General features: G+C 29.2%; 7 protein-coding genes across 9 annotated transcripts; 4 read left to right on the forward strand and 3 right to left on the reverse strand.

Moving 5' to 3' along the window:
* The first annotated feature begins 5,333 nt into the window (after positions 1-5,333).
* LOC113859218 (probable inactive purple acid phosphatase 9) lies at positions 5,334-8,817 on the forward strand. Its single transcript, XM_027492031.1, has 2 exons — positions 5,334-6,115; positions 7,086-8,817. Exons 1-2 carry the CDS (start codon positions 5,348-5,350, stop codon positions 8,358-8,360), a joined length of 2,043 nt encoding a protein of 680 aa, XP_027347832.1. The 5' UTR covers positions 5,334-5,347; the 3' UTR covers positions 8,361-8,817.
* Positions 8,818-9,102: 285 nt separating this feature from the next.
* On the forward strand, positions 9,103-22,446 carry LOC113859216 (alpha-1,4 glucan phosphorylase L-2 isozyme, chloroplastic/amyloplastic-like). Of its 2 annotated transcripts, XM_027492030.1 has the most exons (17): positions 9,775-10,027; positions 11,086-11,315; positions 11,400-11,501; positions 12,001-12,177; positions 12,349-12,624; positions 13,209-13,480; positions 13,959-14,076; positions 14,201-14,668; positions 14,789-14,941; positions 15,161-15,289; positions 15,719-15,955; positions 16,662-16,738; positions 16,923-17,109; positions 17,628-17,828; positions 19,197-19,336; positions 21,529-21,535; positions 22,437-22,446. In XM_027492030.1, exons 1-15 carry the CDS (start codon positions 9,811-9,813, stop codon positions 19,311-19,313), a joined length of 2,961 nt encoding a protein of 986 aa, XP_027347831.1. In that variant the 5' UTR covers positions 9,775-9,810; the 3' UTR covers positions 19,314-19,336; positions 21,529-21,535; positions 22,437-22,446. The 2 variants fall into 2 exon arrangements, with proteins under 2 accessions (XP_027347830.1, XP_027347831.1); XM_027492029.1 differs by lacking the exons at positions 21,529-21,535; positions 22,437-22,446 and having other exon boundaries at positions 9,103-10,027; positions 19,197-19,541.
* On the forward strand, positions 20,612-22,669 carry LOC113859219 (2-alkenal reductase (NADP(+)-dependent)-like). Its single transcript, XM_027492032.1, has 5 exons — positions 20,612-20,833; positions 21,141-21,318; positions 21,421-21,590; positions 21,705-21,787; positions 22,297-22,669. The coding sequence occupies exons 1-5, from the start codon at positions 20,672-20,674 to the stop codon at positions 22,667-22,669; spliced, it is 966 nt and encodes a 321-aa protein (XP_027347833.1). The 5' UTR covers positions 20,612-20,671.
* Positions 22,670-30,982: 8,313 nt separating this feature from the next.
* Positions 30,983-32,952, forward strand: LOC113859794 (2-alkenal reductase (NADP(+)-dependent)-like). The gene is made up of 5 exons (XM_027492480.1): positions 30,983-31,213; positions 31,457-31,634; positions 31,763-31,929; positions 32,038-32,120; positions 32,574-32,952. Exons 1-5 carry the CDS (start codon positions 30,983-30,985, stop codon positions 32,950-32,952), a joined length of 1,038 nt encoding a protein of 345 aa, XP_027348281.1.
* A 10,178-nt stretch (positions 32,953-43,130) lies between these two features.
* On the reverse strand, positions 43,131-46,642 carry LOC113858537. Of its 2 annotated transcripts, XM_027491230.1 has the most exons (3): positions 45,972-46,642; positions 45,170-45,322; positions 43,136-45,031 (listed from the first exon to the last, which is right to left on the reverse strand). In XM_027491230.1, exons 2-3 carry the CDS (start codon positions 45,312-45,314, stop codon positions 43,566-43,568), a joined length of 1,611 nt encoding a protein of 536 aa, XP_027347031.1. In that variant the 5' UTR covers positions 45,315-45,322; positions 45,972-46,642; the 3' UTR covers positions 43,136-43,565. The 2 variants fall into 2 exon arrangements, with proteins under 2 accessions (XP_027347030.1, XP_027347031.1); XM_027491229.1 differs by having other exon boundaries at positions 43,131-45,031; positions 45,170-46,642.
* Positions 46,643-54,873: 8,231 nt separating this feature from the next.
* On the reverse strand, positions 54,874-57,053 carry LOC113858243 (UDP-glucose 6-dehydrogenase 1-like). The gene is made up of 2 exons (XM_027490774.1): positions 56,977-57,053; positions 54,874-56,336 (listed from the first exon to the last, which is right to left on the reverse strand). The coding sequence occupies exon 2, from the start codon at positions 56,314-56,316 to the stop codon at positions 54,874-54,876; it is 1,443 nt and encodes a 480-aa protein (XP_027346575.1). The 5' UTR covers positions 56,317-56,336; positions 56,977-57,053.
* A 5,304-nt stretch (positions 57,054-62,357) lies between these two features.
* Positions 62,358-71,398, reverse strand: LOC113857379 (beta-glucosidase 40-like). Its single transcript, XM_027489189.1, has 13 exons — positions 70,934-71,398; positions 68,821-68,887; positions 66,265-66,323; positions 65,885-65,960; positions 65,439-65,510; positions 65,151-65,238; positions 64,796-65,051; positions 64,431-64,546; positions 63,981-64,204; positions 63,790-63,821; positions 63,328-63,430; positions 62,857-62,965; positions 62,358-62,750 (listed from the first exon to the last, which is right to left on the reverse strand). The coding sequence occupies exons 1-13, from the start codon at positions 71,066-71,068 to the stop codon at positions 62,576-62,578; spliced, it is 1,512 nt and encodes a 503-aa protein (XP_027344990.1). The 5' UTR covers positions 71,069-71,398; the 3' UTR covers positions 62,358-62,575.
* Positions 71,399-72,089: the final 691 nt, after the last annotated feature.

Below are 72,089 nucleotides of genomic sequence, written 5' to 3' on the forward strand. Positions count from 1 at the left end.
TATATTAATACTAATATTTTCAACTCATATATTATACAAAAATATTTTATCAAAAATATAAATTTAAAAAAAATTATTTTAATGAATTAAATATTTATAATATATATAAATTTTAAAAGAAAGAATTTGAATAAAACATAAATGGTCACAATAAAATTTTATAATAAAGAAATATATGTGTATATAAAAAAATAATATTTTTATCTGAAGAAAAAATTAACAAATAAAAATTAACAATAATTTTTTATATTTTATATTTTTTCAAAAACTTATTTGAATGTAAATAAATAGTAAGAATAATATTATTTATATTCAATAGATTATAGTTGTACTTATAATATATATGTTGCATAGAAAAATATTGTTTTAAATTAAAATATAAAAAATAAAATTTAAATATATCAATAAATAATAAGTTTATGGTAATAGTAAATGATTATAAAATTTATAAAATATTTACAATATGTTTATTATTTATCATTCACTTTATGATTTAAATATCAATATGATTTTATTAACAAAAATATTTGTGTAAAAAATATTAAATTGTATTAGCCTAATTAAATGATATAAAATAGTAAATAAAATTTTCCATTAAAAATATAAATGAAAATAATTTTTTGGTTTACTTTGTTATTAAATATATTTTTATATTAATCTTATATAACTTCACATAAGTAATATAATAATATAAAAATTCAATACATAGTTGTAAAATAAAGTTTAAGTATATATGCGAGTATGGGGCAGGGTGAGTACTTAGATACTCATACATGCACCTATCCCCATTAAAATTTGTGGATTTTTACCCACACTCATACCTGCATAGAGAGTAAATACCTTATCCACTGTGGATAAATTTTGCGGATGACTATCAGGTACTTTACCCATTATCATCCTTAATTTGTATCATTTATTTAATAATTATTGATTTAATAATTTTTGTTTTCTAATTTTTCTTAATATTTATTTATTTTATTCCTTGATTAATTAAAAAATGTTATATTTATTAATTAATATTTTATTTATATTTTATTAATTAAATAAAAATTTTGTAATTTTAGAAAATTAAAAGCATCTTTCTAATTTTAGTATCATAAAATGCTTCACCATCTTATTTGTGTTCTTTCCCTCACCGATATTTCAACATAAAACATTTGGTCATTGTGTTCAAGCAATCACAACACAAGGACTAGGAAATGTTAGTCTTCACCATCAATTTTTTTTAATATTTAAAGAGGCTAAAAAGCCCAAACAAATAGAAACAAATCAAGGTCCCAATCTAAGGAACACCTAAAGAATCTATACAAAGAAAGAAAAAAAGAGTAAAGGGAGGAGTGGCAATACAAGAAGAAGACAAGTAACTTTCAAAGTCCTAATTTGGCTAAATTATCAACACACTAATTGGCTTCCCTTAATACATGCCCAAACCTAATGAATTGAATATGTTTGAGAATATTTCTAATCCTACTAATTAGATCATACAAAAGATGAGCAAGATTTTGCACATTAAGGACAAGGGATAAATTTATTTTAAAATCATTATCAACTTAAATGGTGTTCAGTCCCTTCTAGACCATGAGCTCTAATCCAAAAAGAATGCTCCAAAGTTTAGCTTCCAAAGGAGAGCAGAGATGTATGCCTTTGCAAAAACCAGCCAAAAATTGCCCATAGTCATTTCTAATTAAGCCTCCATAAGCAGCAATGCCATCTTTTCGCAAAACAGCACCATCCACATTAAGTTTTCACTAATTAGTAGGAGATGAGACCCATTTAACCAAAAAAATATTAGATACCTACTTAACAAAAGAGTAAGCCACATTCCAGCAGTAATTAAATTGGAATTGAAAATCAAATAACACTATGTGAATAAGAGCCAAAGGCTGAGTAGAAACATGATTAAAAATAAAATTGTTTCTTTTTTTCCAAGTATACCAAGCAATAATCCCAAATAAGCTACCCCACTTAGGAAAAATACTATGATTCTGGTTAGATAAATAAAAAATTAACCAATTAACAATTCGTATACTAAAGAAGAGGACCAAAATTTGAGGACAAATAAAGTGATCCCAAACATTTTGGCATAATAGCAATCTTTAACAATATGAATGACAGATTCATTATCCTTACCACATCTTTCACAAAGGAGAGAATTAGTCATACCTTGTTTATGCCTTTCAAGGTTGGTAATAAGCTTATTGTGAGTAATTTTTCAGAGAAATAGTCTAACTTTGGGAAGACCTTCCCAATTCCACACCGATTCAAAAAGCTTTTGGCAGCCAACAATGGGTTCATATGTATAATATAGTAAAGAATAAGCAAATTTAAGGGTAAAATTACTATTATGAGTTAGGTTCCAAAATACAGAGTCAGGATTCCAAAGGACAAAGAGGGGTTAATAATTTAATTACCATATTCGTAACCTGTTCAAGGAGAATATCAGCAACCTTATCCATATTCTAGGTTCCATTGTAAAAAAAATAGAGCCACAAAAATCTCCAAATCCAAATCATAAAGATGGTTAATAGCATTAAACAATAGACTAATATTAATACACCAATTATCATACCAAATTTTATATTCATTTCATCTCCAATTCTTTAACTAAGACCCTAAGAAAACTTAGACCAAATAGAAGATAGACTATTCTACATATGGAAGACATTTTTCTTTGTCTTCATACATGATTTTGTCCAATTGTATAGTTGTACTTCCTATGTAAGACTTGAGCCCATAGGGCAGAGGGGGAGGTATAAGACCTCCACCAGAGTTTAATTACATAAGCTTTATTTAGCATATGCAAGTTTTTAAATCCTAATCCTCCTTTAGATTTTGGTTTACATATTGTAGGCCATCTTATAAGATGACATTTTTTACCCCTTAAAGAACCCTAAATAAATTTTTTGCAAATAGTATTGATAGTATGATAGATAGATGAAGGAATTAAATAGGATTACATAACATAAGTAGGAATGCTCATAAGATCAGACTGAGTAAGAGTAACTCTACAAGCTAAAGATAAGGAATTCTTTTTCCACGAAGAAAGTTTTTTTTTTCTAATTTTATCTTTAAAGAAAGAATAGTGATATTTGCGAGGTCTAGTGTGATGTATTAGAATACTAAGATAATTTCCTAGCTTATTCATGATGGAGATTCTTAGATCAGTGCAAATGGATTGAGAAATAACATGATTTGTATTGGATGAGAAAAGCAAAGAAGATTTATCAATATTAATTTAGAGACCAGATGAACAACAAAACTCATTTAGGATATCTTTAATAAGGCAATGACTTTGGCAACCAAAATCAAGTCATTAACAAAGAATATGGGATATATTAGGGCCCTGGTTACTAAAAGTAAAAGAAAAGTAGACTTTACTGGATACTTTGTCATTTATAAAATGGGCTAACCTCTCAATACAAAACACAAAAATATAAGGGGATAAGGAGTCTCTTTGTCTAATACCCCTTGAAAGATTTGTCTTACTATTGTTCCAATTTATGAACATAGAAGGGGTAGATATGTAATAGGTTATAGCATCAGCCATATTTTTATTAATACCAATTTTTTGAAAAGTATCTTTAGTAAAGGACCACCTAAACTTATCATAAGCTTTTTTCAAATCCAATTCAATGATCATGTAGCTATTCTTTTCTTTTAGTTTAGAAAATGAGTGGGCTAATTCTTGTTATCAATGCCCTATCCCCCAGAAATAAAACTAGCTTGATTATTAGAAATTAAATAGAAAAGAACATCTCTTATCCTGTTAGCAATTATTTTAGTTACTACTTTGTAGCTGACATTGCAAAGGAAAATGAGTCTGTATTGATTAATATATTTAAGTTTTTCAGTCCTAGGAATCGAAGTGATTCCAATTTCGTTAACAATCTTTATATTAATGAGATTAGCAAAAATATCATTTACAAGGTTTATAAAAAAAAGGGCTAAATTATTCCATTAATTTTAAAAAAAAAAGAGCATGTAATTCATCTGGACCAGAATATGTAAAATTCTCTATGTTAAATAGGACAACCCTAATCTCATATGTAGATATTTTAGCATCCATCCTTACTCTATCTAAATCCCATAAAAGAAAAAAAAAAATCAACAATAATTATGAGAACCAAACTATGGTTAGGAATCTAAATAAATATTATTGAAGTATTTTAAAACTAAAAATTTTAACTTATTAACATCAAATTTCTATTGATCTAAATTATTATTTTTAGAACTTCAATAAATCTCTTTCTCCCACGAATAATACTAACTTTATAAAAAAAAATTTAGTGTTTATTATCACCGTCATATTTGATATCATAAACATTACTCTTTGCAATTTTACTTAACATCGCAATTTTTAAAATTTTAAAATTCCAATTCCATCTCATTAAACAAACCAGTCCAAATCGTCGGGTGACGTGTACAAGCACTTCTTAAATGTAAAAGTGAAAAAAACGTAAAATAAAAAAAATCTTAGGTTCAAAGAATATAAATGCGTGTTTGTCAAAACATTTGGCCGAGTTAAAAAGTTTATTTAGTAAAAATAATAATATTTGATTTAGTAATTGAAATGAGGTGCTAGTAGAATTTTTTTTAATGCTATTAGTGTGTATTTTTAATTATCAGTTAAAAGTAATTCTTTATTTTATTATTTTTGAATAGTTTCTTAAACTTAATTTTTTTATTACATTGAAAAAATATGTCACAAATAATAAAAAATAAATGTCACAAATTTTATTATTTTTAAAAGCAATAAATTATTAATGTGTTGAAAAAAATTAATAGAGTAATTAAATTTTATTTTTATAATAAAATATTTATAAATAAAAGTAAAATTAAAACTTTATTATTCTAATTTACAACTATAAATAATTTTAAATAAATTAATATAAAATTATAATTTTAAAAAAGTATATAATCATTACATTTTAAATTGTAGTCTACTTAATTATGATATCTTATTTATGATTTTATAATATGAGTTAAGCTAAACACTAGATTAATTAAATACTTTAAAGTGAATTAACTATCTCTCATCATTTAATTTTTAACCATCTTCTTAGTTTGTAGTTATCTGTTAATTTTGTCAAACACATGGTTATGTTAATAGAATTAGTTTTTAATAAAAGGATAGCCCTTGGCAACATTGAAAAATTAATTCCTGAAAGTGAAATATGTCTCCACCCATAAATTTCTGTTAAGTTACTTGAAAAGTCATAATTAATTACTAATTATGATTAATATTGTTGGGACTAAGATACAAGTAATTATTTGGGAAAAAAAATATCTGAGGAAATTCAACGAGGAAGAGAACAGTAAAAGAAGCAAAAGAAGAATAGGCCATTTAATGAACAAAACGATGGCTTATGGAAAAACCAAAACACCAATACCCATTCATAATTTGAAATCCTCCACCATGATCCCCGATCGCACACTCCTCTTCCTTTTCCTCTTCGTATTCATCTTCAACATCCCCCAAACCCACTCCAAACCCTCCATTTCGGTAACCCCAACTACCCTCTCCAAATCCGGCGACACCGTCCTCCTACGGTGGTCCGGCATCGTCTCCCCCTCTGACCTCGACTTCCTCGCCATCTACTCTCCGCCGACCTCCTCCCACGACAACTTCGTCGGCTACCTCTTCCTCTCGAAATCCCCAACATGGCAATCCGGGTCGGGTTCCCTCTCCCTCCCTCTCATCAACCTCCGATCCAACTACTCCTTCCGGATCTTCCGCTGGACCCAATCCGAAATCAACCCTAAACGGCAGGACCATGACCACAACCCCTTGCCCGTTACGCGCCACCTTCTTGCGTTCTCGGAGGAGGTTTCGTTTGTTTCGGGTCGGGGCCCCGATCAGATCCACTTGGCGTTTGCGGAGCAAGAGGACGCGATGCGCGTGATGTACGTCACGTGGAACCCTAAAGAGACGTACGTGCGGTATGGGGAGAGGAAGGATAAGTTGGATGGCGTGGCGCTCGCACGTGTTAAGAGGTACCAGAGGGAGCACATGTGCGACGCTCCCGCTAACACTAGTGTGGGTTGGAGGGACCCTGGTTATATCCACGATGCACTCATCACCAATTTGAAGAAAGGACAGCGATACTATTACAAGGTTGGTATTCATTCTTACACTTTTTTTTTATAATTTAAGGAACGATTTGGTATTCGAAAAAAACTCTGAAGTTTGATGACCCTCAATTTGGTTATTCTAATAATGTATCTTGTGGGTCACATTAAATGGGATGCTGCTTAGGTACTACACTGGGCACTCAATGTTACACGTGATTAGGGACATTTAGAAGCGCATTTGAACTCATGAGAGTGGCTTTTGACTTTGTTTTTTTAGTGATTGATTGGTAAGGGATTATTTTCCTTGTTTTTTGAAAGTTGAATAAAATAAGTGATTGCTTTTTTCAATAACTTGAACCAAATATACACTTATGGGCCTCTTTTTAAAACAAATTTATTTTAATAAGTGTTAAACACAGTTTATCAAAATGAATATTGATTACCTTACTTCAATAAGTTCTATAGTCGAAGTTATGATTAAGCTTCCATTTGACCAGAGCTCTTCAAATAAATGTTTAATTAAGTTTACTCAAATGTGTCCAGTACTGGCTAAGTTAGAATTAGAATAAGTATACAATTTGATTCCCGAAAGTGGGATTTTGTTTATAAATTTAGTCGAAAGTTTTGCTTCGTACAATTTACTCCTTGAATGTGTTATCTTATATTTTGGTTCTTTCTTTACAAAAATGTAAGTAAAATTAACATATTCAGGAACCAAATTGTACACACCAAATTTCCAGGGCCCAATTAGTTTCTAAAACGAATCAAAAGGTAAGTTAACAAATTTGATGATCAGTTGTACAAAGTGAAACTTTCAAAGATCAAAGATAGAGTGTCAAGGGACCAATTTGTATATTTACTATAGGGATTAATTTTGCCTTGTGTTAGGATTAAATTGCCAGGTGTTGGTCAATTTCAGGAACCAAACCGATGTTTTATTCCCATACAATCACACCTTATGAATGGTGTAATATTTTTAACTAACCGTTTAGATTTAATGTAATATGTTCCAGGTTGGAAATGATAATGGAGGTTGGAGTGCAACTCACAGCTTTGTATCGAGGAATAGTGATTCAGATGAAACAATAGCCTTCCTCTTTGGAGACATGGGAACAGCTGCACCATACAATACGTTTCTAAGAACACAAGAAGAAAGCATATCAACCATGAAGTGGATCCTCCGCGATGTTGAAGCTCTGGGCGAGAAGCCTGCCTTTGTCTCGCACATTGGAGACATTAGTTATGCAAGAGGTTATGCGTGGTTGTGGGACCATTTTTTCACTCAGATTGAACCTGTTTCAACAAAAGTGCCATACCATGTTTGCATTGGCAACCATGAGTATAACTGGCCTTTGCAACCGTGGAAACCTGACTGGGCAAGTTATGGAAAAGATGGGGGTGGTGAGTGTGGTGTGCCCTATAGTTTAAGGTTCAACATGCCTGGAAACTCTTCAGAACCGACCGGAACTGCCGCCCCGCCAACTAAGAATCTTTATTACTCGTTTGATATGGGAGCAGTACATTTTATGTATATTTCCACAGAGACCAATTTCCTTCCCGGGAGCAATCAGTACAACTTCTTAAAGCATGATTTAGAATCGGTTGACAGGAGTAAGACTCCTTTTGTGGTAGTGCAAGGGCACAGGCCTATGTACACTACCAGCCATGAAAATAGGGATGCTGGTTTAAGAGGAAAGATGCTTGTGCACTTGGAACCTCTATTGGTGAATAACAATGTGACACTTGCCTTTTGGGGTCATGTTCATAGATACGAGAGATTTTGTCCTCTGAATAACTTCACTTGCGGCAGTAACGTGGGTAGGAAGGCAGGGGACAAAAAAGGATACACTGTTCACGTTGTGATTGGCATGGCAGGGCAAGACTGGCAACCCATCTGGGAACCAAGACCTGACCATCCCGATGACCCAATCTTTCCACAGCCGAAACGGTCGCTATACCGTGGGGGTGAGTTTGGGTACACTAGACTGGTAGCTTCAAAGCAGAAGCTTGTGCTTTCTTATGTGGGAAACCACGATGGCGAGGTGCATGACACTGTTGAAATTCTGGCATCTGGAGAAGTTGTCAGTGGTAAGGATGGTGGTATTGGTGATGTTAATTCTGAAGCTGGAAGTCAAATTGTGGAATCCACATTGACTTGGTATGTCAAGGGAGCAAGTGTGCTGGTGCTTGGGGCTTTCATGGGTTATGTTCTTGGTTTCATTTCACGTGGCAGGAAGAAGTCTGAGGTCAGGAGTGACTGGACTCCGGTGAAGACTGAGGAAACTTGAATTTTATAGTATAGTATGGTTTACCACTTTTTTAATTAGGTAATGAAGGTTCAGCTTAAAAAAAAAAAATTCCACGAGGGCATGGAGGTTTGGAATTGTGTGATTTCCACTCTTGTTTGTTTGATTAAAACACCTAAGCTGCCACCTCATATACTTGAGGATTTATCTCTGTATATATGCAAATTTTCTTGCTGAACTATGTGATTCAAGGCATTTCTTTTAGGCACTTGTGTTTGTTGTACATTATAGAAGGTATATGTAAATATGTAATCTATCGGATGAGACCATACTATTGTGTAACAAAGTAAAAAGTGTACTAAATATTGAAACAAACGAATCTCTCATAACTTTCAGTGTGGGTCTTTGGATAGGAAATTAGGAATTACTGAGATTTAAACTTTTTTTTTTTTTAATTTTTAGCTTAATTACACTTTTTTTTTATCCTTATACTTTAATTTATACATGATTTTTCTTCTTTTAGTTTAATTACTTGTATTTATTTATTTTTATTTTTTAATTGTTCAAAATAAGTCTTTTATTTCATAAATTTATTTAATAATTAATAAAAATATAATAAAATTATGATATATTATTGATTTTTATAAAGTAAAAAAGAATAAAATATTAAATATTTGATAAAAATAATGAATGAAATATATAAAATTTAATATATATATATATATATATATATATATATATATTATGAATTTGTATAAATTGAACTATGTATTACATTTTGTTCAACTTAGAACCTTGAAAAACCCCAATAGCTCCGTTACCTCTCCTATCTTTTTCTAAATAGACGAGGAAACTTCCAGAGCTGAAATAATGGAAATCCCAACAAAAGGTGCTGACCGCTGACCCATAAAGTTTAGTTGTTCCTGAAGGGAATTGATACAGTTTCCAAGTGGATCTATGAATTTGGTGGTGGTGGTTCTTGTTAAGAGTCAAGCAAGTCTCTGGTTTCTATTAACATGTGACAAACTCATACATACTCAAGCGTAACCCTTCAATTAAGACAACGTTCTGGATTATAAAATGTTTTTGTATTTACTTTACTTCATAGTTGAGGGAAGATGTATTTTTAAGAGTATATATATAAAGGCAAAGCAGAAACCCAGAAATATCATAGGGGTGATTTGGTCATTAACTAGTTCCATGCAAATGCAGTTAAATCATGATGATTCTTGATCATGAAGGGGAAGAAGGAGAACCAATCAACCAGTGTCACAAAAAGGAGTAAGGATAGCGACATGCCATATTTTGCCTCGTGTTCAAAATACAAATACCAAGATATTAAATAAAGATAAGAAGACAAAGACACACTTCCTCTTTCACTCATTTTTTTCTTCCTCACAAGTCAAAGCCACATTATATAGACATCATTTCTGTTCAGTGTGTTACTGTTTCCTCTGAGAGACACACATTCTGAATAAAAAGCATTGCAGCAATGGCTGCTCTACCCTTCTCAACAACCTGCAGCCATTCCAAGTTACCTATACATCGCAATTCCAAATCAAGCTTCGCAGGTTTCAGTCCAAGAAACAGTATTTGGCAGTTGTTTGTAATCACCAAGTCAAATTCCAGAAGGGCAATAAGAAAACTGTGCGTGAAGAATGTTGCCAGTGACAAGAAGCAGGAAATGAAAGAACCACTCAATGAACAAGGTTGCTTACTTATTGCCTTTTCAATTTATTACTTTAGTCCCTTCTTCGTGTTCTAGCATACAATTCAGAAAATTCATGTTTTTAAGTCAGATAGTTGTATATTTTTCTGTAAGTCCTTTAAGATTTTCATTTTGTGGAAAAAGTTGCTGGGGTGGGTTTAATTGGTTGCTAGTAGTGTGCTGTTGTTCTTAGAACTAAGAAGTAGAGAACAACAATAGCGATGTCCAAGCATTGAGTTAAACTGTCAAATGCACATAATAGTTGATTCAAATAGTGGCTTTTTATGGTGTACTGCTCCAACTTAGATTTAGGAATTGTAGCTTAAATAAAGAAGGGAAGTGGCTCTTAAATTGGGATTTGTAAATAATATGTGACGAAAATAAAGTTACTATGATGTGTAAGCCATCTCTTATTATGACACTTTTTTGTCTGTTTATCATTTCGATGTTTAGTGGAGGAATTGTAGTACCGAAATACAGAGAACACATTTCTCCATATTTTGAAGTTTAAATTCCACAAACATTATAGTATAATGAGTTTTGTTGATGGTGATGTAGCATGAGATTTATAGGACTGTTACTAAACTAATTAGTGTGCTGTTACTCCATTCTCCTATGGATTTCATTTCATGCTAACCAAGTTTCCTTGTGTCTTAATGGAATTAATGGTAAAACCTCATTAGATGGACAAATTAGATGTTTATTTATTCAGTGAATCAAACTGACAACTCTTTCAAGTGTCCTATTGAAGTATACATATACTTCAAAATTAATAAAATACAAGATTTATTAGTGCGGTTTTTCTATTGTGTGCCAAGGGCACACAATAAGAATTCATGTATGGTAAAATTTTATTAAAAAGGACAAAATATTACCTAATTTAAGGCATTAATACATTAAATGCTACAATTCTTAATAAAAAAATATTTTTTAATTTTTAAACTTGTGGTCTTGTACACATGTTAGAAAAACCGTTATTAGTAATATATACAGTATTGTTTTTCTTTTTCCTGCAAATAAGGTTCTAATTATTAATTCTTTCTTGCTTAACGCTTGCAGGCACTTTCAATGAATTTGTACCAGATTCTGCATCTATTGCTTCTAGCATCAAATTCCATGCTGAGTTCACCACCCCTTTTTCTCCAGAGAAGTTTGAGCTCAATAAGGCTTTCTTTGCAACTGCAGAGAGTGTTCGTGATTCTCTTATCATAAATTGGAATGCAACAAATGACTATTACGAGCGAATGAATGTTAAGCAAGCCTATTATATGTCTATGGAGTATCTACAGGTTCATCCTGGGGGCAGAAGTCATTTTCTTTTCAAATGATATATCAATTTTAATCACTGCCATTTTTTTTTTCTAATTGTGAAGGGTAGGGCATTGCTAAATGCAATTGGGAATTTACAACTCTCGGGTCCTTATGCTGAGGCTCTCAAAAAGCTGGGTCACAACTTGGAGGATGTGGCTAATCAGGTTAATTCATATTACAAATTTCTTTCTTGTCAGAAACTATAAGTGATTTAATTTTTGTTACCATTTTAGTTTATCAGTTAGTCCTAGTCCTACATGTAGCATGTAAGAGAAAATTGAGCAGGACTAATGCTTCTTTGTCCATTCCACAAAATTGTTATCTATCATCTTGGGGATATCAGCTATTATCATTCTTTATATCTTTAATAACTAATATAAGCTAGGCTTTCTCTAGACAATATAAATAGTTTTGTATTAAATCCTCAAGATCTTTAAAAGATCTTTTCCTTTTCTTTTTTTTTTCTCTTAAAAGAATATTGTGAGGAAACAAGCAATCAAATTTAACAATAAAAAGCATTTATCTTTTATGGAAACGAACTACTAAAGGACTAAGAAAAACTTCATAAAAACTTATTAATTAGAAAGGAATGGCAGTTTTATGGACATACTTTCAATGTTAATTAGAGCTTATTTAAAAGCAAATTAATATACAATCCCACAGGAACCAGATGCTGCCCTTGGGAATGGGGGATTAGGTCGGCTTGCTTCTTGCTTTCTGGACTCCTTGGCAACTTTGAATTACCCTGCATGGGGATATGGACTCAGATACAAGTATGGTTTATTCAAACAGCTTATAACAAAGAATGGACAGGAGGAAGTTGCTGAAAACTGGCTTGAGGTATTATTCATATGCATTGTTTCATAGTTAATGACTTGAAGAAACTTTTCATATTATAGTAGGCATGCCTTGTTCTATAATTGGTTTTTTACCTATATTCGGAATTTGGAATGTTATTTTAATGAGTAGGTAATATGTTAGAAGTGCTATGTTGATTCTGTCTCTTTGCAGATGGGAAATCCATGGGAAATTTTGAGAAATGATGTTTCTTATCCAGTTAAATTCTATGGGGAAGTTAATTCAGGGCCAAATGGAAGTAAACAGTGGATTGGAGGAGAAAATATATTGGCTGTCGCTTATGATGTTCCAATACCTGGATACAAAACTAGAACCACTATAAATCTGCGATTGTGGTCGACTAAAGTTTCTCCAGAAGAATTTGATTTGCAAGCCTTCAATTCTGGAGATCATGCCAAAGCATATGCTGCTATGAAGAAAGCAGAGAAGGTCTGTGGAGACTCTTATTTTATTTTCTTTCCTTTAACCTTTAGGATATTGTAATTGTTCAGATGTCTCAATCAGTTAGGAATATAGACAATTCTTTTTATAAGGTTTTAACAATCCTCCTCCTTTGCACTAGCTTTTGGGAATGAGTTAGGCACAAATATCCAATCTTGCAAACTTCACATACCAGGTGTGAGGGGTGTGCATTATGATGTCCAACATCAATTCAGAAAATGATCATAATACTCCTTATCTTAGTTTGAACAACCCTCCTCTTATGGGCTAGTTATTGGGAGTGTGAGACTCAATTTTCTAATAGTAATTGTGAATTTGTATCGAAGTTAAGCATCCTCCCTGGAACTTTTAAAGGTACATGCCTGAAAGGTTTCCAAATGTCCACTGTTAAACTGAGAAGTCTAGTGTGTAGATATGAAGCAAAGCTTATTTTCTTCTTGTTACAAACTGTAATTGCACCTCCATTTCATTTACCAATCATCTGAAAAATTATTTGCTTTTGTAAACACTAACTTCATTTGGACTTCATAAATCACTTGTGATGCTCATTTTTAATGTTATATTGCAATCAGATCTGCTACATTCTGTACCCCGGTGATGAATCAATAGAAGGAAAAACTCTACGATTGAAGCAACAATACACACTATGTTCTGCCTCTCTCCAAGATATTGTTGCACGCTTTGAAAAGAGATCAGGGAAGAGAGTCAATTGGGATACTCTCCCAGATAAAGTGGTGGTACAAATGAATGATACTCATCCAACACTTTGCATTCCTGAGCTGATTAGGATATTGATGGATGTCAAGGGTTTAAGTTGGGAGAAAGCCTGGAATATTACTAAAAGGTGCTTCCTTTTGCAAAATCTGTGTATTCAGCTAATATTTAAAAGTTAATATTAAAGCAAATTGTTGGGATTTCAGCTAATAGCTTAGGCTTTTAATGATATTAGAGCCTCATAGTTCAACCTCTGCCACCAATTAATTTGATTTTCAGCGCAAGGAAAATGGCCATGTGCTTAGTCCATGCTTTAAGTCCAAAGGGCTCTTCTTGAGGGGAATGTTACTTTTAGTAGCATTGGTTTTTAAAAATATTATTTACTTGTTTGGGGTAATGTGTTTATTTTGTTCTGAATTTTCTATCTTCATCTTTGGGTGGAATTCTGTGTGCCATCGTATACAGAAAGATTAGCTTCCATTTTCAAAATTCAAAGCTTCTCCACAATAAAACTTCTGATTCATCTCTAGTGCTTTGTAGAATCACTTTTCAAAATTACTACCTTGTTCCTTATACTCTGATACCTCTTTTAATGACTCTTCTGTAAGAACGGTTGCTTACACAAACCACACAGTTCTACCAGAGGCACTAGAGAAATGGAGTTTGTCACTTCTGCAGGATTTACTTCCTCGACACGTGGAACTAATAAGAATGATAGATGAAGAGGTAATGCTGTTAAACTTATGAGACTTTAATATATTCTTGGTTTATATGCACATCTACCTGTTATTCTTCTTTATGAAATATTATTTATATATCTTTTGTCATGCATGCTTATTTTGTTATCCAGTTGATACATGAAATCATTGCCGAGTATGGTACAGATGATCTTGAATTGTTGGAACAAAGATTTAAAAAAATGAGAATACTGGAAAATATTGAATTGCCTAGCTCAGTGATGGAGCTGCTTAATATTCCAAAAGAGACTCCTGCTGTTGATCCTGTGGAGGAAATTGATGTTGATGATAATGATATAAAGGCAACAGAAGAACAGGAAAAAGAAGAACAAAAAGAAGAAGAAGAAGATGATGACGATGGTGATGATGAAGTAGGGAAAGAGGGGGAGGAGGAAGAAGAAGAAGAAACTGTTGTAGAGGATACTGGCAGTAAAATAGAAGTGAGATTCAAAGTTGATTCAAAACTACCAATGATGGTTCGCATGGCTAATCTATGTGTTGTTGGCGGGTTTTCTGTAAATGGGGTGGCCGAGATTCATAGTGAGATTGTAAAAGATGAAGTTTTTGATGAATTTTACAAGGTAACAATACCAGCAAACTGTGTCAGTTTTCAAGAACAGTTTCTTTCTCGGGATCCCTCTGTATATACATCCAGAAAACAGAATGCTCATCAAATTTCTTTATCATTTAACTGTTGACAGTTGTGGCCTGAGAAATTCCAGAATAAAACAAATGGGGTGACCCCTAGAAGATGGATTCGTTTCTGTAATCCTGATCTTAGTAAAATCATAACCAAGTGGATTGGAACAGAAGACTGGGTAACAGACCTTAAGAAATTGGCTATACTTCGCAAGGTAAATTAAATTAAAATAATATTTGAATTAGGTAAGTTGACATGATTTAACTTCCACGATTGGCAAATGAATATATATACGACTGTTCATATATATATCACTTCATAATGATAGCAAGCAATACAGGTCATTAGTTAGTAAAGTGTCACTTTACAATTTTTTTGGAATTTTTTTAGTTCCTATATATTTTTTTTCTTATGGATGAATTTTATTTAACAGTTTGCAGATAATGAGGATCTACAATTGGAGTGGATAGAATCAAAAAGAAGAAACAAAATAAAGGTTGCATCATTTCTCAAAGAGAAAACGGGTTATGTTGTCAATCCAAATGCAATGTTTGATGTGCAGGTTGGTTTCTTCCACCAACCACTTCATTTCTTTCTTCTACTGTTTTAGTTAACATTTGTACTGAAGGACTAGAGTGAATTTTTTCATCTTGATCAAGGATTAGAGTTCATGGTTCTTTAATGCCTTACTAAATCTAAAACAACTGAACTCAATCATGCATAATTCATAAAGGTGTTTAGTTTCGTTAGATACATAGATTTAGAATTCCATGCGACGGTTACACAATAGGTGATTATTAACAAGAATAAAATAACCCACATCTGGGTTTTGGTTAATTACTAGACAACACATCAAAATCCTATCAATGTCAGCTTAATATATAAAGGTCTTACATTAATTGGGAAAATTGGATAACAATTAAATTCCAATGTCATGTTGATTTTCACACTAAATTAATTGTTGGAGAAAGATCTAACGTTTTCATTTCAGGTGAAGCGCATTCATGAATACAAACGACAGTTACTGAATATCATGGGAATTGTTTATCGCTACAAGAAGATGAAAGAATTGAGTGCTAAGGAAAGAAAACAAATGGTTGTTCCTCGGGTTTGTATTTTTGGGGGGAAAGCATTTGCAACCTATGTCCAAGCCAAGAGGATTGTAAAATTCATCACAGATGTAGGGGCTACAATCAATCATGATCCAGAAATTGGTGATCTTTTGAAGGTATGCTCAACTTTGGTGACATAGGTAGACATAGAGTGATGCCCATTGTAGTCATTCTAAAATGTTCATTGCATGTGCCTAGGCTCTTTTTTTTGTGAGGAAAAAATGAATTTTTTTTCCAAAATATGCTATTTTAGAAAAAAAAAATATGGGATCTTTCCAAAAATCGACAGATGCTAAAAATAGCCAGTGACGTTATTAGTTATTTTTATTTTATTTTATTTTAAATTATTATTAGCGAATTTTGACTTTTTATATTTTTTTAAGCAATTTTTGAACTCTACATTTCTGTAATTTTTCTAGAAACATCATATTTTAGAATATATAATTTTTAAATCCCATGTATAAAAAAAATAAATTCATGTGTCTACTGATTGTTAAATTAAGATCTATTTAATTTATCTCAAATGAAACTCTGGAAATTGCTTAATTCCAGGACTGAATCCCATTGAGGCCAGTTGGGTTCAGAAGATTTAGTTCAAGTCTAACTCAATAATTTAACTAGAATCATCAAGTTATTCAACACCTTCATGTTGAATAACTTCATAATATGTATCCAGAGATTCCACCTGCAAAAGTATAAGTATAGGATGAAAATTTTGGGTGGTTGGGAAAAAGCTAAAATGATTAAGATAAAGGGCATTAGACTAGCCTTTCGTACTACAAACTCATAAGGCTAATCTTTATTCTTTGCCTTACTCTGTAGGTTGTTTTTGTTCCTGATTACAATGTCAGTGTCGCTGAAATGCTAATTCCAGGCAGTGAGTTGTCCCAGCACATCAGGTACTTTTCTTTTTTGGATAAATATTTTTTGAAAAACAAATAATTTAATTTTTTTTACAATTAAATTACTTGGTTTATATTCATGTGACGCCTAATATGAATTCATTTTCAAGGGCTGATATTATCATCAATGTTATCAGTTTTTGTTTCTGGCATTTCTTTTTCTTTTTTTCTGTGTGTTTAGCACTGCTGGGATGGAAGCCAGTGGGACAAGCAACATGAAATTTGCAATGAATGGATGCATACTTATAGGAACTCTTGATGGAGCGAATGTTGAAATAAGACAAGAGGTTGGAGAAGATAACTTCTTTCTTTTTGGTGCACGAGCTCAAGAAATTGCTGGGCTACGGAAAGAAAGAGCCGAGGGAAAGGTAAGTTTTTTTAAAAATATGAATCATGCAGTTCTTCCTTTCCTTTTCCTTTCTTATTATTTTGTTTTCATGCTAGAGACAATAGCAATGGCTAAAGATAAACATAAGTTCCAGCTACAATAAAAGTTTAAGCAACCTCAAGACCCTCATGTTATGTTTATCTGCTGATACCACAACGCATTTCCAAATTTTGCATTAGCTTGGTGGAATGGAAAGCATACAAATATATATGGGTCCAGTTTGGATACGCTTTTGCAAAAATATTTGTAGGAGAAGAAAATAAGTAGTAAAATAACTAAAATCCTTCTAATAAGTTAAAATCAACTTATGCTTCTGTTTTTATCTTTTATAAATATCTATTGAGAAATTAATTCAAACCGGGTCATAATCTAAGTATTAGTTGAAGAATCAATAAAATTTGGCTTCTACAAATCCCTTAAGGCATTATTATTTTAGTCCAAGCTAGTGAAATGAATCATAATCTCAATCTTCTATGGTCTATACTATAATATGTGCAGTTTGTACCAGAGCCACGGTTTGAAGAAGTTAAGGAATATGTAAGAAGTGGTGTTTTTGGACCCTACAATTATGAAGAATTGATGGGGTCGTTGGAAGGGAATGAAGGCTATGGTCGTGCTGATTATTTTCTTGTTGGCAAGGACTTCCCTAGCTACTTGGAGTGCCAAGAACAAGTTGATGAGGCATATCGTGATCAGAAGGTAAGTATCATCTCTCTGCTCAGGGATTTCCATTCAGAAGTCAGGAACAAATCATGAATTTCACATCAACTTTCTCGTCAATTTAATGCTTAAACGGAGCATCTTTCATAGAGAATAATGCCAGCCAGCTTAGTAAAAAAAAAATCGCGTAAAGATTAAAATATTAATTTTTTAAATATAAAGATTAATTTATAAACATGTCAAGTATTGAGATTAAATATGTATTTTATAATTTTAAAAAATCACACAACACTAGATGTAATTACATATTTAAGGAAATATCTGTTTTACAACTCAATTTTATCTTTATAACACCTGAATATTGACTAATAAGAAATTTATTTAATTTTATTATTTTACTTTTCATACTGTTTTTAAATGAATGAATAAAATATTAATGTTAAAATTTTTATTATATTTTTTAATATATAACTATCTTAATTCATATTTAATATTTTTTATATAATATATCAATTTTTATGAAATTTTTGAAATAATTTTTTATAAAAAACAAAATATTTACTATATTTGAAATGTAAAATTATACAGTTATAAATTTTTTTACAAAATCAACTTTATTACATCGAATTAAAATCTCATTAATTAATATTTATGGTATTTTTTCTATCAATTAGATATTTTATTTATAGAATAATATTCAAGTATATTTAGTTTTTTTTTCAACTTCAATAAAAAAATATTTTTTTATATAAATTATTCTTAATAAATTTAGTAATTATAATTATGATTTTTTTATTCACTATATATTTACTAAATTACTAAGTTCTATATTAATAAATATGTATAATCTTGAACTATCAATAATAATATTTGACTTGAATGTATAAATTTTTAATATCTTAAAAATTCTTGATTTTTTTATTTGATTGATTATTTTTAATTTTTCTAGATAAATTTATCAAAAATATTTTATTTATTTATGATTAAACTATACATTAAATCTCTATAGTGAACACTTGTTCATGAATTAATTCTTATACTTTAAAAAAAATTATATTTTAATTCTTGTATTAGTGTTTTGTTATGTTTTAGTTTATAACTGTGATAACATCATTAACGACAAAAACTATAAAACATAACAAAGTATTCGTATAAAAATTAAAATATAAGTTTTTTTAAAATACATGAAGTAATTTATGAATGAGTATTAATTATTAGAGTTACTTTTCAGTGGCTATTATTATTCCATTTAAATTATATTTTACATTTTTTTTTCAAATAGAAGTCACAATAAACACACGAGAACGAAAAACTTTCATTGTTTAAATATTGTATTTATTTCTCTACTTAGATATGAAGTAAGATATAGATCCTGTAGCAATTTAAAACTCTTTGATGTTGGTGCAGAGATGGACAAGAATGTCAATCTTGAACACAGCTGGTTCATACAAATTCAGCAGTGACAGGACTATACATGAATATGCTAGAGATATATGGAGAATTGAACCCGTTGAATTGGCTTGAAAATTTACACATGCTTGCAACTTGTTCCCAAATCACATAGCCAATGCAATTATGCAAAGGATATATTAACTTAACCTAGAAAGTTAATGTTGTCATCATAGCATTTGTTATACTTAAACGAATAAGAACTCTCTCTGATTTCACTGTTGATCTTTTATATCCAATTCCGTGTTGGTTTTGAGCTAAGTAATCAAAATCAAATAAAATTTAAGTACGACTTTTCTTAATCTAAAACCAATGTACAATTTACCAGCAGATTGATATATTAAACGAATTACTTTTCACCCAACTTTTCGTAAGCGATGATAAAGATGACAAACCTTCCTAGTTCCTATCCCCAATTTTTTGATAGTTTTTATCAAAAAAAACTTTAAGTGTATTAGAAATCACAAATACATTGTTATACTTCCCATTAAACATTTTTACTCCTATACCTTAAACTATTAAATTCAAGAAGAGTATCAACTACATGCTTGCAGGGGTAACAGTTATCATACTACTTTTGCTGTGAATATAATTATACAATGTAAACTATGTAAATGTAAGATATCTTAGCTGTTAGAATAATTATAAAACTATGCAAACTTCTCATCACAAGGACTTTCTTTCGTAGTATAAGACCTGTAATTACAGCAACTCAAATTGTAATTTAAAACTCTAAATACGGCTGATAACTTTATTGAATCAGGAGTGTTATTTAGTCAAAGACAACGTGTATGAAAGACAAAAGTAATTAGATACTTGCGTAGTGATATATGGTTGGGAAAAATATATTACAAGTTTCAATAAATATACATGGTTAGTTAATATTTATTACTTTTAAAGACTCTTATAAAAAACATGACAATAAAAAATATTTTTTTTATATAAATCTTGATAAAAAATAATAAAACAAATAGATTTTAAACTTCATTTTCATACAGAAGACTATTTCTCGTAATTGCCTGCAGAACTCAAATAAAAACATGTCTCTTTTGAATTTGGGTGTTCATTATAATTTATAGTTCAAAAGCTTGATTGTGCTTGACAAATTAAGCACAAGATGAGGCTTCCATAAAACCCAAGAAATGTAGTGTCGTAAGCAGTTATGTCAAATTGGACACATCGTAAAAAATTCAACGGAGAATCATAAGCTCTTGCATCAACTAGAATAGTGTCTCAGATTTCATGAGTCACCCCTCATGACAGTGCAAAACTATAAATAAGAACATGTCAGACAACCGATATGTTCAGGATTTTAGCGCGAGCTTAAAGAATTCAAAAAATTAATAATGGAGATGAACAATTTTGGAGATGAGGTGAAGAACAAACAAGTGATATTCAGAGACTACGTTGATGGTTCTCCCAAAGAATGTGACATGTATCTAGTAACAAAGACAATTAAGCTGAAGGTTCCACAAGGCTCAAATGATGTTTTAGTGAAGAACTTGTACCTTTCTTGCGATCCCACCATGCAATTCAAAATGAGGAGTGTGAGTGGCCCTTTAGTATCCACCTCTGAGTATTATGTCCCTGGCTCTGTAAGTCTTGTCGATCAAATTTAAATTTTTCTTTGTTTTCACTCCTACAAATCCAAATAAAATTGCAAAGTAGTAATAACTGATTTTTTTTTTTATCTTTCCACTTTTAAAAGAAAAAATTGTGTTTTCTAATTATATCTTTTTCTTTTTTTAGTTTTTACTCAATTTTTAAATATTTTATGTAGTAATAGATAGAAGTTATATTAGAAAGTTATCAATAGTTTTGGTAGAAATAATGATATTAATCATCATAATATCAGAAACTTACATGAGCTGACACAGTTTCATTTGGTTTAATCTTTTGTAGCCCATAAATGGGTTTGGAGTGGGTGAAGTTTTGGACTCGGGGCATCCAAACTTCAATGCAGGCGACTTGGTTTGGGGAAATACTGGATGGGAAGAGTATAGTCTCATCCAAAAGCCAGAAAACCTCTTCAAAATCCACCACACTGATGTTCCCCTCTCCTACTATACTGGAATTCTAGGTAATTAAGTGTTCTTGGTGCAATGAATTATAAAATGAAACCAAATTATATACACATTTGAATTTAAATTTAAATGTTATTTTCTCATCATTTTTTGGATAGGTATGCCTGGTATTTCTGCTTATGCTGGACTATATGAAGTTAATTCTCCACCAAAGAAAGGAGAGCATGTGTTCATCTCAGCAGCATCAGGTGCTGTTGGTCAGCTAGTTGGACAGTTTTCAAAGTTGATGGGTTGTTATGTGGTTGGAAGTGCTGGCAGTGAACACAAGGTGTGTGTATGCATATAATTTCTTTTATATTACTTATCTTATGCGTTGTTGTTGATTTAACTTCTAAATAAATCCTGTATAATGAAATAATTCAACATCATCTTTGCAACCTAGGTCGATTTGCTAAAGAATAAGCTTGGGTTTGATGATGCCTTCAATTACAAACGAGAGCATGATCTGGATGCCGCTTTGAAAAGGTCAGCACTTCTTTCTTTCTTTCTTTCTTTAATCCTTCGGTGTGTTTGAATAAACAATTTAATTATGTCATTATTCAATAAATTCTTATTATATTAAAATTTATGATTTAAATTGAATCATAAAATTTATTAGAATAATAAATTTTAGAAAAACTAAGTTAATAAGTTATATAAAAAACTTCAGAAACCATAAATTTCACATAAGTTTTCTTAAATACTCTCTTAATCTATGAACTTAATCAAATTAACTTTTTGTTAGTTTCTCGATATTGAAACCTTTTTCACCATGTGCTCTCGGTTTAATTCTTACCACATTATTATAAGCACAAAGCTGTCTTTATATGGATTCAGAACATAAAAGTAATCAAGATTTCAAGAGTGCTTCTAGTGTTGGTCTCTTGAGTCCAGTAACATGCACTCAGTGCTAGAGGATAGAAATAAAAGGCATGAAAAGCTATTGTTATTTCCTCAATACAGAGGAACTGATTGCTGATATTGATTTGCATTAGGTACTTCCCTCATGGCATTGACCTATACTTTGATCAAGTTGGGGGTAAAATGCTTGACGCAGTGCTGCTGAACATGAAAGTTTACGGTCGAATCACAGTATGTGGAATGATTTCTCAGTACAATCTTCTTCAGCCAGAAGTGCTAAGGAATTTGATGCATATTGTATTCAAGAGACTAAACATAAAGGGTTTTACTCATCTAGATTACCATTATGTCTATCCAAAGATGCTGGAGACTTTGTTGCCATACATAAGAGAAAAGAAAATTGTGTATGTAGAAGATGTGGTTGAGGGGCTTGAAAATGGACCAAAAGCCCTTGTTGGACTTTTCTGTGGTCGTAACTTTGGAAAACAACTAGTTAAAGTGGCTTAGTATCTTCAAATATCAAATGCATGCTGCAAAAAAATTCATAAATAATTATTATAGGACTTTGATACAGTGAGTGGTGTATGTGCTCCAGTCTCTGCATCGCCGGATCAGCCTTTTCTTTTAAAAATAATGTTTGCTTTACTTGGTTTTACTAAGTGTGTGTTTAGAAGATACACTTATTGAATAAATAATACCCTAAAAGGTAAGATATGTATATAAAACAGACAAAAATTCAATAAAAAAAATTATATATGATATATTTTTTTAATAAGACAAGAATAAAAATAAATTACATAATAGGAAAAATAACTAAACTCTCTTTTGTTAGAATATCATCTATGGATATAGGAAAAGGATATTCCTAAATTTAAAGGTTAAAGTAACCCTTGAAATCCATATTGGTAAGAGTGTTTACAATGATATTGATAGACCTAAGAACATACTCTATGCTAACTCCTTGAGGTTTTTGTAGCAACGCTCAAATGTACCACACTAATTTTTCATGTGTGCTAAAGCTTGCAAGCAAATTTGAGTTGAAGAATTACATTGCATTAAGTGAATATATTCACAGTAATGTTTCTTATATCCTCTAGTCCAAGTTAGGTGCAAGATGTTGCAAATAACATTTAACTCAGCTAGGAGTATGCTTCCCATAATATAATGGCTCGAAAAAACTAGTAACTAATACCTAACACCTGGAAGTTAAACATAATCCACCACTATTCCCTATCATTGTAAAGGAGGGATTCCAACTATCATCAATATTGAATTTTATTTCATTATTCATTTGCAGCTTCCAAATCTCCAAATCTCCAATTCTTCTTTGCTATTTAAAAATGCTTATTGCATATTGTTTGTAGGCAAGTATATATACTTATTGAAAAGAAATAAAGGGTTCTAAATAAGTTCTCGAATTATCATCCCATAAGGATTATTTTTAATTATAAATTTTTTTTAATTTAATTGTTTGAGCTTAAAGGATATAAAATTAAAAAAAATTCAACAACAAATCAATTATGGATAAAATTTAGAGCAAATAACATAATACACTTCTTAGTTGAACTTATGAAGAAGAACCTAGGGCAAAGCTTCAAGTACGATCGCTCAAAGCTTCCTGTTTTACTAAGAATGTGTCAATGATCACAAGCAGGGTTGTAAAAAAGATGTGTAAAAGGAGAGGAATGGATGAGATGAAAACAAGATGAGAAACCAAATGCCTAGTCGCTGTCCCAGAGGCCTTTTTTAATAAGGTTCGAAAACCTTAAAGTTTCTTTAAGTTGGACTTCCCATAGATAAGCATGTCATGCAAGGCCATAAACACAGCTGTACATGTGGTTTGGATGTGTTGACTATAGCAAAGTTCTACTTTCCAATCAATTTAAGTCCAAAATGTACTAAAAACTCAATTGTGACATTCTCATATTAATCTACCCAATTAATATATAAATTAGTATAAAATTCAGGTAAAATCATGATCATTTATCAATATAAAAGCTATAAAAACATGTCAAAATACAACCTTATCAAGTCCCTCGTACTTAAGGTTTGTTTTCCCTCAAGCAAAGCCACATTTAAGGTTTGCTTGCCCTCAAGCAAAGTCCTGGTTAAAAGAATAATAAAATAACTTGAAACCTGTCACCACAACAAGGAATTCGAGACAAATGAGATAAAATGAACAAGAAGAGCAATATCATTGAGTATAAATAATAATAAAAAATTTAATTAGAATCTTATATTCCCTAAATTCTCACTCAAACATCTAACTATGGTACTTTACCTCTCTCTCTCTCTCTCTCTAAGTGTATAAGAACAAAAGGAGATATTACTTAGTTCCTCCAAAGAAGAGTGTACTACCATAGACTTGATCATAAATCAATTTTTCACTAAATAAATTGAATGAAAGTAAAATCATAAGGTCTTTTTCAAGTTATAATGTAGTTAAAGGGTTATAATAACTGAAAGATAAGATAAATAATGGAAGAGCTATGCAAAGGGATAATAAATCATAAACATTACAAAAAAATCTCTTAAGTTTATAAATGAAGCTTTTGGAGTAATTTTTATATTTAACATTTCGTCAATTTTTTTACTTCTGATTCCTCATTTATTTATAACCCATTTTCTTTTCTTTTTTGCTATTTTTCATTTTTCTCATTTTTTTATTTGCACATATTTTCTTTCTTTTTGTATATATGAGATGTAGAGGAAAAATTATCAAATAATTCAATAACTCAATTACTCTATTCATAAACTTCAAGTCAACAAAATATTTTATAATTTCAATACAAGAGACTAAGAAAAATCAATAATACTCAAAGTGAGCAACTAGTTGTATCTCAATTACGCTAAAAGCTAAGAATAAAAATCTTATTATGCATCAATCATATTAAATCATACAATCAAAAAGAGTATACTCAAGTCGGTTACAAGTTAATTCTAGAGCACAAATCTTAAGGAGATAATCACACAGAAACAATGAGAAAAGGGGTACACTTATTTAAATTAGGATAAAAATTTTCTTTAAAGCTCAAAACTCATATTTGTAGGTTAAAGTCTAATGTAAAGCAGAAAAGTAAAAAACTTAGCTAATTATTCAATAATAATCACTCAACATGCTCTTTTATCTGGAAAAATTAGGTTCCTTGAGAGAAAAAGTTTCAAATTATCATGAAAAAGGGCACAAACATTTTCTTAAGAGCATGCAATAATAATCATATTATTAGGAACTCCCTCATACTTCAAGAAAAACATTGTCCTCAATATTTTGAAGAATTAAATTCATGCAAAGAGACTAATTAAAAAAAAAATAGAAAGGAGAGAGACTCCCTAATAAGTCTGGGTAAACTGTCCATTTGGGAGTCATGTTGTGAATCATTGGGCGCAACAATCCTCTGGGGGAGTAGCACGGTCATGCTAAACCATATGCATGCCTATGCTTATAAAGCAGAACTCATCTTCTCCAATTCAGCTTCATGCATGTCCGTGCATGCTAGTAGCATGAGTATGCTTATGAATAAGAGGTTAGAGTGTGTGTAGGAATGATCAACTCAGCTTCTTTAAGCTTCTAGTATGTTTATTCTTCGCTAGATCGGGAGTAGTTGCCTTTTTGTAATATAATTTGGATGAGGTTCTCCAATTCTCACCTATGGTAATTATTGGGTTAATTTCTATGTTTGACACTAAATCATTCTTAGACACTTGATTTGAATGTTGAACTGTATCTTTGTTAATTACATTTATTATATTTTATGTGTGCCTAGTTTTTGGTCTAAATGATTCTTCTAAGAGTTAAGGACTGTCTAGGACAGTTTTAAATAAATTACTAATTTAACTAATAATTCATTATTATTATTATCTTTCATTTCTTTTACATTTTGAGATTGCTTTCTAATTGATAAGATTTTTTGTTTGTCTTTTGTACTAATTTTGAATGATTTCAAAAGAGGTTTTTCCAACTAATTTTGTGATATGATACCTCATCTTCTTTGGGTTTTATAAAAATAATTTTTTTATTAACTTTTTCTCCTAAAATTTGAAAATATTTATTAGTATAATTTGTCTGTTCTATAAGGCCTTTAATATCTTTATGAAATATTGTTTAATCTAAATTTTTTGTTTGGAAAGGTGTAGCCTTAACAAGGTTATTATATCATATTTTACTTTTAGTAATTGGTATTGGATTGAGGAAAAAAGTTTAGAGTAGACTATTTCACCATCCCTAATTTGTCAAAATGTAATGACATTAATAGATGGTTCACCTATAATGTTAATTTGTGATGGATAATCTATATTATTTTTTATAGTATATTCGTGAAACCAATCAAAAAATGAGATATTATTTTCTACCTTCTCTACAAATTTATAAAATTTGATTTGAATATTTTTTTTCTATTATTTCTTTTGTAATTTTTAAAAAAATACTCTCTAAAGTTTCCTTCCTTAGAACAAAAGTTTTTTCTGAGGAATTTGTTATCATTAATGAATTTATGCGATAACATCATAAGAATCATTAAGAGAAGAATAAGTTAGAGATTGGTTGTTGATCTTCCTCATTATTATTTTGATATGTTGTTCTAGGAATATTAGAAGTTGTATCTAGACTTTGGAAGTTTATATGAAATTGAATATGAGATGTTGATCTTGGCATCGTAGGTAGGAAAGATTGAGAATGTATTGGGAATGATCTTCCTATTTAGGCATTTTCAAATTGTCTTAAGATTTCTATTTTGGAAGAAAAAGAGTTTCTCTTGTTAATAGTTTTTTCAACATTGCCAAAATTATCTTGTTTAATTTCTTATATTTAAGGGACAGGTTTAGGAACGGAAGCCATGGCCTTATCCATAACTCACTTTTAAAGGAGAGTGACCTCATCCCATTTTAAAATTTTTGGCAGAGAAACATTTTTCCTTGTCATATATGTGATAAAAAAAGATTGCTTCTCCTTTTTGTGATTCGAGGAGAGTCCTAGAAATGCAAGTACTCATAACTTTATACTGGATTCTATAGATTAGGGATGTTAGATAAATTTTTCTTTCATATCAAGGCCATGAAGGTAGATATTTATAAATAATGAGTCTAGGATATTTCTATCCATTAAAATCACAATTTTTTTTGGGTAATAGTTAAACTAGACTGATCCTTTCTCTAGACTAGTTTCTACGAATCTTCAAACGTATTGTGTCTAATTTCTCTAAGATACATTAAGACTGCGACATTTATGCTCATGTCTATTAAAGGTTTAATTGCTACTTGTACATATCCTATATGCAAATATTTATATTTTCTAATATGTTCATTTATCGAATGTTCCGATTATAGATGAAATTCTTCCCTATATCTTGTCTTAGAGGAATATTATTTTCTACAATTTTGATTATGTAGTCAAAACTATTTTTCTATTTAATTTTTTTTTCAGGAATATATAATGTATCCTGCGAAATTTATGAAATTTTCTAGTCATCCATTTTTTTGTTTATTTCCTCAAAGCGTACCTCTTCATCAAAAGGATTATGCTTTGGAGTTATTTCTTAAGCATCTTGCTCATTGAGCAAGTTTTGATTTTGTTTTGTGTTGGAAGAGGTTGAGGTGAGTTAGATCTAAGAGAGATTCTAAAGAAAGAACGAAGAAGGCGAGACATATTTATAATAACTTTGGTTCATTACTATCACTTGATTTGGTAGCAATATCTTTGTAGGATTCTCTTCAACTTATTTTATAGATTTGGTTATTGTGGACTTCTTTTTTTTTACATATAAAAATATTTACCATAGCCACCAACCTTTATGTTCTATTATTTCTTTTGAACAAAGCATTGTCAAATTAGACTTACTGTACATCACCATCAAAACTTACTATTACAACTTTATTCATTATAAATAAAGAACTATTTTACTTCCAATTAAGATTTTCTAAAGATATTTTAAATATCCTGAAAATGAAATTACTATACATTTTTTCAGATTTATGAAATTGGTTATCAAATAATCCATACAAATATATTCCTATTTCTTCATCATGCTCTAACACCACAAAAAATATATGTGTGTATATATTACCTTAATGATAATAGAAAGCATCAGGATAAACACATCAAATTTGTTAAACTCGATTAATCAATTAGAAGTTTAGATATTAAATTAATTCTTTTAACTTCTAACTTAAATTACCTTAATTTTATTAACTTATTAATAATATGTTACCTATCAATTGATTAATTAAGATTTATTTTTGAGTAGTCAATTTAAGAATAATAATAACATCCACAATTATAATTGATAAATAACATCAATATCATAAAATTAAATTGATGTAAGAAAAGAGATACATCACAAGAAGTCACATCAACCTTATGATAAAAAAGTATTTAGTTACATATAATCATAAAGATAAAAACAATAATAACTAAACACAACATCTATAACTTTAATAAAAATATAACTTTGTGATGGAGAATATAATAAAAATATAAAAATAAGAGTTTAGAATGGAAGGTTTAAAATTATGATGTGTAGAGATAATGATAGATTAAGTGTCAATTATCTTTATTAGAAATAGTAAGACTATTTATATAGAGAATATAACTTAAAAATATATTATTTGACATAAAAAAGAAAGATATGACTTTATGTTATTTTTTATGTTATAGATTTTGAATATGGAATTAGCTTATATCAGATTCAAAATTTGAATCAAAATTTAAATTTTGATTCAAAATTCACCTATTTTTTACTTTTTTATTTTTTTATAATTTAATATATTTAATTAAGTTTATTATTATTATTATTATTTACAATAAAATTAAGAAAAAATTAATTATTTGAAAGAGTAAAATAATAATTCTTATAAAAAATAAACTAAAATCTAAAGAATGATACCTATGTAAAAACATTAGAATCACTAAATATGTATATATATTTCCTGTTTTAGTTTATTAATTACTCTTAATTTTGAGTCTTAGACATGCAATTGCAATTAATATTTAGACAAAATGTTAAACACTCGTACGAAGAATATCTATAATTTAGAATAATAAATAAATAACCATAAAAAACTAATAGTTAAAATAAGAATATCTATATGTTATACAAGGATTTATTTTTCATATCATTTAATATAAATAATATTATAATCAATGAATATTAAAGATGCAAAATGCTGATGGTGTCACAGACTTGATTAAGCCTTGATAAATAATAAAAAAAGTTAAATAAAAATTAAAGGAAAAACTCCTTTTAATTTAAATTTTATATTATGTGTTTCTAAATAACGTTGAAAATCTGAATTCGTAAAAGTGAAACAATGTAAACTCCTAATTGGAGGGTATATTCAAAATGCAAAAGAGAAACATGAACATGAACATTGGTTGGTAAAGTAAAAAAAGCTGGCTACTTATTATTAACATTTTGAATATCTGACTCAATCTGATGGCTATAAAATACAAGAAAATTACGCAGAGCCAAACATTTTGTCACCGCTTACGCTTACCACTCTTCCTCTGTTCTTCTGTACTCGTCAAACTCGATCCAGAGTTGAAAGTCCAAGTTAGAAATGTACACAACACTTGTAAAAATACTGTTGGAATTTATTTAACATTTTTATTTTCGGTGTGATGGAATTTTTCAAAATACAAAAGTTATATTCTTTTATTTAAAATAACAAAGTCATATTACATTGTTTAAATAAAAAATTGTCTCGTTTTATAATCAACCGTTATCTTATTACGTACTTATTTTTATTAATTAAATTATAAATTTTTTTTTTACTTGATATACTTTTTTAACTTGGTCTTTACACATAAAAAAATTACAATTTAGTTTTTTTAAATTAGTCAGTATTATTTACAAATATGTTGATCATGTTAAATGAAAGAGATTAAAAGTAAAAAAAAAAAATTTATTATAAAGATTAATTTATGTCAAATGTATATTCTAATTAATTATAATTTTTAAAAGAACATAAAATACTAAAGTTGGTTAAAAAAATATATGTAGTATAATTTAATTTTATTTATATAACACATTTTATTTTAACTAATATAAAATTTTACTCTATTTAATATAATTATTTTAATCTCAGTCCTTAAAATTGAGTTTAATCACTTAAAAATAAAAACTTTTTATTGAAAAGAATACATTTATTGTATTGAAATTATAAAAATATAATAAATATTTTTAATAAAATTTTGTTACAATTAGTTGCTTAAACTCAATTTTAAATATTAAAGTTAACATTTTTTTATTTTATTTTTTTATCTGTTATTGTATATCAATTCTTATAGATTTCTTGAAATATTTTTTTCTGTAAAAAAGAAAATTTATTATTTTAGGATATAATTACACTGAATATAAATTTATTTAAAATATAAATTTTTAAGTCTCTTAAGATTTTGTAATTTTTTCATATGATATTTCATTTTTATTTTTTCTAAACAAGTTCAACACTTTTTTTTTGTTAAATTACATATTTAATTTTTACACTTAACACTTATTTACAAATTAGTTTCTACCAATAAAAATTTAAGTTTTTGTTTTTAAACGGGTGATTTTTTACTTTTTATCCCTTTTATCTAATATCAGTATACATTTATAAATGACAAAGACTAATATATAAATATTTATTTAAGTTAGAACTATATTATATATTTTGTTATGTAAAAATTAAATTAAAAAAGTGTCGTACATGATTGAATTTATACTTTTAATATTTTTTTATTTGATGGGGTTGCATGGAGAAACTATAAATAGAAAGAACGATTGGTTTAAGACAGAGACATAAACCTTGAAGAAGTTTCATAGAGATTGAGAAGTGTAATTTATGATGGGAGAGGAAGGGCACAACAAGCAGGTGATATTAAGGGACTATGTTAGTGACTACCCGAAAGAATCTGACCTATATATAAGTACAAACACCATTAAGCTTCAGGTTCCTCAAGGATCAAATGGGGTTTTGGTGAAGAATCTGTACCTTTCTTGTGATCCTGTCATGCAATTTCTAATGAGGAAAGCGGAATATCGTATGTCTGGCTATCACTATTACGTTCCTGGATCTGTAAGTGTTATTATAAATTGGAATATCTTCTTCATTTTGGTTATAAAGAAGAAAAAGGATATGGATGTTGAGAGGGGTAGCATTATAGATGTTTCTTAACTGGTACTTAGACATTGATTAACTTTTGCCTTTATTTTTATGTTCATTTTTTTTCTCTTCTTTTTTCTAATTTGAGTTTGATGGTGTTGCACACAGGCTTAAATTGAATTTTGCTTTCATGTTCTATTGGTTTTTACCTTGCAGCCCATAAATGGATTTGGTGTGGCCAAAGTTCTGGACTCGGGGAATCCTAACTTCAGAGCTGGTGACTTGGTTTGGGGAACAACTGGTTGGGAAGAATATAGTGTCATTCAAGATCCAGAAAAGCTCTTCAAAATCCATCACACTGAAGTCCCTCTTTCCTACTACACTGGAATACTTGGTAATTGAGCTCTCAAAACATTTATTATCATTGTCGTGCTCATTTTGAATGTATGCTAACAAATATAAATATATTACTAATTTAGTTAGTTTGTAATGTTTCTTTTTTTTTTCAATTTATTTGAATAGGCATGCCTGGTATTACTGCATATTCTGGTATCTTCGAAGTTGGTGCTGTAAAGAAAGGAGAATGTGTCTTCATCTCAGCAGCATCTGGAGCTGTTGGTCAGTTGGCTGGACAATTTGCCAAATTGCTAGGTTGTTATGTTGTTGGAAGTGCAGGTAGTCAAGAAAAGGTGACATTTCTAAACATCACTTTTTCCATGGAATTGTGATCATTCTTTAGTAGTTAGTAGCAACCTCTTCTGCAGAATGCACCCAACTCCATTTTGTTGTTTATCCAGGTTGATCTTCTAAAAAACAAGCTTGGGTTTGATGATGCTTTTAATTACAAGGAAGAGCTTGACTTGAATGCAGCCCTTAAAAGGTAACTGCACATATGATCCACATCTCCTCTTTCCCTCTCATATTCCATATCTCTTTGCTTATTTCAGTTTGTTTTAAAATATTTGTTGGATTTATCTAAGTTACCTCATTGGATAATTAATTTCATCCTTGGTGGACTAGTAAAAGTAAGACATTGTATTAGAAACTGTATCAAATTTTTATTTAACTTTTAATAGATAAAATCTCAATTAGTCTGCTCAAAATGATATTATTTAATTCACGAGATAATTTAAACAAATCCTTTAATATTTAAATAGATTCACAACTACATTTTAACTCTTTTAATAAAAAATAATTAATCAAAGAAATTCATTTCATCACTAACTTGTATAATTAATAATTGTACATTATTTTAAAAGACAAATAGTACGAGACCAAGTATATATAATAAAGCCTTAAGAAGCACTAATTGTTGGTTGTATTCTTTTATTAGGTACTTTCCTGAAGGCATTGACTTCTACTTTGAGCAAGTTGGGGGTAAAATGCTTGATGCAGTCCTCCTAAATATGAAGGTCTATGGTCGTATAGCTATTTGTGGAATGATTTCACAGTACAACCTTCATCAACTTGAAGCCCTTAAGAATTTACTGCAAATTGGATTCAAGAGACTAAGTATTAAAGGATTTACACATCGAGATCACCATCACCTCTATCCCAAGATCTTAGAGACTCTGCTGCCTTACATAAGAGAAAAGAAAGTTGTCTATGTTGAAGACATTGTTGAAGGACTTGAGAATGGACCTGCTGCTTTGGTTGGACTTTTCAGCGGTCGCAACTTTGGAAAACAAGTAGTTACAGTTTGTCACCAATGATCATTCGATCAATCACATGTTAATGCATCCTTTGTTGCTTGTGTTCTCAAGTATGTACAATAAGTAGTGGTGTGTAGAATGCACTTTCTATGTTGTGTCAGTTAAAATATAAAGAAAGGAAATGTATTGGGGAGATTTTATGATTTCTATGAAAGTTGAAGTGTGCTAAATAATTTGAGAAACTTAATGTGTTTTAACCCTCCATTTTTAAAGAATAATGGCTTCACCCCCCAAAAATGATATTGAAAGAGAAAGCAACCAAAGTTGGAAGTAGAGGAGTTATCAAATCAAACAACTTCCCTAGCAAACTGTGGTAACTTCCTTACTACTTTTCTACTCCCAGCCATGCATTTGCTGGTTGGGGAAAAGCAAATCAATAAAATTAAACGCCAAGGAAGCAGGAGGTTAAATTTGTACCTAAAATTACTGAAGACTTCGGTTTGATTCTAGCATCATCTCAGCATAGCTTTTTATACTTAGAAAGGGATTGTATCTTTCTTCTCCATGATAAAAATATTTTTTCTAATCATAATTCAAAATTTTTTCCTCTATTAGATAAGCTCTTCATATTAAATATATTATATTACACTTTCTCATAAACGCTGTAGTCTCACGACCTTTACAGGATGGTTAGGGTGACAAATCCTAACAACCTCTTTTGTCTTTTCTTAAAAGAAGAATAGAGTTCTTGAAGCTCCTAAAATTCGACAGATAAGACTAAATTTAAAAAGAATTAAAGAAAATATAAATAAAATTACTATTGAATATGTAGATTAATTAAAAAGAATTTATAGATTATACTAATTATATTTTGTTTAAATATAATTATCTCATGAATTTTACTTACAATAAAAAAAGACTAAATTAACTGTATAGAGTAAATAAATATTTAATACAAAAAAGTTAAATGACATAAAAATGATTAATTTTGTAAAATTATTTTTTATTTAAGATAAATGTTTAAAAATATTATTATTTAAAAATTAATATTCATAATATTTTTTTAAGTTATTTTTTTCTTATTTAGATAAAGAGAAAAGGTATTTATATATAAATTTAAACTCGTTCTAGATTATATGTTAGACATTAGAATAATGAAATAATATCATCTAAATCTATAGGAGATTTATGGTTGATTAGAAGAGTAATTTTGTGCAAGAAAAAGAATAATTTGACCTCTAAATGTTAGTTAAAATATCATTTAAAATTTTGTGCAAGGAGATGGGACATGAACAAGTTGAGGGGTTTATAAGGAGATGAACACATGCACCCATTATCTTGAGATTTTAAGGAGAGTCTCCAAGTGTAGGATAATGTAATGCAATCTAACATCTTAAGGTAATATCCAAAATCTTAAGGTAATGAAACATCTTAACTTGCCCATATCTTATCCCATGTGGGACTTTATTCACACTTAACTTGATTCCAACAATTAGAATCACTATCCAATAATAATTTAGTAAATAAGGATCAGGAGCATAGTAATAAGAAGGAAAGTAGGGATACTCTTCTGCTAATAAAATATTTTTAAAATATAATTCAAAAAAATTCTAAGATAAGACACTCTGTACAGGACCTTACATACCTTAATTCTTATATAATGTGGAAGGATCAAGAGTTTCTAAAATAAAATCCTACTGATAGACCTCTAGATGTGCCTTTAACAATGGTTAGTCATAGAAAGTTGTCTCAACGTCTTAAAGATGCAAAAAAATTCAAACCTGTCGCAATCGGACGATCGCAACGGTACAGCGAAAAATAAACATTGTTCAAAATATCAGAGGAGTCGCCACCAAAGTTTATTTTAAGAAAAAAAAAAACTTGGAAAAAGCTTAAATATAATACGATCTTTGAAACCAAAAATGAGTTCGGGAGTCATTTACGTGTAGGGAAGGTATTAGCACCCTACAACGTCCGTTTAAAAGCGGTTACCTAAAATTAATTGTGCAAATTCATTCTAATTTTGAAAAATATTTATTTAATCCCTAAACATTAATTATTTTATTTTAAAAGAAGAAATATTATTTATTGAAATATTATTTGGGTTATTTTAAAAATTATTTTGACTTGACGGGTTCGGTTTCCACTCCTACGTATCCCCGGGTGCAATGGGGAACTCAAAGCCACGTAGTTCTATCTAAAAAATTATGAGGTTGGTTAATTAAAATTAAGTTTAGTAAAGAAAATTTATTTTGAGATTAAAATTATTTTCATAAAATTATAATGTTTAAGATACAAGATAACGCGGTTATACATGTACCCTACGAGAAACAATACAGAAAGTAAAGGAAAATCACACAACTATATTGCAAATCGTTAAGAAATATTTTATTCGTAAATGGAGTATTTGAATTTTAATTTTAATTATGATTAATATTGAAAGAAATTTAAGATAGCGTAAGATATACATAAACCTCTTATAATTTATTAGACTATCGAAAGCAATGTAAATTACACATCGATATTATAGAAATTTATAAAATGAAGAAATTATAGTAATTTAATTTAACAAAATTTGAAATATGACTTAAGAAAATTTAAAATATGAAATTAATTCTATTTTAATAAAAAATAATTTTATTTGAATTGAATAAAGAAGATACTCATTTAATAAAAATATTAAAAAATTTATTTGATAGATTTATATTATGTAAAACCTAAGGTAACGTTGGTACACATAGATTTTGACAATTTATAATGCATAAAGGTAGAGTCGCTACACATTAGCATTATAAATTGCTTCTTAATAAAATAATTTAGATTTAAATTAGTTGATTGATTTGTAAGTTAGTATTTAGAAGAGAAATACATCTTGCATTATTATTAAAGTGGTTAACTAATTAATTAATGACAATATATGATAAATTAATATTGCATAAAGTCTTGGTAACGTAGGTACACATAGACTTTATCAATTTATAATACATGACGATAGAGAAGCTATACGTTAGTATTATAAATTGATACAATTATATTATTATTTATTAATTAATTATACAAAAAAAAAGTAATTTAGTATTCACAATATAAGATAAAGTAATCATAAATATAAAATTAAATCGCATTAATATGATACAAATATACAATAAATAAAATAAAATATAACAATCCTAAAAAGTAAGATATAAATAATGAAATATAAAAAAGAAAATAATTTATTGTTAATGTTAAAATGAGATAAAAAAAAAAAACCAACTCAAATATGATATTGTAAAGTAAACGGTATCAAGAGATTTTAAATAAATAAAATAAAATAAAATAATTTAAACAAGGTTAACATAAAAAAATAAAAATAAATAATAAGAATTCATTCATTAAATAAATTAATAATTATCATAATAACAAATAATAATGATGATGGATAAATAAATAAAACTAAAACAATAAATTATATGTTGAACTAAATAATGATAAAAATAAAATAAATAAAAAAATTCAGACAAAAAAATAATAAAAAATAAAAAAAAAGGATAAAATGGTCCCAAATTTTAAATTTTCATATTTGAGAGAGAAGGACTTTAGGGTTAGGGGTGTGCTTTTCTCCAAGAAAAATAAAAAAGTTATGAAAGGGTGGAGATGAGGTTAATGGAGGCCATAGTTTTGAGTGGTGAAGGTTATTGAGAGCAAAAGGAAGAGGAATGAGACAAGGTAGGGAAAGAGTTTTTTATGGTGAGTTTTGTGTTTGTGGATGATGATAGATGGAGGAATGGGTGGAGAGGTGGTGAGACATGAATGTTTGAAGTGGTGGTTTGAAACTTTTTTTTTTTTTTTTGTCATTTGGGATTGATTTGATATAGGAAATGTTTATTCAAAATATAAATATGTATGAAGAAGAAAAATGTATAAAATGTATGATGAAGCTTACTTGATGTTCTTGAAAATTTTTGCTTGCCTCTTGTTCTTCTTCCTTCTCACTAACCTTCCTTTCTCTATATTTTCTCTTTTTCTCTCCAAGTTTAAGAATGTCTCCTCTCAAAAAAAAATTTAGCCTCCTTTGATCCATGATTCTTTTTTCTTTTATTGCTAGGGTTTTCACAAAAGGCCAAAAATTCTGAATTTTTCCCTTTTTATGTATAAAGTAGCATTGGTTCAAGAGTTTAATTATTTGTCATGTTCTATTTTCCTTTTTAAAAATTAATTCTGAAATTTTCCTATTTTATTAAGACAAATTTTTATTTTTTTCTTTAAAACCTTTTGATTCCATTCTTCTTTTGTAATATTAGAATTCAGATTTTTTTTTAAATAAAAAATTTTAAATCAAAATTTTGGTGTTTACACAACCAATAATGATAAATTCATTCCACACTTGGTCTTATAATGTAATTCATGAATGATAATTGAGATTTTTGAGTTATTCATTGAGAAAATTTATTATTAAGTCCATTTTGTTCATATTTCAGGAAAGAAAGGATCAAGAAGTGAAAGCTTTAAAGGATAGTGAGAATTGAAGCAAAAATCGGAACCAAAGATATACACGGGCAAGTACATGGCCGTGTATCCTTACCCATGTATCTGAGCATGTAACTCACTAGTTGAATCAATCAAGCACAAAATCAGAACCAGAGATGTACACAACACGCCCGTGTATATGGGTGTGTATCTAGCTAATCGCATCAATTGAAGTACATCATCCAAACCAGAGATATACACGGTCAAAGTACATAGCCGTGTACATGAGCCTGTACTTCCCAGAAAAGCTGTGAAGAGTAATTTTTAGAGACCAGAAATGTACACTGCCAAAGTACATAGCCGTGTACATAGGGCGTGTACTTTTAACTTACGTCAGAATTAAACTTCTGCGACAAGATAAGCTATGGGACCACTTATATAAAAGAAAACTTGGCACAGAAACCTAGTAAAGGCTGGAGAAAGAAGAAGTCAGTAACGACTGGAGAATGGAATCAAACTCTTTAATTTCTCTCTTTTGTAATTGTAGTTTCTACATGTTTATGTTCTAATTTTCCTTTGAGTATCTAGACGTAATGAATTCTATGTGACCAAACCTTCTGGAATTCTTCTTAATACTATTTCATGTTTTCTTCTCTTGGATTTAATTGAATAGTATCAATTGTCTTCTATCTTGTTTTCTTGTTTGAATTTGAGTAAAATTCCTACATAAAATTAACATTGCTCAATTAAAGGGACTTGAATGTATTTCTAAAGATAGAAAGACGTAAGTTTTCTGTATTAGAAATAACCCTAATTATGAAATTCATAATAAACTTAATGCAACATAGGAGTATTAATTAAGGAAGAGATTCTGATTGATCAACCGAGGGTTAGGAATCATTATCCTTGAAAAAGATATTAGTTTAATTGAGAATTTTTTGCAACGATAAGGGATTAGAACTAAGTAATTGAAGGAAAATTTTAGTTATTTGGATACTTAGGAGGATTTACAATCTAAATACTCGCTTATTTCTCTTGAATACACTTAGTCATACTTTTCTATATTTTATTATCATAAGAAATCTGTTTCTTTTAATTTATTATTTTCTTCTTTCAGTAATTTTATCAACACAATTTCTCTCTCATATTCATTAACAATTGGGTAATTAAGGAAGTAATTCTTAAAAACAGTCTCTGTAGATACGACACTTGGTACTCTATTTTTCACAATATTACTCTAACAATGGATACACTTACCCAGTGATCGATTTTTACACACCAAACAAGCTTATGACTTGCCTCTTTTAGAACTGTAGGAGTGCTAGCAACAAGACTTTTTATAAACCTGTTAACGATTTAATTAGAATATATAAATTAAATTTTATTGCTCTTTTTAAACTTAGAATCAGCTCTAGCAAGGTTGACGTAGTTATTAAGAATTGACAAAGTAGTTGTACTCTTGGTACAAAGGAGATAATAGGAAAAGAATTGATAAAGTAGTTGTACTCTTAGAGAATGTTGTTCTAGAATAGCTCTTTAATCTACATTCCTCTCTTAAAATCTAACCATGATGGCCTCTAGCTAAAAGTTAGAGAAAAGGATAGTTTTGAGTCCTATAGCAAGCCTTTTAAATTTCTAGCTCTATAGATCTATCATAATGACTTTTCTAACCAAGTTAAAAACTCTTAAATAACTTATAAATCTTGAATTGAAAATATAACATGTTTCCAAAAGAACATAACATAAATACCTTTGGGAATATTTTTAAAAGGAAGAGGCAGTTACTGAATAAAATTAGGGATATCTCTTGCAAACTAGCCTTAGGTGATAATCCCTTTCTGAGTAAACTTATGAAGACCTTGTGGATAAAGTATCAAAAGACTATTGATCAGGAAAAAATGTTTTGGTTCCATGATTATAAATCCAATTGACTTAAGTTGAGTGATAGGAATAACATTTTTTTTTTCATAAAGTTGTTTTAATCCGTAGGCAAGGAAACCTTATTAAAGCCTTTAAGATGATTTGAACAATTGGGAATTTGATCCATAGAAACTCTAAATCCTGACAGTGAATTATTTCAAGAACATCTATTCTAATTCCTGCCCCAATAGCCTTCTTTTTAACATTGTCCTCTTCCCCCCTCCCCCACCCTCCCCCTTTAAGGATTATGAGTGTACTATGGAAAAAATAAAAACCTCTTTATTCAATATAGGGAACCTTAAATCCCCTAGTTTCTATGGTGTATATGCCTTATTTGTTAAAAATTAATGGAATTTTTTAGCTTTATTCATCTATGATTTTGTGTCTAATATATTCAATAACCTATCTAAGGTTGCTAAGGTTAATTCTACTTTTGCTGCCCTTATCCCTAAAACTGAAAACCCTAGTCATCTTAAAAACTTTAGGTCTATCTCCTTATGTAATGTCAACTATAAAATTATTACAAAGATTTTAGCTAACAAAATTAGAGGATTCTTATCCTGGTTAATTTCTACTGATCAAACTAACTTCATCCTAGGTAGATATGGTATAAATAACACTTTAATCCTCTAAGAATTTGTTCATTCTTTCAATAAACTAAAAAGAAAAATGGATATTTGATGATTAAGCTAAACTTAGAAGAGACCTGTGATAAGTTCAAATGGAGCTTTATTAAGTAATGAGAATCAAAGAAGACTCATTGAAGACAAAGACTTAAAGACATTGGAAGAGTTTCAAGAATCAGTGACAAGGGCAACGACAAAGAGGATATAGGGAGACTTAGAGAAAATAAATGTTGTCCTATTTGAAAGAGAGGTCAATTTGGAATTAGAAGAGACCAAAATAGTTAATTACATATGCTTAAAGAACTTATACTTTAATGTGTTCTATTAAGATTTAGTTACTATGTTTAGTTTATTTATTTTAATATTAGTCATTACTTATTTTAAGTTTTTATTTAGGATAAAACTCTTGTTACTTTATTTAGTTTATTTAAGATTTGGGCTTGTTGCCACAAGAAGCCCATTAGAGTTGCGTTTGTGTTAGTTTATGAGTGTTAGACATATATATGCTCTTGTATAAACACTCTTAATTAGTTTTGAATACAATTTGAGATTGAACACTCTTGTGAGAGCGTGTAACTCTAGGTTCTTGAGTGAATCAATTTTCTTTGATCTTATCAGGAGGTCAAGACTCTTGTGACGATTATTCCTTGACTTATCAATCTTGTGACTGTGATGCCATTTTCTATCTCTATTTTATTTTCACATTTGTTAATTTTCTTCTTGTTTCAATTTTTATTTGTGCCCTAAAAACTTTGCTTTTATTATATAAAATCCAATTTAAGATCGTTTAATTCGACAACATAGATTATGATTGTCATCATTAAGGATACCATCCAAAAAATTAGTCTTAAACCTGAATTAACTGAGCTCATTTATCAATGTGTTTCATCTCCTTCCATGTCCCTTATTTGGAATAGTAGCAAAATTGAAAATTCTAGTCGTAATAAGGTTATTTGGCAAGGTGATCTCATCTCCCCTTATATTTTTGTTCTTTGTATAGAACGACTAACTTATTAAATCCATGATAAAATTACCAATAGGGATCAAATCCTCTTCTCTTTTAATAATGAGGAGCCTAAAATTTTCTACCTATTTTTTGTTGATGATATAATCTTAATTGCTAAAGTGAATAGGCATAACGCTGAGGTGATTAGTTCTATCCTTAATGAGTTTTGTTTTGTCTCTAGTTTGTCTACAAATAAAGATAAATCTTTAGTTTTGTTTTCTAAAAATTGTGATTTTGTGTTATCCCAAGACATTAGCCTTATATTAGGAATTAGACATTTATCCTAATTTAGTAAATTTGGGTATACCTATTAGCTACCTCAATTCCATTAAGCAAGATTATACCTTTTTAGTTGACAAAATTAGGAAAAAGCTTTCTTCCTAAAAAATGAACTCTTTTAACTATGGCTGGAAGGATCACTTTTGTTCAATCTTGTATTTTGAATATTCCTTTCTATTTTATGCAATCTATACTTATCTCTAAATTTATATGTAATAAAATTGATAATATATGCAAAAAGTTTATTTATGGGTCTCTGGGTGATAGGCAGTGTCATTTAATTCATTAGGAAAAAATTTGTAACTCTAAGGATGAGGAAAGAGTCTGTGCTATAGGGAAATCCACCTAGTAAATCAAGCCTATATTATAAAATTATGTTGGAGGTTTATCACCTCTCCCAATGACTTGTAGGCATAGGTCATTTATAGTAAATACAAATTCTCCCTTGAAAAGAACCCTAATTCTAGTAGTTTTCAGAACTATTCTCATCTGTGGAGAAGCATGTTATCTATTTAGCAGTTTTTCTCTAATGGGCTTGGTTGGATCCTAAGTGATAGGTTGACCATTAGATTTTGGGAGGACAATTAAGTTCATACCCAACAAAGCCTTACTCTGCCCTACAACCTATTCTTGAGATTGAATTAAATGAGCCAGTGGCTATGTTCTCTCACAATAGATGATAGAACTAGGCTAGAATTAAGACCCTGTTTCCTAAATCTATGTGTCTCAATTGCTCAAATTGATCCCTTATTCCACCAAGTGGAGCAAGACCTATTTTGCTAGAATTAAGTTAGTCGTTCTATACAAATTCATATCCCTCCTTAACTAGCATGAGTTTCTGCATCACAATCTCTTTAACTTTGTTTAGAGCTGAGCAAGTCTCCCTAAAATCAATGTTTTCTTATGAAAATTAGCCTATGGAAGACTCATTACAAATGATGAAAGGTGTAATTGTGGAATAATTAATTCTTCTATTTGTTCTAGATGTAAAAGAAGTTGTTGAAACTATAATTCATATCTTCAAGAACTGCTAGTTTTTCAGGAAGATTTAGAACCAACCGATACTCCTTGAAAGCTGGTCATTATTTTTTTAGTAAAAGATTGACTAGCTGACTAGAATTTAATTTGTCCAAATCTAACTTTCCTTTGTATCTTCATTGGAATTTATTGTTTGAAATTTATTAAATAACAGGAATAAGGAGATTGTTCAAACTCCCCTGTTAATAATAAGTTTCTATTTCTGAAAATAAAATATAACTTTGATTATCTCATTTTATGTAACAAGTCTAACCAAAAGGTGAGAATTGATTGGTTGGGGGATAAGAGCTTAACTAAATGGCAATCCCCCCTCCTCCCATGAACTTGCAACTCAAGCTAAGTATTGATGGAGTTGCCTCTCAAACTGTTAGAAATACTAGCTATAAAAGACTCATTTGAGATAGTTATGGCAAATTCATTACTGGTTTCATAGAGCCTTAGACCTATGCTCCTTCTTGTTGCAGAGTTTTAGAGAATTTACTATAGGTTAAAACTTCTTTTTTCTAAAATATCTAACTAATATAAATTGAATATTTAAATATTAACTACCAAAGATATAATCGTCCTTTTTTCTTTATAATTAATAAAATTAAAAAAAAATTAAGAAGAATTAGATTTATTAAATTTAATCATGTTCTTCAAAAAAGTAAATCAAACACCTCATTATTATCCTTTTTAAGACTAAATTTCTTAAGTATTTGAATGATTTGTGATTTAAGTATGTTTGTTTTTTAGTTTTTAAACCACGTTCAATAGCTTAAAAAAATAGTCTTATCTTTTTCAATTCAAACTCTCGTAAATTTATTTAAAAATAATCATATACTAGAAGTTTAATTTTTTATTTAATTTATCTTTTAATAATACAAGTTCGGTACATAAAAATTTACTAATACATAAAAAAGATTAGGCTCATAACTCAAATTAACAAAATATTTCATAATTCATTTATTGGCATCAAAATATCAGTATACAATAAAAATATAGGAGAATATGAGATAATATTCAATTCAAACCCACTTTTCACATTATCATACAAATTGTGGGGTAGTAAAAGAAAAACGGTGACGGGAGACTGAGGTCCACACATGTATTTACAAATTGACACAAAATGTACTTACAATCCTCACCCTCTCCTCTCTGACATAGAAGAAAATAATAAAACAAAAAGAAATAAAGAATAGAAGGCTTTTCGTTCCAAGCTTGGTGGTTGTGTTTTACACCTAACCTGCACCACCATTAAGCAGCTCCTCCTGGTACTGAAATAACACGTCCGTAACTTCAATATTCTAAAACCTGGATTGGAATCCTCAAGTAACTGTCTGGCTGGTACCATAAAAATTACAGAAGTTCATACCTCAATCACTTCTGTTCTTTTTATCTGAAGTACCATGACCGAAAAACTCTTCGATCAAATTGGATGTAGGTAAGAAGTCAATATCGGTGCTCGAACTTGTTGAGTACCCACCAGGATACCAGTCTTTAGCATCACAGGGCTCCATCAAATAAACATGCTCCATCTCATTGCCGGACAAATGCACGCGTGGACTCTGATCGTATTTAAATCCCCTAGCTTGCAGAGCAGAGCTAGCATCTACTAAACCATGGCAAGACACATCCATATTGGTATTACACTCAAAGGACATACAGGAGTCATCCTGGACCCCAATATCATCCTTCAGAATCCCTGAAGTCCCATTGAAATGTTGAACAGGATTACTCCAAGTTTCACTCTGTGAGTTCACCTTGCATTTTGATGATCTTTGACCAAGCCCTCCCTCCACCTCAGTGGTGTTTCCCATATTTATTCCAGTTAAACCAAGAACATTGCCAGCAGCTTCATCATCACTGTTATCATCACCATCATCTTCATCAGAATAATTATCTTGATTTTCTACATGGACATCTTGATCACCAAGAGATTCAATGGCAGAATCATCTTCTGAATTTTCATAACCAAAAATCCCATTTCTTGTATGACATTCATCATCATCACTATCAATATCCAAAAATCTAGACCTGTTCTGAGCAGCTCTTCTCCGCAGCATAAAGACATTAAAGTAGTAGCTGACAATTTCCTTGTTGCTTCGAGAAGGAAATGCAACAGACAAGTATTTCCAGAAGTTTCTACCCAATGATGCAGGATTGCTGTAGACAACCTCATGAAACATGTCCTCTTCTTCTTCAGTCCATTCCTGTGCAACATCCTCTCCCATGTTCCTAAAGCCCAAGTTCACAAAATTTTCCTTCCCAAGAATCTCCCTCAAATTTCCACGTGCTTCTTTAACATGCAGCCTAACACATCTGATCGAGCCCTGATCCAGGCACTTACACTCTGTCCTGTCTTGCCAACTCTTGTTATTAGCAGAAGAATAAAAGTAAGACTCATCCATTGCGAGCACTGAAGTTCCCATGAGTCTCTCTTCATCTTCATCAACAGTTTGAACTGATACCAAACCAGAGGAGGGACTATCATGATTATATATGCCTAACCCTGACATCTTATTCACTTTTCCTCTCCAAACAGGAATAGTGGCTTGATGATTTGGCCCAATGGGAACTGGTTTTCTAGGTGAGCAATCATAGTCCACATAGTCATCATCCAAAGGAACAAATGCTCTCTGTGGAATATCAAATTCCAAACAATCCGAGGAAGCAGAGGATAATGATGTTGCACCAGAACTGGTGTCATCCTCACTAGAACAGCTGCTGAAGAGGCCACTGGTTTGAACATTCTTGTCACCAGCATATGGAGATTCCTTGCCAGTGTCTGTTTCAGGTGGATCATACCATTGAACATTGTAAAAGCCATCTTCATCATCCCCTATGCAAAATGAAGAATATTGTTAATCATACACAAATTATCAGACAAAAAATGCAACAAGGCCAATGGCAACCTAAACTAACTAGGTCTAATAAAAAGTAAAACAAATTAAAATATTTTATAAAAACAGACGTTTACCTGAAATAACAGTCTTTAAAAAGGCATTGTTGGGTGTAACAATATCAGCAAATGAAACCAGTTCACTGCTGCATTCAAAACGCTTTGCCTTGTTCAAAGAAAGATCATCAAATTCATTGGCCTCAAGACATCTCTTATATCCCATTCTGATTCTGTAATACAATAAATAAGAGTTAATAATGAAACAGAACATATGACCACATAAATAAAGGCATTTGATGAAGATAACTGTGAGCTCCTGGGGTAAATTTTGTGAAAAATAAAACATTAACATTCCACAGATATTTTAAACATAAAAGAAAAAAGCAATGTTTAAATTTTGAAAGGAACAGTGACTCTCTAGTATATCAATATAAAAAGAGTTAGGATTTTCATTGTTGTAACCAGCTGCTAGAGAAAGCACAGTTGCTTCGGAACCTCTAGCAACATGTACCAAGCTTGATAACATGTACCTCTTCCTTTAGTTTACAGTGGATAACCACAATAAATGTTGAAGTACTATACTCTAATTCTATGTTGATCAAAACCACCCACCCATCACATTCATGGTATTTAACATCAGTGTTATGCTTCTTTAAAAACTACTGATTCTATCTCAAATGTGAAGAAATTCCTCCTATACAATATTACGATTAGCCTGAAGAAGGGCTAGCTTTGATATCATATCAAATTAGCAGCAGGGCAAAGTATCTTGTGCATAGATATAAAATTAGACCCATGACCACAAACATAATGACAACTCTCGAATATTATTTAAACACAAACGATAATAAAGCAGAGATGACAAAAATCATTCTCACCTTTGTAAAATTTTTCAAATTCAAACTTCAGATAGCCCGCAACACAGCGCTTGGCAGAACAAATTAAGGTCAAACGATAATCAAAGTCGAATAAGAGAGAAATGGACACAGAATTACACAACAAAGGTAGTTCGTCGACGCCAAAGAGCGTATCCCCAATTGAATTTCACGAATTAGAATAATAATAGAGTGTATTTCAAACCCTAACCCTAGATTCTTAAGTCAACCCAGAAATTACGAAATTGAAAACGATACTAAGTCAAGGAGGGAACCAAACCCCTAAAGTAATTAACAGAAAAAACCTTCGGAAATTTAAAGATCGAAAAGCCCTAAAATGTCGACCGCTCCGAAACCCTAGACTCGTAAACGAGTCCAAGTATTATGTCAAATTGGAACGAAATATCAAGTGAATAAGAACCAAAACCAAGAGTTTTGGGGAATACACAAGGAAATACGACGATTGTATGGGCTTGAAAGGGGCGAATTGAAACCCTAACCCTAGACCACGATAACGATAAAGAAAAGGGAATGATTTTGGGGTCAAACGAAAGAAGAAAACCGGAATTGAACGAAACAGGGACTCGATTGATGAATTACGATCAATAATTAAGAAGAAATTGAGGATCTAAAGGGAGAAGATCGAACGAAGAAAGCGATGAAAAGCGAGGTACGGTTCGTGGTTCTCAATTCGACATGGTTCAGCATATAAGTCGGGTTGTAGTGCTTTTGGATTGGGCCTCAAAATACCGAAATGCAAACCCGATCTGGGCTTGCAAATCCAACGGCCCAAATTTATTTTTTTTTCTAGACTACAGAATTTAAATCCTAGTCATAATGCATATGCTTTGCTGACTCCAAGTCTCTCACCACTCAGCCTCTACTAGTTACTCATCACTTGACCCCCACCACTTTGAGACTTCGAGTAGACACAAGGATGGTGTTTACGGTGAAAAATATCAATTATAAATAAATAAATTTAACAGCAAGGTACTAGGTCTTCTTAGATTCTTTTAAGTGAGTTGTTTAAATGTAATGTTCAAATTAACGTTGTAAAAAGATATTAAAAAGGAATAGTGAATAATAACAATGTAAGAGTTAAATTAAAACGTAAAAATTTATACCAACGTACTAAATAAGGCTAAAATTGTAAGAAATTAATGTAGAATGAACCAAAAATAAAGAACAGAAAAGTGAATGTGCAAGAAAATAATGTATGACTCTTAGCAACAATGAACAATCAACAATTGTGTCTCCTGATAGCTAATGTTTGGCTAAGTGCAAAATTTCAGCGTGTAGAGAGTTTAAGTGCAATGTCTAGGTACAAAAAGTCGTTCTCAGTGATGTAAAACTTTGTAATATTTATAGACAAATGAACTATCCTTGATCTTCTCTGTTCGCAGGCACTTCTGAGCAACTGTTTTCCATACGTGCTTGCCTTTAACCGCTGCTATCCATTATCCATGATTGCTTATGATCGTGCTGTCCGGTTGGAGTTTCTTCCATAACTGTTATCGCCCACAATCTTTCTTCGTGTCTTGAACCTTCCACTGATGGCAACTATTGATAACTACTTTGAGTCTTGTTACTCTTTTGATATCACTTTTTGAACTGTATCATGTCTCTTGTGATCTTAGAATATTTTTCCTTAAATTCCTATTTTTCGAACAATTTCTGAGGAAAATCTGTGAGCTTCATTAGTTTTATGGACTTAAAATAATTTTTTCCTTAATTTCTTTTTTTTGACTATTTTTGGAAGAAATATAAGAGTTCTTTTAGTTTTGTGGACTTAGAATAATTTTTTTGTCAATTTTTTATTTTCAAGTAATTCTGAGGAAAGTTTAGAGTCTCACTCAGTCTTGTAGACTTAGAATATTTTCTTTATTTGTCCTGTTTTTCGAACATTTTTAAGTGTTAGGAACTTGAAAATCCTCAAAAACTCCTTAAAAAAATTTTCAGTCTTGTGGACTTAGAATATTTTCCTTGTCAGTCCTATTTTTTAATCAATTTTAGTTATTTTCAGTCCAAAGACTAGAAACTCCTCGAAAAGGGCATAGTTTGTTTCTTACCATGAAAGTTTGGTAGGGAAAATAACTTAATATTTTTTTCTTACTCTAAACAAATAGTTAACCATCATTTCACTGGTATTAATCTTAAATTTATCTTATAATAATTTTTAAAATGTGTTTAACAATGTATTAATCTTAAAATCATTTATTAATTATTTTTATATTCAACTGAGCAAAAAGTTAAGAAAATAAAATAAAAAAATAACTAATTAATCATTTTGAGAAAACATATTCTCTTATTATCTTCTCTAAGAAATCTAAAATTAATTTCGGTCTTGAAAGCCCAATTGACTAAAAAACTTATATAGTGATTAACTTTTCTGAAAATGTAATAGAGACTAAAAATTTTAATATATTGGATTAGAATTGTAATCTCCCTAATAAATGGAAACAATTTATACCTCATATAAATATTGAAATTCACAAATGAATTACTATTTTAGAATCAAATTCTACCGGCACACTCTCAATTTGAAGATTTTTAACAAGTTTAAGACCCATTAACAGGGTCCACACTCCACAATTCAAAATTGATCATTGAACAATTTCCCATTTTTTTATGAAGATAGCAATAAATTTTCTTGATTATTCCTAACTACCACAAGTTGTTAGACCTTGAATTCCATGAATGGATCCATTTACATTGAGCTTGAATCTATGAAAAGGGGAGGGCAACAACCAATAAAGGTCTCATTCTTCCAAGTCCATGAGCGTGGTTAAGATATGATTTAATTGTTAAAATTGTATACTTAGCAAGGTGGGTGCTTAATATCCTTACTCTAAATTAGGTGCAGCAGGTGCAATTGTGTCTCCATTTACATTTTATTACATTTTTTTTAACTTTATAATTTTAATTATTTTTTAATTTTTATTATGAAAAATTTAAAATAAAAAAATGTTTAAGGAAAACAAAAGGGTAAATATAAAATGAAAAGTAGAAAAAAATAAAAGGAATAGAATAGAAATTGGATGTTTCATTATTCACAACTAGGCAATTAGGAGTGAACAAATAATCGAAATTTGGCTTAAAAAAATAAAATTAAAATAAATTTTGAAGAACACCAGCAACACACACTTTATTATTGAATAAAATTTATTAAAAACTAAAAAAATACAAAAAAAATTAATTTTAATTTTAATTTATGAGTGAAAATAGTAAGATTTACATAATTTTTAATAAAATTGTTAATAATAAGTGTGTTATAAAAAATTACTTTGCTAACATTATTCAATTATTATTATTACTATTATTATTATGAAATTAGGCATTTGGATATGGGTAAGTGCGGGTTGGACTTATTCTTGACCACCAATTAATCATAAGATGCGAACTTACCTTACCTTTCCCAAAATAGCCGTCAAGTTTTCTCTCTCAAATCGCATCTTTTTCTTCTCCTTCCGAACAACATCTTCTCTTCTCTGTCTCTATTCCTTGTTCTTTCCCTCTTTAGCTTTCCTTTCCCATTGAGAAATTGTAGTCATTTTCTCTCCATTTTTGTGTGTTTGCTCACAGCTTTACGTGGAGGCTTTGATGGTGGCCATCAGGGAGGTGACGGTGGTGATGTAGATTTAGCGGGTTTTGAATTTTTGAAGCCATAACGATGTCAATGGTGGCAAAAGCTGTTTGCTGTGGTTTGGTCATGTTCATGTTTTCTTCTTTCACATGGTCGGTTTGCATCGGTTATGGATCTTGAGGCACGAAACTAGGCAGTGCTCACCCTTCTACGCAATAGTCTTATTTCTAAATTGAATGATCAAAAGGTGAAATAAAAACGAAAAAAAAAAATAGAGATAAGAAATAGTGAAAGAAAATAAAATCTTTTACAAAGTAGGACAAAATATGGTGTATACAATTAGGCTTTCAAATTTTTAAATATTAATATTCATGGTTAGATATTAGCTAATATAAACTATATATTAAATTTTGCAAGATTCATAGGCATTATAGTGATGAATGGGTTTATAGGACGATCCAAACAAAATTTTCTCTCATGGGATGAAGAGATTTTTATGGAGAAGTATTTCTTCTTCTTTTTAACTTACAATTGTTGAGGATAGAAAAAAGGTTTTACTTAAATATTGATTTTTTTTTAATAAGAACAGGTAATTTTACTTCTTTTGACTAAATTAAATATAGTGAACATTTGGTCTTATATATACTGATGGGTAAAATGTGCTTCTAACTTTCTTTCAAAAGCTTACTATTAGGCTTATATATTGACAGCCTTTCGCTTCATTTGAGTTGCCAATCAAATTAGAACACTTATACATTCATTAAAAAGAAATAAGTTGAATTCGAGTAAGTACAAAATAAGTAGTTTACTTACATACATACTAAATTTGTAACTTTAGCTATGAAAATTAGAGGGTTTTTTGCCCGTATAAGGTTAAAGGAGAAACAAATTCTCCAGATGGGGCTGTTTCATAACAAATACCGTGTTTAGGGTGGAGAATGACAGGTGAAAGCAGTATTGGAAGATACATGGCCGACACAAGAATTTTTTTTAAAAAAATTAATAGTGTCGTCAAACTTGTAACCAACACTTTTAGAAATATTAACGGACTGATTTTTATAGTACTGATCTACGGCTGCAAACTAAACACGTGGAGGTTATCCAATGTGTCGAACGGTTTAGATCCGACTTTAATGTCGGTATTGCGTTGGACAACACCAATGTCGGCATGTTTAGGACCGACACACGTCGATTGGTCCACGTGGCAATGTTGTAGGAGCCACGCTGCTCGCCCCTCCCTCCCTCCCTTGGTGCTTCTGCTGTTCATCTTCTTCGTTCTGTAAGTGAAAAAGGCAAAAAATTTTGGCAAAACGAAAACGTAGAGGAAGAAGGGGCAAGCGGATTTGCCATTTTTAAAAATTTATAAGGTAAGAATAAATGATTTTTTTGTATATTAATATAAATATGAATATTTTTTCAAAAAATATAATTTCCTTTATTCGTTTTTGTTTCCATTTCAAGAAGATTGCAATCTTGCAAAAAGGGGCTTTCGGTGATCCAGGATTCTCAACTCAGAGGTTAGTCAACATTTAGATTATAATTTTTTGTTGTTGTAATTTTATGCATGTAAAAAATAGAAAAATACGAAAATAGAAAAATAGAAAAATATTTAAATTACAATTTATAATTTTCTTGTTATTTATATAGAAAACTGTATTTAAAAGTAAAAATAATGATGATATTATTATTGCTATACAAATATTATTATGTTAAATAACAAAATAATTAAATTAGAAAAATATATAAATATAAATTAATTGAGAAATATAAAAGAATTAAATTAGATAAATATATGAAGAAGAATTATATGTGATTATTATAAGGTTAATAAAATATAAAAATAATTATAACAAAATAAAATTGAAATAATAAGAATGAAAAACTCTGAATTTATTATCCATTACATTACCTCTCACATAATCATTGGTCTCAATTTTGTAAACTTACTTTGGAGCATGTAATTGCATGTGTTCTAACTATCTTGTCAATGTTATATACGATTTATCTCAATCACCAAATATTGTCACAATTGCTTTTTGCTTTGTTTTCCATGCTTTTTTTTGTATGAAACTGAATATCTAAATTGGCCACTTATTCTCTCTTGGATTAATGAAACGGGAACAGAAGGTTCTTTTTTTACCATACCTATTAATAAAATTAAACAATACGTCTCAACTAATGATCATTTCAAAATTATTTTAAATAGACAAATAAAAATAATCTCAATTGAGTTTCACGTACCAATAATGTATGAACAAATAAAATTTGAATCTAACTTTTTGTGGTCTTGAGAAATCATAGTATTTACGCAGGTATGCATACCACCCAATCTCGTAATTTTCCACTTATTTGAATTTTTGGGTAGCAATGCTCTTACTTTCCAAGGATATCCGGAATTATGATTCACACATTTGACAAAATGAGTTGATGCTTTTGACTCAACTATAAAAATTGTTTGATGTTTCTCATTGCATAATATTTTATCACCATTTTTACCTCCTCTTTAGAGTCAAAGAGTTATCCAACATATAATGCATCTCCTTGTACCCATGATTGTGACGAATGCAACTCAGAAAAACCCAATTCTTGATCAAGATGTTCCCAATTAATAGTAATGTAGTGTGAACTTATGTTCTAAAAAGGTGTTATAGAATCTGTATTAAACTCAACTAATGTTAGTTAAAAATATTTTACAATTATTGTATTATATAAAATTATACCTATAGATTGTCCTTGCATATCGTTATTTCTTTCAATGTTTGGAATATTCATCATTGAATCGAAACCATCTTCCAAATTAGTATCAGAAGAACTGTCTAAAGAAATTTCTCCTTCATCTTTATAATCATCATCGTACTCATCTTCTTCATTTGTAGATGCAACAACAAATATTTATCAATAAATTATAAAATTTTAAACATTATATAATTTAAATAAATACTATACATTACCTCCTCCAATTGTATACTCTTCTTCATTGTCACTAACATTAACAATTGGGAGTGATAAATTTGAGCATAACAAAGTTTCACCTATATGAGAAGTTTTACCAACCTCAACATCCACGTATAACTCAACTACATTTCTTTGATGTCGTTCTTGACAAGCACTTATCATACAGTCAATGTCTTCATCATCACATACATCTAAAATTGTGTAGTTTTCACTCCTTGCATTAACTAAAATTCGTGAAATCAGTCTAAAAATTACATTATTATTGCACAATATTAATTTTGTATGTATTTTTTTTTCAACCTCTCAAAAGTAATTCCACGTTCTATTTTAATCATTTTCGTATTCCTTTCAAATATAATACCCTCATTTCCTTTGTATACTCTTCTATTCTAGTATAAAATAATCACAATTTCAGTCATCCTGTATATCAAATTTAAAAATACAGCCAAAATTATTACAAAAGTATACCTAAACAAATAGTAACAAAAAATATTACAAAAATATTAAAATAAAAAAGATTTACATTTATATTTTTAATAATATTATATTAACATTAAATAATTTAATTAATTACTACAAATATTTTTAATTTCATTAATTCAAAATAATATTAAAATTATTAATTAAAACTTAATTGCAATAATTAAAAAATTTAAAACAATAAATTAATAATATTCTAACCTGAAGTTTCTTCTAGCAGAGCTTCTTCAAAATTTTTCGCAACTGATACACACTCGTTCGCCTATATATATGTATTTTAATTAGATAAAAATTTCTAGATAAAAGATTGTCTTCTTTCTAGTCCAGTGGGCTGTGGGGTGAACAAGAAAAGTGTCAGCATCAAAGCAACTGACACAGAGCAAGTGTCGACATTCTTCCAGCTGATACACAAGTGTCGCAAAAAATATAGCCGACACACATGTGTTAGAGCACAACGAGCCAACACATATGTCACGTGACAATATTTACACTTAGTGTCGGTAGTTTTGTGACTGACACTTTATACTGTGTTGCTAGTACATTTTACGACATTTTCATATCACTCCATATACGACATTTGTTATGAAACAATCCCATACCGAGAAATTGTTTCTCCTTTAACCCCGTGCAGGCAAAAAACCCAAAACTAAATGATATAAGAGTGGGTACTAAAATGTGAAACATTAAAGGAAGGTATATAACTTTAATGACGTTAAAGTTCTTGGAGTGACAGTAATCTAGAAGCCAGAAAAGTTGCTTTCTTTCCGAATGATGCTCAAGGAGGGAATAAGATTGATATAATCCCTATTTAAAGGGATTTAGCAATGATTTCTAAACACAATGGTCCATAATTTTAATTTTATATTTAATAATGTTATTAATTCGTTTAAATATTTAGAATTACAATTATATATTTATTATGTTTTATGATTTTTTTACCATTCAAATCTACGTAGACATACATATCCTATATTTCAAGAACAAGTATATCATCATATATTAAATGTGTTTTAATACGGTACTCGTTTCATATCAACGCTTCGTAGCTATAAATTACAATTTTTTTTAATAGAGATATTAAGAAGCATATCACAAAGGACAACACCCTACTCCACTCATAAGGGTGTTAAAATGGGCATGTCTTGTTGAAAATGGAAGGTTTGGACTAGAAGTTTTGAACCATGTTTATCTGTTTAATATGTCAGTTCAATGACAGGTTAACCCATTAAGTCTATTTTAGAAATTTTTAAAAATAAAATATAATTATTTATTAATTAAATATTAATATTTATTGATACAAAAATTATTGAATATTTTTTAAAAATTTATTATTTTATATTTTTTCTATTTTTATATTAATTTTAGGTGAATTAACCCATGAATTTGATGGCATATAATTTTATTTTATTTTATTGTCTTTCATAGATTAGCTTATTAGCTCACCAATCCAACCTTAAACAAATCAAATTAAAAAATTTAGCTCACTTTAAAAATTAACGTGAAACTGATTCTTCCATTTTATAACAAGCTTTTGGAGGAACGAAGCTAGCAAATTCAATTTGACATCCCTATAAAAAGGTTTATCATTTATCACTAAACTATTATTTATAACGTAGAAAAATATTTTATAATATCATTAAAACAAGACTTATCAACATTCAATATAAAATATAAGAGAATTTATCCGTTGAATAAAATTCCTTAAGCAATCATTTATTTATTACATGAAGGTATGTCAACAAGCTAAAAACACAATAATGGATTCAACTGTGCCAATATGCCACAGAATCCCGTAAATTAAAACTAGTATATGAAAAGACAAAAGCATAAAGAATGCAATAATGAGAACTAGAATAAGGAGGTATTGTCTCCAAAATTTGCTTTTCCCTTTAAGCCACTGCAGGCATGTCCTTGAGCCATGGATCAAGTGGCTTGCCGATGGAATAAACTATAAATCCAATTTCCCTGAGCTTCTTAACATCCACAATATTCCGGCCATCAAAAACAAATGCTGGCTTCTGCATGCTGTCAAAAACCTTTTGGTAATCAAGCTTCTTGAACTCATCCCACTCGGTCATAATGCAAATTCCATGTGCATCTTTCACTGCCTCATAAGCATCCCAAACCACAGATACTTGCTTTATAGATGTGGGGCTAGGTGGTTGAAGATGAGCAGGGTGGTCCTTATCAAACTTCCTCATTGAGAGATCCTTTGTGATTTGGTCTTCAGTAACCTGAGGATCATATATGCTCAACCTAGCTTTGTCTCCCAAAAGTCCTTTACACACATCAATTGCTGGGGTTTCCCTAGTGTCACCGGTGTCCTTCTTGAAAGCAAAACCCAGAATAGCAATCTTTTTAGCTGAAACTGTGTTGAACATAGAGGAAACAACCCTGTTCACAAACCTTGTTTTCTGGTAATCATTCACCTTAATGACTTGCTTCCAGTAATTTGCCACCTCAGGAAGGCCATTACACTCACAGATATACACCAAGTTCAATATGTCCTTCTGAAAGCAAGAGCCACCAAAACCAACACTAGCATTCAAGAACTTTGGTCCAATCCTTGAGTCTGTCCCAACAGAGTGTGACACCTGGGATACATCAGCACCAGTTGCCTCACATAATGCTGACATGGCATTCACAGAAGAGATTCTCTGTGCCAGAAAAGCATTGGCAGCAAGCTTTGAGAGTTCAGCAGACCACAAATTGGTGCAAAGGATTCTCTCCACAGGTACCCAATTAGCATACACATTTTTCAGAGCTTCTATGGCTTTTTGCCCATCTGGGGTCTCCCTCCCTCCAATAAGGACTCTATCTGGATTGAAAAGGTCTTGAATTGCTGTGCCTTCAGCAAGAAATTCTGGGTTTGAAAGAATAGTGAAATTGATGCCTTTGTTATTATGAGTCAGAATCCTCTCAATTGCTTCTGCTGTTTTCACAGGAACAGTTGATTTTTCCACCACAATTTTGTCTGATTTTGAAACATCAGCAATCATTCTAGCAGCACTCTCCCAGTATGTCAAATCAGCTGCTTTGCCAGCTCCAAGGCCATGAGTTTTTGTTGGGGTGTTTACAGAAACAAAGACTATATCAGCCTCTGAAACGTGTTTCTCCACATCAGTGCTGAAGAAAAGGTTCTTCCCTCTGCACTCCTTCACCACCTCATCAAGGCCAGGCTCATATATGGGAAGGTGATCGCTGTTCCATGCATTGATTCGCTGAGAAGATATGTCCACTACCGTTACTGTAACCTTGGGACATTTCAATGCAATCACAGCCATGGTGGGTCCACCAACATACCCAGCTCCAATGCAACAAATCTTCACCATTTTTCGTTTGTTCTCAGCACCTAGCAGGTGGATCCAAATCAAATGTAACATTAGCAATGAAAATAAGTGAATGTTTGAAAATAATTATCATAAAATCAATAATTTAATTTTCAAAATTTATCTTAGAAAGCTGGTAAAAATAAGCAAGTATTCATCTTAATAAATTGAATCTAACAAATTTTAGATGTATATCAATGATTAATTTAAAGACATGGAATAGAGATAAGTCTTCATTCTCACAGGAGAAAATGGAGAGATACAAAATAATTCATATAATAAGCTCCATGAGAGGGGGGGGGGGGTGTTAGGTAACAATAGCGACGCAAAATAGATTGATTTTTAGAATTATGAATTATGTGTGCATTGATAAGAGAAAGAGAGTCGAGAATTTTAGATCTAGAGGACATTCTCAAAGAAAATGCAATAGGTAGAATCAATTGAACTTAAACTAATAAATTGTTTTGCTGGGCCATCTTGTGTTCCTATTAATACACGCATGCGGACACATGACACGAGGCAAATTGAGGAATCGGAACAGCCCATGTAATAAAAAAGGTAACAGTAACAGATCTAAGATAATTTAAACCAAAAACAATCTATGGATCTCTTCAAAAGCAAAAAGCTGCCACGCAAATGACACACAGAGATCAAATTAATTACCTTGTTTAACAGATGAAAGGAAGAAGACAGTGGCGATGGTGAAGAAGAATAGAGCCTATTGTTTCTGTTTTTGGAGAGTAAGGAAAGATGAATAGATCATGAAGCAGCACGTGGATCTATTTATAATATATAGTTACATGTAACTCGACCAAGTTTTCCGTGAATAAAGCATTTGATCCCTATTACTACCATTTTGCCTCCCCGTTTTTTCTTTCTTTTCATTTTATTTAATTCAATTTAAAATTATTTGGTGCATGTTTAAAATAAGTACATGTATAATTTAATGATTAAATATAAATAATATATTTAATTAAATTAAAAAAAAAATATTAAATAAACAAGACTATTACAATCAAAGAAAATATTATAAAAATAAAGTATTAAAATTAAGACACATTATTTAAATTTTGGTTATAGACACTCTTCCTATCACATGCTATTTATTTAATAATTAACTAGTGAATTTCTCATCAATTGCACGAATGTTACTAAATTAAAATATTTTTAAAATAAAAATTATATTATATAATTATTAAATTTATCTATTTTTATAATTTGAAAAGAATAAATATTTTATTTATTATAATAAATATGTTATTATAATAAATATGTTATTTATTAAAAGAAATATGTTATTATAATATATATATATATATATATATATATATATATATATATAGGTATAAAAGCTTGTTACTTATAACTAAAACTTAGACTTTTATATAAACACATTTCTAAAAGGTTTTAGCAGTCCATCTTATAAAGTTTTTATAATGTTTGTGTAGTATTTATTATGATTTTTTTCATTTTTTAATAGAATTGATAGAAATTAAAATTAATGAGGATAAATAATGATAGTAGAATTATGTGCCATGGTATTACATAAAAGTAAAATTATCATGTCATAATAATTTTAAAAAAATCAACTAAGTTTAACTACTCTTATTGGTTTGCATAATTTAATTCAAAGTTAATTTTATCAAAAGGGAGTAACCTATAATTAATTGGTTGGTTGTTTGATAAAATTAGTTATATAATTAGTTTAAATAATTAAAAGTAAATATTAAAGATATTATGTGTGGATAGCAAAAATAAAAAAATTAATATGTGTGACCACAAATTACTTACAATGTTAAGGTAAAAATACAAAAATATTAGAAGTTTACATTTAATAAGTTGAATACTTGAAATAATTTTTCATATAGTTTTCAAAAGCTTTAAGTATTATTTAAAAGCTATAAATTCTCTTTATTTTAATTCACTGAACAGTCAAATGTAACTTTTATAAGCTAGTATTAGCAAATACATTCTTAACGTAGAAGCAGTTGTATGACATAATAAATGTTCTTATTAGTAAAATTAGCAAAATTTATATTTTGTAGTTGATAAGTCCGTTAAAGCTTATAGTTTATAATTTACAGTGAACTTATTTAATTAGAGTTATTCGGTAAAACTAATTGAAATGTATTAAATATAATATATATATATATATATATATATATATATATAAAAGTCTAAAAAATCTTATACTCAATTTGAACTTTTTATTTAACTTCAATCTAATGAGTTATAATTTATTGTTTCACTGACCATTAGATTTAAGTTAAATGAAAGGTTCAGATATTTGAGTGTAAAAGTTTTTAGACTTACACTGATATAAAAAATATTTATATATATATATATATATATATATAATATTAGAACTAAATAAGAAAAAAAGATTTATACCTATGTATAATTCTTTTAAAATATTAAGATAAAAATAAAATAAAATAATTAATAATTATAAAGTATAAACTAAATGTTAACTCAACAAAGTCTAAAAAAAACATAAGTTCCTTCTACTCCGAGTTACTAATAGTTTTACTAACTTTTTTAAAAAATAATAATAATTATAAACTCCTAAATAATTTATACCTATGTTGAATTCTTTTAAAATATTAAAATAAAAATAAAATAAAATTATTAATAATTATAAAAATTTTAAGATAGAAGATTTAATTTGAATATTTAAAAATTTAGAAAGATTAAATATTGACAATTAAAATTAAAGGAACTAAAATTGGCACATTGAAAAAACTAGAAGAACCAAAAATTATACATTTTAAAAATTAAAAGGACTACATGTAAGCAATTAAAATTAGAAAAAAAAATAAAATCATACATTTAAAAAATTAAAAACTAAATATAAATATTTAATGTTAAAAAAAATTAAACTGCATGATGTGCATTTATCATCTGAGGGTGACTAATTTTTATAAGTAACTATGAAAAACATAATGAGATTGACAACTGCACATGACCCTCACAAAACATTAAAAATTGATTTTGGATAAAAGAAATTTAAATCGAAAGCTAGTTTTGATAAAAAAAAAAAAAATTATAATAGATTTTTAATAAAAATAAATAAATTTAAAACTTAGATGGGTTTTATCCAAGTCAATTGCCCAACCTTATTCGCAATGTTGAGGAAAGCTGTGAGTGAAATTGATGTTGAGAAATTTTCAAATTCTCACTATTTTAGTAAATTTAAAATTCTATAAATTTTCGTTTATTAAAAATCCTAACTATAATTCTTAAAATTTTAAATTTCTTAAAAAAAATATATATTCAAACAAAGAATTAATTTAATTTATAGAATTATACGCTTGAAATATTTCATCCACACAATGAGACTTAAGCCATTGAAATTAACGAGTACAATAACTCAACCTTTATAATTAGATATCTCACGAAGAATGTTCATATAGAAAAAATAAGTCATTGTTAATTCTGCTAGCATTATAATTTTGTCTTTTTTATAGTGTGAAAAGTGTTAAACGACATTATTGAGAAATTAAAGTTAAAGCTTTAATGAATTTCAAATCCATGTTGCATACACTTGATTAAAATTATTTCTAGGAGGGTCACTGCTTTGAATGAAATTGTGACATAAATATTTAAAACACATATAAATTACTAGACATTCTTTTTTGCTAATAATTACTAGACGTTCTTTAATTATGACCTATTTTAGCACAAAATAATGTTAACACCGTGAAAGAAATATGCTGTTATATTTGTAGGTTGCTAATATACACCAAAACACTTTAATTTATATAAGTTTTGTTTCACTAGCTCACTTGTATATTATGTTTTATCAGTCCAAGTCTAATTTATAGTGTAAAAAATATTAGATTTGAAGCATTTACACTAATAACATTAACTCAAAAAATAGTTTTAAAGTTTAATTAAATATCATCTTTTAATCCTTTTAAAATATGTGAGAGATTCTTGTAAAATTGTATAATATTTCAAAATATTTAAAATTTATCATTTTTAAAATTCAAAATTATTATATTTAACAAGTTATTAATTAATTTATTTTATTTTATTGTAATATTAATTTTAATTGATTGATACTTATTGTTTTAAAAATTATTCTGTTAATACATTGATTATCATTAATTATAAATTATATTATATAAATCATATTTATTTTAACATTTTAAAAATCATATTATAAAAAAATTTATTGTGTTTCTTTCCTTTTTTAATATTTTCAACATAATATTGATAATAAATAAGTTTTAACATGAATTACTAATGGGTGACCATGCGAAACAGCATAACATGCTGCAGCTAAGGCTTGGTTTTCATAATGCTTTGCATTTATTTAGTGAATTTGGCTAGAGAGAACGAATTTTTTAAAAAGAGTAAGATATTTTTGCACAAGTATAAGTTTAAAAACTTTTATATTTAATTAAATTTTTTTATTTAATTTATATCTTATAGATTATAATTTATTATTTGACTGACTATTAAATATAAATTAAATAAAATAAACAAATTAATTATAAAAATTTTAAGACTTACATTGATATAAAAAATATTATTTATTTTCGTAAACGATGATCTCAATTGTTTTGTTATTTTCGAAATGATACAAATTGGGGCATGGACATTGGCTCAAGACGAAAATGAGAGGCTTTATTTTCATATTTTATGAATAGACAGCAAAACCTTTGCTATATTTTGTAGGCTGAATGTTATGTGATATCTAAATTGCAGGTTTATGCTTCAATATGTGTGTAGTTTACTTTACATAGTGTTATTTACTGAATTTGTGAGGGTCTGCTTGTATCTTAAACGTTGGAAGAAGTACTCATTGTACTTCCTTTTCTAATGTTTAGTTTGCTAATCTCCACCTAAACATCTATTAGATCCATGCAAAATGTTTTACCATCGCGTAGGATTCCACCACGAATCACCTAATTTGGCAATGCAACAAAATGATTACTTGTTTTTTTTTTTTTTTGGAGGAACCTAAATTTAAAACAATTGATTCAAATGAAATAATGTTTTTTTTTTCTAGTTTCAAACGCTTGAATGAATTAGTAAAAATAATATTTTCATTGTAAAAATTAAAAAGAGAAGTTTTTAATTATTACTAAAATCAAGAAATATTTTACAAATAATACAATGAAAAAAAAATCAGTCTTTTGTTTATACAGTGTAACAGCTATATACGGTTATTATTGTTAATATAAATATACCATTATCAAATTTTTAATAGTAACGATGAAAATATTAAATTTTTATTATTATATTCTTATTAGTTTTATAGTATTAAAAAATCATTTTAAATTTCTCTTACATTGCAATATTTACTATTATTTAATATGTCTAAATATTTATTTGTCATTGTTTATGATTTTTCTAAAATGTCTTCATTTATGTTCTATTTTTCAATCTATTCTATTGTTTTAAATTGTTATGAAAATAAAAAAATGAAATTTAATATTTTATAAATCATACATAATTTTAAAATTATTTAAGAATATGTAAAAGAAATTTAAAATAAAAGAATAAAGCATCTTGACAAATTATAAAACTAATTATAACTGTTATTTTAGTGAATAAATATAAAACTGTATAAATTGTACTGCTTACATAAAATAATGATTAATGATTTAAATAAAAATATAAACATAATATTTATTTTTAATTTTTTATACTTATTGACAAAAAATTATATGGATTATTCAAGTTATTATAAAGTTAACATTTCTTGTGATTTTACAAATATTAAAATATTATTTTATAATATTTCCAAATTATATTATCTAACTATTACTATGTTTTATTAAGTATTTAATTTCAAAATTTTCTACAATTGTCTGAGTTTATTTTAAATTAATATAATATTATTTTATATATTTTTTATTTTAAACACACACAATATTTTTTATATTTTTTTAAATAACCCGTACAAAGCATAACTATGATGAATAGTTAAAAACAAAACCATATCAAATAATGATATGGATATATATTATACACATGTTTGAATGTAATTAATATAAATAATAAAGAAAACAGTGGAAACACCTTAAAATTTGCCTTGGTAAAAAGTAATTAACATAAAATGAATATGTTTGAATCACAAGGTTTTCCAGCTATAAAAAGTTGATTTACATATCAATTTCAAATCTTACTTTTACTATATTAAATTTCCAACATATAATCTATTTTTTAAATTAAATTAATTCAATTCAAATGATCTAATCAAATACATTTTTTTATGCTTCCAAATACAACTTTACTCAAATCTTCATAGTTATTTAGTTGGTTTCAAGAAGTTCTTGAACCATTCGACTGATTGTTTGGGGTATCTCTTGAGGTTGTCTTTGTAATCAACAAAATACAGACCAAATCTACAGGAGTACCCAGCTGCCCACTCCCAGTTATCCAGTAGTGACCATGCAAAATAGCCTTTCACATTGCAACCATCTCTGCAGTCACAACCAAATCATTACTTCATTAGTTCATTGACTTAAAATTAAAAATGGTGTTCATGGAATTCTAATACACTAAGTAAGAAAAATAACTATTACTTACTTGATAGAGGCCAGTAAGTAGGATAAATAGCCACTATAATATCTAATCCGTTTTTCATCCTTCAGAGCATTCTTGAGGGAGATAAATGGACTATTGGGGTCATCCATCCCTGTTACAGCCAAGAAAAAAAAAAGATTAGCTTACAACTTTTTTACTCTCTGCAGGCATTTATATTCTGTTGTTTTGACAACAACTAAAAGTTCTAAAAAAAACGGAAAATATAATTGCAAATTAAGGGGCATGGAAATACACATAAACTAATACGCCAAGAATTAGAGATAAAAGATTTTAAGCTTCTTCTGTTTAATTTTGAAATCATATCATGATAACTAGTGGGATAAGGCTTGATTGTTATTGTTGTATCATGATAACTAGCTCTGTAAAAATACTATAGTGCATCACTGCTGACTTAAATTTCTTAGTGCCAAATTGCACTCTGGAGTTTATGCAGTATATGAGTTTGAAGATTACCATTTTCGGTGATAAATACAGGTGGGTTCCCATACTTTTGTTTGATGTAGTTCATTAAGGTTCTCATGCTTTGTGGCACAATATATAGCCATATAGAATTTGCCTGCAAGTCAGAATTTACAGATTATAGCATTCACCGAAAAAAAAAAGAAAAGAAAACTAATTGAGATATAAGCACTGAAGTACCTAAACTTTTTGTGGTTGATTATAATATAACATGAAATTTAAGTACAATAAGAACAACAAGCCAAGGACTGGGCTCTAAATTATGTCACATGTTTTGCTGGCAACCATTTAATTATTATTACAAAGGCTTTTTTTGTACGCTCTAGCTAAGTAGCTTTCAGTAGCAAAATACAATCTGATTATGGTTTATTTCTCAAGAAAATTTTTAATCAATCGTCCTTACATTATCTGAATTAGTTTAAAATTAAAAGAAAAATGGATTCACTTGTGACTTACCTTTTCTGCAATAGCTTTAGTACCATTGAATGCTGAAACCAAAGGGAAGGAAAACAGTAACTTAGTGGCAGTACAAACAGAAAAATTAAAAATCACTCCGATAAAGTAAATGATTGCTAGATTATTAAGTATAAAAAGGAAAAGCCAAAACTAAAAATTCATTGCTTCGGACTGTTTGGCCTAAAACTTACGAAGGGTAATGGCACCGGAGTCTGAAATGGAATCATGGAGCAGAGTTCCAATTATATTAGTAGAATTGTTTCTTGCATAAAATGTGGTGTAATGATTGATTCCCACAAAATCTAATGAACCCTTAACAAGAGCAGCCTCGGATTGTGTAAAGTTTGGAAGCCTGCTTCCTACTCTACTTCTCATTGAGCTTGGATAATCCCCAAACATCAAAGGATCAAGAAACCTGTCATTAAGATATCAAACAATTTAGTTTGAGTTATGACCTTTATTTTTCTTTCTTTCTCGTTTTAACATGTAAACACGATGAAGACATATTTAGGCCTTATTTTCAAATGCGGGCAAAAGGTGAGTCATTTTTGCAACTCCTTTTTTTTTTCTTCTTTTGAGCTACTCATTAATGCCCTTAAAAAATATGGAAATTCCAATGAGGTACTATGTGAATGACTTACCAGCCCAGCTGAAAATCTTGAGCTCGCTGAGCTGCATCAATGTCTTCTTGGGTATTTGTTGCTGGCTCATACCAAATGACATCAAAAGCTATCCCTAGTGATCCTCTCTGTATATTCTGTGGAATAACCAGGTTATTTATTAGTATTTAGGCTTTTTGATTGCACAAGGAGCAAATCTACTCTTGTATTATGTTTAAAAGCAATCCAATGACTAAAAAAATATCTAATACAGATGACTAACTGAAAAACTTTCAATATCAAAGTCATTCTCTTGCTTTATAAGATTCCAACTTAACTAATTACAACTACAAGAATAAAATTCATTTCTTCCTTAATTTAAGTCTTCATCATATCCATAACTTTACCTTATATTTTTTCCTATAAATATCTGCTACTACTGCATGCGAGCGTAGGACATTGTGAGCAACAATGTAAGGTTCAGTAGCCGAGTTCCCTGCCCTACAAAACAAGTGAAGGAGAATGGAGCACCGTCCAGGTGCTTGTAGACCAACATCATACCCTTGTGTGGCAAATGTATGGGGCTCATTGAATGTGATCCAGTGCTTCACCCTGTCTCCAAATTTCTGGAAGCATGTCTCAGCATAAGTTGCAAAGTCCTTTCTGTAGCACACAAGAATCATATAACTATAAGCATGTTTTCTTTTTACCAGAATTATAATACAGTATAATCATGTTTAAATGATTTATAACATTCTATACATGATATCAGGGCTTAGCCATCCATTGTACTTGTCTTCCAACGCCTGAGGTAGGTCCCAGTGATAGAGGGTCACGTACGGTTCTACTCCTGCAAATGTAATGGATCAAGCAATCAGAGCATTGAAAGCATCTTGGATCCCAATAAATAGTGATCAGAAGTAACATATAATTCTGAACACTAAAGATGTAGACAGGATTCATATATGGAACTTTTATTAATTTATTCTAGTCACAGCTAAAATAGAGAATTGTAACAATTGCACATTGATAATGATTATTGAGAGTTACCTTTGGCTAGTAAAGCATTGATGAGTTTATTATAATGATCAACTCCTGCCTGATTGATTTCGCCAGATCCCTCTAACACATGAAATATTTCTGATTCAGATCATCTTCTTAAAATAATGCACACTTAAACTGAAACTTTGAAAGTAGCTAGAAATATACATTTTGATCAATCAAATAATGTGTTAAAAATATTCAACAGATACACAAAAGGGTTATACTCTTTTTTAACTTGATGTGCAGCAACATTTTTTGTTTGTAATCCAGAAAGGGGGGCTATAACATAGTATACTCATACACCCTAAAATTTTAAACCACGATCTGCAGTGCTGTTAACATTTGTTAACTACTACACTGAGTTATGAGATACATCACATAAAGCAACTCAATGGTAGTACATAGCATTAAACCAATTGCTTATTGAGATAAACAGTATGAAAAATGCTTACTAGGGAAAATCCGAGACCAAGAAATGGAAAATCTATAGGCATCCACCCCCAAATCCTTCATCAGTAGAATGTCTTCCTGCATGGAAAAACAATATGCAATGTTCAGAAACAAACACGACCTTTGACCCAGGGTTGAAGCTATAGTTGAACTGGATTTATTATGAAATAGTTTCTTTCCATAAAGCAAGCCATTACATTACAAGAGTGTCTGGCAATTGAGTTCAAGCTCATAAACCGGTTATATTTTGTAAAGGCATTTAATTATCTTAGAGACATAATTGAACCAAGATCTTAATCGACTGTATTTTAACTCTTCATGTGTGTGTGTGTAGATAAGTTGCAAAATTACTGAAAAAGCAGATTCCAAATTTTTACCGTACTTCGAATCGGTGGTACTGATCCACTGCAACATCAGCATTGCTGAAATCAGTTATCTTGCCTGCAACAAAATATAAGGTAATGATCAACCCACATTTTGATATATTAAGAATTCCTTACTTCTCAGGCGTTTGAGACGCCGAAGGATTAATTAATTTCTGAATATACATCAAACGAGTGAAAAAGCACTCCTTCTGTCTGTTACTTATGGTCTTTTTGTTTAATTAAAAATATTTGTAACTTCAAATAATTAAGAAAGCACTATTTTTTTTTGTAACTATCTCATTTATTAACATACCATCTAAATATTTAAATAAATCCATACTTAAATTTTTTAACTAGTGTATTGATTTTTTTGTCAAATAAAACTGCTCTATTATAAAAAAAATCGGGTGATAAATATTTTTTACAAAATATATATTATGTGGAGGAAGGGTAGGATAAATATGCTGAGGTATAATAAATAATCAAATAATTATTGCTGTAAAGAGATCATTAATGGATAATCTATAAAAAGAAAAATTGAATTTTTTTTTATGGCATGTCCTAACCTCGGTGAGTTCTTAGAATTCAATTTATCTAACCTTTTTATTCACTTAAAAAAACTGTTTAAAACGCTAATTTCCTTACAAACACTATTACGATATCTACATTCAATAGCAACTTTAATACAACCGCACTATTCAATTGAAACTAAAGTAATTCTAATTCTAATGAGTAATGATGATTTTGGACTTTGGCCCTTCTGTTTTTTTCCCAGTAAAGGAGTAAGGATGAGAGAGCTGTTTTCCACCCTTTTTTATTATTATTTTCACACTTCATTAAAAAAATAATTTTTAAATTATTTTTATGATGATAAATAAATTTGATTTATTTTTTTATTTTTTTAATTTGTGTAAAATTCAAAGTTTAAAAATATGTTTAAAGTGAGCTTCTGAAAATTAATTTCTAAATTTTAAACTAATAAAACCCTTTAAAAAATCATTTTAGAAATAGTTAATTTCAAAAATTAATTTCTAGACGTATGAAAAAAATTAATTTGTGAATGTTTAAAATCTTAATTCTAGAAACTTATTTTTAGAAACGTAATCTTAATTCTAGAAATTCATTCCCAAAATTAGTTAATAATTTCAAGAAGTGTGAAAACTTAAATTTTAAAATTAATTTAATTTCAAAAACTGATTATTAAAATTGTAAAATTTTCATTTCAAAAATTAATTTTTAAAAATAATTAATAATTGAAAAATTAAATCAATTACAAATTTTTATGTATGGAGTTGTAGAATCCTAATTCTAAAAAATAATTTTAAAAATTAATTTCTAAAAATATAAAACTCTAATTTTAAAAATTTAATCTCAAAAAAGTGTTGAGGTCGATAGGTCAACAAAAATCAATAAAAATATCATTAGAAAACAATCAATATATATATAATACATTTAAAGGATGTGGTGATAAAATATCAATAAAGCTAAATTTTGAAAAAAAAAATAGATGAATTTAGAAGTTGATTAATTTCAGAATATATTTTTATTTAATAATTTAAATTATTGTTAGGAATATTTTTTAAAAAATTATTATGATGTTAAAACAAAAAAGGTGAAAAAGCAACCCAAAGGATTATTCAATTGAAGCCTAAGTGAATGGGCTCGTTATAATAATGTAATTATCCGAGATGTAACATCACCATTTACCACAAAATCTCCAAATCGGTAACACGTGTTATGATTTATACCACTTCACAACAAAATCCCTCACCATATTAACAATCCTATAAGCATTAGAAACGGCAGAGAACAACAAATGATGACCAAAATTTAAAGGGTCGAGAGGAATCTAAATGATTGATGATAAATATTACGTATACCTTTAAAATAAATTATATAATTGTTATTGATTAGGATTTTACTCATCAGTGTCCTTGGAACATTGGTTAATGAATTGAAAGTAAAAAAGTTATATTAAAAATTGTAGTGGCCTATATTAAAATCATAGAAGATATATTTACTATAAATTATTAAAAAGAATCACTTTTGGTTCTTTTTGGCATCTGTCTATTGATTAGTTTTTTAATATTTTCATTAGTAATTGAAATTTTCAATTTTTTTAAGACCCTATCAGTCAAATATCAGAAAACATAATTTAGGCACTGTCAATGATATTCACGCGCTTTCACTGAAGTGAATTACTAGACATCAATCTCATTTATTTACGGGAATAATTGAAACAATTAAGTATGAAACAGGAAAGCCAATTAAAATTAATAATAAAGTATAACTTTATGTTACTATTCAAAAAATATATATTTTTAATTTACGATTTCTGATATTCGTCGGTGGCTGAGATAATAATACTCAGATAACAATCATAACATATTAAATATTTTATCAATTTCAAATTAAACAATATATATTTATTATGCATAACAAAATTTTCTTAATTTTTAGTATATAGTTGTATTTAACCATTACAATTTATGTATAGGCTTGGTGATAGAATGAATAACAAACTAATATGATGAATATCTAATATAAATATGCTTTCATATTTAGGAACTTACCAAAAGTATGTGAAAAAGTATCCCACACAGATGGTCCCCTTCCGTCTTCTTTCACCGCACCTTCGTACTGGTTCAAACCAAACAAATAAAGTTAAATCATCAAGTATTTTATTCTAAAATAATTTTTTAATAATTAAAGTATAAAATTTTATAAATTTTTAAAATAATTAATAAAATTATTTTAAACAATATTTTAAAAATATTTTAACTTAAATTTAACCACAAAATATAAGGTAATATATATTTTTTATAAATATAAACATAAATATTCATAAAAATTTAGAATGTTATATAAGGTAATAAAAAAAATAAGTAATAATTTTATTTAAAAATTTAAATAAAAATTGATCAATTGCAACAATGAAAGAACGCATAATTCACACATTATTATCAATAAAATTTAATCTTAAAAAATACAGATAACTAATTGTAAAAGAAAATAATTTTACTAAATATGTCACCTTTTATATTCAGTATTCTTATTTATAAGATAAAAGTTGATAAATATAAAAAAAAATTAAAATAAAAGTAATGTGAGGGAAAATGCTTAAGAATATCTTATTCGTTGAACATTCTCAAGAATATCTAACTAAAGTGAATAATAAGGATATTTATGGGAAGAAGCACAACAATACTTGAACATATAAACTGAATAATCTCAATTATTATAAGTAATTTGTCTTTTTCAACTAAAATGCATTTTTATGAGTAACGAATGTTAATTTGAGTAGCAAAGAGTTTAGTGTAGTTTAAATAAAATTTTGAGTTTAAATTTTTATATTTATAAAAAAAAATTTAATAATAAAATCACTCATCAGATCTAAGTATGCGACTTAAGTCATTCAAATTAAAATAAATGAAAAAAAAATTGACATTTTTAGAATTTAATTTTAACTTATTAAATGTAAAACTTATCATACCATCACAAAATTATGATTTTAACATAAGTTTTATAACTAAGATTTTACTCCAAAAAATAAATAAAAATGAACATTTGTAGCTGGATTAGTAAGCAGTAATTTGGATCAAACTTATTTATAAATTGAATTTCTGTGCAGATCTTACACGACACTCAATGAATATCCTCAAATTCAAAGGTTTGGCAGCTAGTTAGGGATTCACGGGTCAGAACGCAAAGAGCATCACACAAACCAAGGATCTGAATCCCCTTACAGCTTTTTCATACAATTAACTGTACATGATCATGGCCTTCAAAATTTTGCTTCTTGACAAATATATATCAATTCAAAATTTATCAGCCATGCAATTTGGAACTGCACCAGAAATATGGTTAAGAAGCATCTACAATAAATGTGTTTAAACGATGAATGATCTACTGCACACCATATATTTATTTTTAACAGACAAACACATGGCTGGCATCAAAAGGAAAAAAGTTTCCAACTAACCGTTTATATTTTCGTAGATGAACGATCGATAATATCATAAAAATGTAGTCAATACATTGACTCTCATTTCCGTCACTGGATTTGACAGAGAGAATCCTAAGATTAATCATCGGAGCACATGTGGTTACGTAAAACCCCCCTTTTATGGAGGTGTATCTCCCACTATAAAAAGTGGAATTATTTATTCACTAAACCATTTATCAAACCGAATTTGAAATTTTTGCGGCTCTACTTCATTGTAATATATTATGAGTATGTTTATAAGATCTCATACCAAATTTATGAAAATAATTTTATGATTAAAATTATAATATAAATTACTTACACTAAAATTTTATTAAATAAATATTTAATTATATTATTATCTAATAATGTTGTACCCTATTTCTCATGTGACGAAGGAATAAGGCACAGAGAGTGACAAAGTTAGTTAATAGTTATCGACCAATTAATTAGTTCATGCTAAAGCAATTGTTTTTTTCTTATTCACTCGTTTTTCATTCTTATCTCTCCTCATTCTCCTCATTCATTTGCGGTAACCGCTCATTCACGTCGCGGAAGAAAAGCATCTCACAAAAGCAAAAGGATGTAGACATGTCCAAGTTATTGCTATTCTTTAATGAAAGAGAAAAGACACACCGATATCACATTTTATAATCAATATAAGAAATTGAAAGGGAAAATTATAAATTAGTGGTACGAACCTGAAAAGCTGAGGAGGCAGTGCCAAACACAAACCCATTTGGAAAGTTTGCCCGGTTTAACTCCGATGTGCAAATCTGAATCTCAAGTAATGCCATCATTGCGAAGATCAAAACAGTGCATCTTCTGAACCCCATGGTTTAGACTTTAGATAGGTAGAGAGTGAGAGAGAAAAATTAAAGGAAGATTGAGTTTTGCTATAGAAGTGAGAAGGTTTGAACAGAGTGAGGCTTTTTAAGGAGAATATAGAGAGAGGGAGTATTGGGAAGAAGGTTATGGAGAGGCAGCTAATAATGGAATGGGGTGTGTGTGAGTGTGAGATGGTGTGAATGGGTAGAAATATTGCATAAAAGAATATATGTAATCATGCATATGGCCAGTGGGAGTTGAAGGTTGCAGCCGAAAAATTATAGCAATTTTGGGAATTGGCCTAAGACGGAACCCAATCTCTTTCACACACATGGTATGAATATGAATAATTGTGATCCCACTCTTTTAAAGTCACAAGGTGTATGAAGTGTCAAGGTAAGGATTTATTAATTATTGATCATATAAATCTTTTAATTTAAATTAGTCATAGATACTTTTTTAATTTTTTTATTTTACTTCAAAGAAATTAAATTGCTTTTTCCTATTGTTCTCTTTTTTCCTTTATTCCATTTCTAATACGCTTGTTTCACGTCAGATCTTCTAACAAATTTTTTACACAAACGTTTCCTTCTACAATAAAAGACATACTGTAAAAATCATTTCCCGTCGTGTTTCATTTTCTTTCTACACCTTTAAGAGTTTAACTGTTTCAATCCTATATTCACTCCATACCTTTTCTGGTTTTGTTATTGTATAAATATAATTTAGAAATTTCAACAAATTATAAGATTTAATTATTTTTACAAAGTAATTTTTAAATATTTGAAAACATTCCTTATTTATAAAAAAATATTTGAATGTATTTCATTAACTTACCATTAACGTTTTATCTTGGAATTAATTGTGTTAAATTAAATTTCAGAAAAGAATATTTTCTTGGGCCAAAAATAAGTTCTGATCTTGTACTATATAATACTAACTCAATCTAACGTAAGATTTATATTCTAAGAAACTGTTGTCATTAAACAACGTAAAGAAGAAAATAGTTAATGGTTAGTACTTTTATTG

Source organism: Abrus precatorius, unplaced genomic scaffold, assembly GCF_003935025.1.
Source record: "Abrus precatorius isolate BTA unplaced genomic scaffold, Abrus_2018 Scaffold2, whole genome shotgun sequence".
NCBI lineage: Eukaryota > Viridiplantae > Streptophyta > Magnoliopsida > Fabales > Fabaceae > Abrus > Abrus precatorius.

Bases quoted from the DNA above. Each gene is read 5' to 3' on its own strand.
- LOC113859216 (XM_027492029.1), top strand. From the start codon at position 9,811: ATGGCTGCTCTACCCTTCTCAACAACCTGCAGCCATTCCAAGTTACCT. The intron at 12,178-12,348 runs GTATTATTCATA...GTCTCTTTGCAG, and splicing joins TTGCTGAAAACTGGCTTGAG to ATGGGAAATCCATGGGAAAT. The intron at 13,481-13,958 runs GTGCTTCCTTTT...CTCTTCTGTAAG, and splicing joins GCCTGGAATATTACTAAAAG to AACGGTTGCTTACACAAACC.
- LOC113858537 (XM_027491229.1), bottom strand. From the start codon at position 45,443: ATGTTAATGTTTTATTTTTCACAAAATTTACCCCAGGAGCTCACAGTT. The intron at 45,032-45,169 runs GTAAACGTCTGT...CATTTTGCATAG, and splicing joins TTTAAAGACTGTTATTTCAG to GGGATGATGAAGATGGCTTT.
- LOC113859218 (XM_027492031.1), top strand. From the start codon at position 5,348: ATGAACAAAACGATGGCTTATGGAAAAACCAAAACACCAATACCCATT. The intron at 6,116-7,085 runs GTTGGTATTCAT...AATATGTTCCAG, and splicing joins GACAGCGATACTATTACAAG to GTTGGAAATGATAATGGAGG.
- LOC113858243 (XM_027490774.1), bottom strand. From the start codon at position 56,316: ATGGTGAAGATTTGTTGCATTGGAGCTGGGTATGTTGGTGGACCCACC.
- LOC113859794 (XM_027492480.1), top strand. From the start codon at position 30,983: ATGGGAGAGGAAGGGCACAACAAGCAGGTGATATTAAGGGACTATGTT. The intron at 31,214-31,456 runs GTAAGTGTTATT...TTTACCTTGCAG, and splicing joins ACTATTACGTTCCTGGATCT to CCCATAAATGGATTTGGTGT. The intron at 31,635-31,762 runs GTAATTGAGCTC...TTATTTGAATAG, and splicing joins CTACTACACTGGAATACTTG to GCATGCCTGGTATTACTGCA.
- LOC113857379 (XM_027489189.1), bottom strand. From the start codon at position 71,068: ATGGGGTTCAGAAGATGCACTGTTTTGATCTTCGCAATGATGGCATTA. The intron at 65,961-66,264 runs GTACGGTAAAAA...TTTTCCATGCAG, and splicing joins ATCAGTACCACCGATTCGAA to GAAGACATTCTACTGATGAA. The intron at 63,431-63,789 runs GTAAGTCACAAG...TCTGACTTGCAG, and splicing joins CTAAAGCTATTGCAGAAAAG to GCAAATTCTATATGGCTATA.
- LOC113859219 (XM_027492032.1), top strand. From the start codon at position 20,672: ATGTATCTAGTAACAAAGACAATTAAGCTGAAGGTTCCACAAGGCTCA. The intron at 21,319-21,420 runs GTAATTAAGTGT...TTTTTTGGATAG, and splicing joins CTACTATACTGGAATTCTAG to GTATGCCTGGTATTTCTGCT. The intron at 21,591-21,704 runs GTGTGTGTATGC...TTTGCAACCTAG, and splicing joins GTGCTGGCAGTGAACACAAG to GTCGATTTGCTAAAGAATAA.